Source organism: Indicator indicator, chromosome 5, assembly GCF_027791375.1.
Source record: "Indicator indicator isolate 239-I01 chromosome 5, UM_Iind_1.1, whole genome shotgun sequence".
NCBI lineage: Eukaryota > Metazoa > Chordata > Aves > Piciformes > Indicatoridae > Indicator > Indicator indicator.
Window position 1 is genome coordinate 27,711,962 of NC_072014.1, and position 72,089 is coordinate 27,784,050.

The window sequence follows — 72,089 nt, forward strand, 5'->3', positions numbered from 1 at the left end:
CTTCAGCTGGGCTGCTGATTTCACCAGACTCTAGTTTACCTTCCTCTGTCTCCTCTCTGGAGAGACTAGTTTCATCACCCTCCCCCTTCAAACCTAGTTTAAAGCCCTCTCAATGAGCCCTGCCAACTCTTGTGCCAGAGTCCGTTTGCCCTTTCTAGATAGATTCAGCCCATCTAGTTCCAGCAGGTCAGGTGCAGTGCAAATTATCCCTTGATCAAAGAACCCAAAATTCCACTGCTGGCACCAGCCCTTGAGCCATTTGTGGATCATGTGGGTTCTCCTGTTCCTTTCAGCACACACCCCTGCCATTGAGGGAACTGAGCAGAACATCACTTGTGCTCCTGCCCCATCAGTCGACTGAGAGCCTTCAATTCTTTTTTGATTGTTCTGGTGCCCTTCTTACCAAGCTCATCACTGCCAGCTTGGATTACCAGTGATGGGAAATAGTCAGAGGGCTGGATTAGTTTTGGTAGTCTCCTCGTGATGTCATAGAACCATAGATCATAGAATCATAGAATCAGTCAGGGTTGGAAGGGACCACAAGGATCATCTAGTTCCAAGCCCTCTGCCATGGGCAGGGACACCTCACACTACATCAGGCTGCACAGAGCCTCATCCAGCCTGGCCTTAAACACCTCCAGGGATGGGGCCTCAACCACCTCCCTGGACAACCCATTCCAGGCTCTCACCACTCTCATGGGGAAGAACTTCTTCCTCACGTCCAGCCTGAATCTCCCCACTTCCAGCTTTATGCCATTCCCCCTAGTCCTGTCACTACCTGATAGCCTAAAAAGTCCCTCCCCAGCTTTCTTGTAGGCCCCCTTCAGATACTGGAAGGCCACAGTAAGGTCACCTCAGAGCCTTCTCTTCTCCAGACTGAACAGCCCCAACTCTTTCAGTCTGTCCTCATAGGAGAGGTGCTCCAGCCCTCTGATCATCCTGGTGGCCCTTCTCTGGACACATTCCAGCATGTCCATATCCCTCTTGTAATAGGGGCTCCAGAACTGGACACAGTACTCCACGTGGGGTCTCACAAGAGCTGAGTAGATAGAGGGGGAGAATCACCTCCCTTAACCTGCTGGCCACACTTCTCTTGATGCAGCCCAGGATCTGGTTGGCTCTCTGGGCTGCAAGTGCACATTGACAGCTCATGTTGAGCTTCTTGTCCACCAGCACCCCCAAGTCCTTCTCCTCAGGGCTGCTTTCTAGCCAGTCACTGACCAGCCTGGATTTGTGCTTGGGATTGCCTCGACCCAGATGCAGGACCCTGCACTTGGTCTTGTTGAACCTCATGAGGTTGGCTTGTGCCCACCTCTCCAGCCTGTCAAGGTCCCTCTGGATGGCATCCCTTCCCTCCAGCGTGTCTGCTGCACCACACAGCTTGGTGTCATCAGCAAACTTGCTGAGGGTGCACTCAGTGCTGCTGTCCATGTCACTGACAAAGATCTTGAACAAGACTGGTCCCATACCTGGACCCCAGGTAGGCAGCAGCCTTCCCTGTGAGATGGGTCAGGATGACTTATAGGTCCCTCTGTTTGCCTCAGAGAAAGTCACCAATAACAATTACTCTCCTCTTTTTCTTTATGGTACTAGTCCTGATACAAGGTGGAGACTGATTTACTTTAGGCATCCCCTCAGATGGTTCCTCTTTTGTCTTCTCATTCACATTGCCCTCAACTTGCAGTGCCTCATACTTGTGCAAGGGCAATGTGGGAGGTGAAGCAGCCTGGGATGGGTTCCCTGTGCCTCTCCTAACAGGGACCTGTATCCATTCCGCCCTGCTTCCTGGGTCGCCTCCCTTGACTAGGGAGGTCTGTAAAGCCTGCTCCCACATGTCTGACTCCCTTTCACATTCCCTTATAGTCCTAAGTCTTACCACTTCTTCCTTTAGCTCAAACACCAGGTTAAGCAGATAATTTACCTGGTCACACTTAACACAGGTGTTGTCTCCATCACCCTCCATTTCAAGTGCCAGGCTCCATCATTTTAGTGAATAATGATTTCTCTCAGACAAGAGTCAATTACAAAGTGTTAAAAGGTGATTTTTTTTTTTTTTTCAAAAGCAATTCAACTCTGGACAAGAAATTGGTTAATAAAAAAGGTATTGTTTGATCCATGTCAGAACAATATTCTGGTAATGCTTTCTTTAAAATCTTTAATGTCCCCTTGCTTTGGATAGGGAGGGTCACTCACAACTATGCCATTACCTTCCTTATGAAAATGCCTTACAGAGCAGGGTTTGACAAAACTGTTTGCTCATGTTATGTTTTTTTTTTTTGTTTGTTTTTGGTTTTTTTTTTTTTTTTTTGTATGGGAAAACATCCCATAACTAAACCAGCAACAATCTACTCCCTCCCCTGAAGACTGGATCTATGAAAAAGTCAGCCAGAACCTAATAAGAAGCTTCCTGATTCTACACCAGGAAACAACAAAAGCTGGGCTGGAGGGCTAAGGCAAAATAAAAAATATTTGGACAGGCCTTCAAAGTCCATGTAACTTATACTGCTGAGTGGGGCACAGAGTAGGCTGTCTTGGCAGGTCAGATAATGTTTAAAGTATTCTTATCCTGAACCGTTTGCTCTTCTACTTGGGCCTGTAATTAATTTTTCATTGCAAGTAAAGTGGTGGAGATGAGAGATCTGGTTAAACTTAAACACAGCTGCCAGATGTGTTTTTGGGGAAGAAGGGAAGAGAGATGTCATATGCCAAGACTAAGAAAATAATTCTTTGGGGGCTGGGCACAAGTCTCTATGACTAACACTTGTGGTTTAACTTTTGGCAAGTGTTCAGCACCTTCCTGTTCATGGGAATCAGCTGTTCCTGATTCTGTGCTGTACTTTCATTTTTCATTCCTCTTTCCTATTTCCCAGTGTCAGAAGCATCACTTATGTCATGCAAGAAGAAAGACTGAGAGAGTCCTGAGCTGCCTTCATGGAACAGCAGTCTTTATCCCATTACCAGAAAACTGAGAAATGTAATAATCTCTCTGATTCTTCCACTTCTGTTCTGGTAGGTGGCTTGTATAGTTGCTGAACAGAGGGGAATGGAGATATTTCAGCTCTACAGAAGAATTTCTGAATATAAGGCTGTATATATGCATAACATTACAGAAATATTAGAAAGGATATGGAGAGCCCTGAGGGTCAGAAATACATTTGTGGAAAAGAAAAAAAAAAAGATTATGAATGGAAAGGAAAACAGAAATTGACAGTAAAGAATGGCAGAAAGTGTAATTTAATTGAAATACAATATAAAATCATATTTAAGTATGACTTACAGCAGGCTTTATTAAAATGCTATTGATCACTTCATTAGGTGTTAGAATGAATAAAAATGATAGTTCCCAGTAACTAAGAATGTGATGTCGAGTTGCATTTCATCATTATATCCATATATCACACAGAGAAGGGCTTTCAACTGAATATTCTACCAATCACTTGAAGATATTAAATACTTTCTTTCCAACATACTGGAAACTGAGTAACCATTTGGGTTTTCCTGGTTGTTAACCAATCATCAGAAATTAGGGAGCCTCTCTATGTGTAGATGAAGCAAGTCTGGCTGTAAAAGGTTTAAGTGTTACACATATTTTTTCCCCCCCTCAAAGATGAAATAGAAATCCTAATCAAACATCTTGCTGGGAAGGAGGGAAGGAGGTTCATTACTTCAAGATTTCTTAGTGAGTCAAAATATCCTTTACTAAGGCTTTAGATTTAGCACCAAAGACAGAAAATTGTGAAACAAATCATATGTATAAGATACAGCTATGTGATGGCACATATTGCTGAAAATTCTCATTTTCATGTATTTGCCTTTATTTGGTAATTTTTCATTTACTTGGCAATTTTTTTTTCTGCTGTAAGCTTGTCAACTACTGATCATCTGTAAAGGATGAATTTGGTCCCAACAGACTTTCATTATTTCTCAGGAAACAGCCTATGGCAAGTCTTGATGGAATTACATGCCGTAGTAACGATAAAAGCCATCACAGATTTGGGCACCTCCAGTAACACTGAATCTCATTGTCAGATGTGGTATGAAATCAAGGCCAGTTTTCCAAAATGTGCTAAGTAATAATGGAGCATCCAGTGTGTAGCCCTCAGCAGTCTTACCTCTCTGCTTGTCATCCCAGCAGGAACACTGCTAATGGCCTAAAGGCTACTGCTGGCCTCCAAACATTCCGGCACATCAAAGTCCTATGGCACATGACAGACCCATTGGAAGAGATGTTCTTACAGCTTTTTCACTTCTGGATATTAAAACTGAGATGATACACTGTCTTTATGCTTTCTTCCAAGTTTTCACCATTTTGAGGCAATTTGACCTAAAAATACATCACTTTTAAAGACCTACTGTGTTGGGCTTTTTCCCCACTGACAACAATGTTCTTTGAAAAAAAAAAAGAGTGGCAGTGGCAAGATTGCCATATATATTACACTAAACATAGCCTCTGGATATTCTTTAATTTGGGACATGTTGAAATAAAAGATAAATCACATGGAAAACATAAAAAAAAAAAGAATATTCATATTTAGTAGCAACTGGGTGGAAGGTAGGCCATCCACCAGTAAATACCAACTAGATATTTTTAAGCCTGCCTTAGACAGTAGAACAGTGTACAAGTTCACACTGACATCTCCAGGGTCTTCCCCCAGGGAGAATTATTTTTTGATTTATTGGAAGCTTGACTCCTTCTTAGATATAACAAAATCCTCTCTTTCTTTTTTCAGTGCAAACACCACTACTATATCTTTTAGGGTTTCCATATTCTATCAAGAAAATTTCTAGCCCATTATTATTTTTTGATCTACATTCTTATGAAAACAACATAATTGGCAATTCTAAAAGTTCATGGTATTTTGAAAGAGAACAAAAATATGAGAACAGTCTTGTAAATGCTGAAAATGACAAGTTTAATTATAAAGTTATTTGTTTCTCTGAATTTTTTGGGTTTTGCCTCCCAATTCAAAATATAGGAGATTTACACTACCAATGTATTAATAGCTTTGGTAAATACAAATATTATAGTCAGTTTTAACATACAGTGAGCAGTAAGCTTTGAATGCTCTATATTCTCTACTCTTGTCATATCAATGCTTCAGTTCATATAGATTTTAATACAATATATAAGATATTTTCCATCATACATACAGCTTGAAACAACACAAAAATGATGAGAAGGCAAGAAGCCTTCTGAAAGATCAGCATTTATAAACAGGTCTACTTTAATTTAGAGTGTTTCTTTCTGAGATGGATATTAAAGATAAAAATATTCAGTGATATTCTTGTCCTGAATTGAGTGGGGTTTTTTACCCCAACCACACAGGAAACAGTTCTACAGAATAAGTATTCCTTATTTGCAGCCACTGACAATGTCATCATTTTGAACTACTGAAGTCCTTGAACTACTGAAGTGCCTCTGATGCTACAGAAGTTTCCTTCCTTTGTAATATGGTGGGAATTTTTACTCACTGTGCGTATTTTTCTTTTATACCCTTAGATTCCTTTGTTAACTACTTGAATTTCCAAACATTAGATGGGTGTTCATTGCTTGTTCAAGGGTTTGATAGTTTTCTGTCTTGTATGAACTGCTGCTGTGAAACTTCTGCTTTTTTTAAATGTACAAAGCTTCCTTATATGAAGAACTGAGAGGTTCTAGAAAATGCAATAAACAGGTATTAATATATTTAACATGAGTACTCTATTGGTGTGCATTTATCGTTTTTTGATGGGACTTGCACACACATGGAATTCAAACACCTCACATAATTCAAAGAAATTTGTTGCCAGCAGTTACCTTCAGCAAATAAACTTTGATTTCTTCAAACAAATATCTAATTGTTTGATTAAAAGCTGTTGTCCATCTCTGTTGGCATCTAATCACCATCTCCTACGCTGTATCATTTTTCTGATTTACATCTTGTCTTAGTGTTTCCTGTACTCTGTGAGGAATCTTTGCAGGCTGCAGCTAGTGGTGCCATAATACTTATCCTGCAGCTATAAATGTTTCACCACCTTGTCTGCATTCCTTGCTGAAAGGGAACAGTCCTTTTTACTTTCATGACATGGTGTTTCCCCAGTGATCCCTATGATTTGATTTAAAATCAAAATCGATGTCAATGTTCTGAGGGATTCTACAGTACTATTTGTAATAGTCCCCTGAAGTGATTTGGTCCTGTTGTAAAAAGAAAAAAATATAGAGTTACCTTGGCTAGGGGCTGATTAAATCCTCTTGCATTAATGTGCAGTGGCACACTGGACCTCAGAAAAACCTGGAATGATTCAGGCCGTGCTCCAGAAATAGATGTATGTTAAGTCCAGTAATGGGTGGTCAGATACAAATTTAGGACTGACTGCTTTTGGACAGAATTACTCTGGTGAGCTGTAATGCTGCTACAGGGGCTGATGTTGGCAAGTAGTCATTTTTTTTGCAAAGGAGGACTGTACAGATAGACTCAAAAATTAGAAGAAATTAAGTTCCAGATGTTAAGGCGGAATGGTAGTATATTAAATCTGTGAAGAATGTTTTCAAAGCTTGACAAGAAGAGATGGTTTAAAAGGAGATTAATTTCCCTTTGCAAACAATCAGGGTTTTTTCTTCTTTTTTTCCCTTGTTTTTCATGTGGGGTGGGTTTTTATTTTTTAAGTGAAAGAATTTGAAAACTCCATGGAACCATTCTAAAAGTTCAGCTAATGTAATCAGAAATACTGTGTTTAACTCTTGTTACTTCCATTTATATTTAAAAAATCTCTTGTGTTCCTACAAGATCAGATTTATCTTCTCTTTTCCAGCTCCAGCAAATAATGGTAATTTTGATGCACATCTTTCTGTACATCATTGAAAAATGACTTGTACTTCTCAATATGGACCTGTGGCTTTCTCTGCAAAGTGGGACTCAAAAAGCTTTCACAGGGCACTAAGGCATCAGGACAAAACTGATTTGTTCGAGAGATCATCATACTTGTCCCTTGTTTAGTAAACACTGGAGACTTATAGCACTAAATTTAGCCAACTATAGAGCTCACAGTGCTATTTTTAGACCTGTTTTCTATGAAAATGTGGCATATGTGATCAGTTTGCAAGTAAGACTCAGGTTGGTCAGGTTTAATCAAATTTGACACAGGATTGGCAATCTGAAGCTTACACTTTTTGGTTTTTAACTGGCAGAGAGGGACAGAGTATCTTAACTGATAAAAAAAAATATAAACAAATACATAAGTAAATGGTCAATCCTTTCCCATAGGGGAGGCTGCAGGGATTCAGATGGGAGCCTGGGGAACTGCAAGTGAGAATGGTAGCCATGGCTGGGAGATAAGGTACTGGAGAACAATAGGCCATAACAGTGTAGGAATTTGGGATAAAAGGATATGAGGGAGGGAAAGAAACTGTTTCCTTAATTCTTGTCTTCAGGAAAGAAATTGTAAAAATCATTTAATCATCAATGATGAAAAGCTATGGATGCCAACTGAGATGTCTTGGCATTGTGCATAATGCTTGTTTTAGCACAGCTTGTTTCTTGCAGAAGGATGCTTTGTAATTAGTCCTAGAAGTTATAGGAAGCTTGTAATGCACTTTTTTTACAAGTAAATTGAATTACTCGAGACAGTAGCGTTATTGTATGAGTGAAAAATAGCTGTATGAGGCTGCTAGAGTCTGCCAGTCATCTGATGTCATGAGATTTCTTAATTACAAAGCAAAACTTGTTCTGAAAAAAACAAATCAAGAGAAAATCTCTGTAAACCATCTCTTCTCTCTGTTCAGTGCACTCAAGCAATTTCTAAATGCACAAAGCCCTGGAACCCAAACGGACACCGTAAAAAATAAACTAACTGAAAGCACAGCTCTTGCCAGAGTCATTGCTCTGCAAATATTCAAAGCGGCTCATTACTGACAGGGAAGCTGTTGCTGTACACTTGGGCTGTTTGACAGCCTAATTGAATAGGGAAAATGGGAAAAATAGATTTAATTAAGCTACTAAGAGGGGATATAGTCAAAGACCAGCAGTTGCTTTCAGTTCAGTTTTATGGGAAACAATCACACAAAGTCTGATGTTGACTAAACTGCTAAGAATTGGCTGAGCTCAACTGAACGCACGTTGTACCACCAGGAAGTCTGGCCTCTGTAGTTCCAGTGTAGACAGTTGGTGTGTCTCAGTCCCCTTCACAGTTAAAAAAAACTCACACACACCCCAAAAGAGACTCTAATTCGAGTTCTCTTGTGTATCAGCTATGACATAGCTGTCTAATGATAATTAGCAGGCTTGAGTTGCAAAAAATAGAATTTTAATGTCTGGAGAGGGAGGCAGGAATTTATTCCCCATATTCCTCACACCATCCTCTAAAGTCAGTTTCCTTTAAAAGCCATATTAACATTACTTTGTTCTGAGTATATGAAAGGGGGCAAAAGGCTGGTAGCCTTCTGTACATCCTGCTTTCACTGGATAAAAAATTTTGGGTGCTTCCATGCCTTTTGTGGGAGATGCAGCAAAGCTCAAGTCACCACATTTGCGCTCTCCTCAAAGGAAGTATTTACATTTTTACTGAATTGGTGGGTCAGGGGTCTTTAGCTTTACAAACTCAGTCCTGTAGCTAGGATTAATGAATTTCTCCAGCACTTGTCCTAGCAAAGTAAAACCAGATTCCTTTTTCAAAATTAGTAAAGGAAGATAAAAATAGCAATGTATCTTAGAAGGAAACAATCAGGTACATAGTATCAAAATACTGTGTATTTTTGTGTACTAGTGCTGGTTTTTTTCCATTTTATATTGCACTAGCCACAGGATACAATGTTTGTGCAATGGCATGTTACAAAAAATATCTTAAGCCTTTAATAAATTTGGCATGATTTTGATATCCTTTGGTTAAAATTCAAACACACAGAGATTTAAGATTCAAAATTGAAAGTATGAGGATTCTAAGAATAATTCACAGTCTGTCTCCTTCAGATACCAAGAAAAGATTGAGATGGTGATTCAAAGACAAAAATACTCCATTTCTTCACTTGAGTCCTCATAGTCTTTTCTTGCTCAAATCTGTCTTCTCTTACAGCATTTTTGTGGCCAATGTCAATAACGGAGTTCACCAAGCTTTGGTGCCAAGAAGTGATCACAAATGATCAGATACTATTGTCTTGAAAGCAGAGTCATAGGTGAATTTATACATATGTATACACATATATAGATTGAAGCACAGGAAAGAACATATTTAGCTGTGCAGAGTTCATCACTCTTTTGCTTGTTATTGTGTAGTTCTTCTCTATTAGTACAGGGCACCATTGGAGCTGGAGATGAGCAGGCACAGAGAACAATTATCCTGTTTTCGGAGCTAATCGTAGGCTTCAATTAGAAAGCCAACTCACTGGGGTAAAGAAACTCATCATCAGCTATTCTTTGGTGAGGAATAAGATCTTTTCATGTGATCTGTCATGACTACTCTATTTTTTTATTTATTATAAAACATCAATGATGGGTGTAATTCTTTTACCTAGAACAATGTAAGGGATACAGAGGCCTTACAGAAAGAGACATCGATGAAAGTTGGTGGGATGCAGATGAACAAACTTCTTTATAGTGGCAGCTTTATAATTGCATTTGTATATAATTTATCAGTATCTACACCAGAACAGAATTCCTCTCCCTGCAAAAATTCAAAATCCTGCTGACAGGCACACAAGAGAATTTTCCAATGCAAAATAAATAAATAAATACTCAGGTAAAAATATCTTACATGAAAAAAAATCTAGCTGAGCTCCATTGTTTCTAAGGCCTCCTCAAACCTAGATGCTTTACCTTTCAATATCTATTTATGCATGTATGCAGGGAATCCAGCAACTAATTGGAATCATATTTGTAAGTCTACTGACTATTATATACTACATTGTAAATTCCAACATTTTGCACTTCTCAAGCTGCCATGCAGATCAAGTTAAAAGTTAATCCTCATTCTTACATTTTCTGTGTTTTCCAAAAGTTTCATTTTCTTGAAATATCTTTAATTTTTATACATATAAAATAAAAAAAAAACCCAGTCAAAATCCCCAAACAAACAAAACTAACTCTCTTGTGCAATAAAATTACACATTTAAAAGGGGGGGAGGATATCTGGGCTACAAAGCTATTTTTGCTCCAGCTACATCAGCTTTATCTAGTTTAATGTTTGTTCTGTGACCATTTGAAATTCAATTTCAGTCAGTTCTGTATCATATCAGCATATGATGCATCATTAACTCTAAGAGGATGTTTTCCACTGGCATCTGCTATTTTCACCAAATGTCAAGGCCTGACATTTGCTATCTTTATCTAGTTTTGGTGTATCACTCGTACTGAGATTTTGTTTCTTCTTATCTGATATTGATTTCATCTGTGACCAGCTGTGTTGCTAATAAAATCAACAGGCAAGTATCTGGCATTTAGTTCTTCACTAGCAGAGGAAATGAAACAACTCAGTGACAAAAAAAAAGTAAGAGATATTTTTCAATCGGGCTGCTTGCCTGTATCCTCATATTATCCATGGCTTAGCACTTCTGATGATGTAGCATTTCTGATTCACTGCCTTGGTAAAGTCTCCATGGAAATCCTTGCTTCTCAAATGAAATATTCCTTTTTGCTCTCATCCACTGCTTCCTGGAGAGCAGGGTCATTTTTCAAAGCGGCATCTGCGCTTTCGGCAAACTCGGTTCCTTTTGCCTCGTTGGTGTGATAGGTGCCCTTGTGCCTGTACATGTACCGGACCATCACCACCAGCAGGCAAATGAGGACAAACACCACTGCAGCAATCACACCTAGAGGAAAGAAACACATTAAATATATTGCCAGTAATAAAACGTGAGCAGTATCTCACAGCCAGACATTACAACCTAAATTCATAGGGAAAAGCCCATGTATCATAAAATATTCCACGTTGCAGTGGCCAGAATCAGAACAGTTTGACACTGACAAAAAAACCCACCACCACCACAAAAAAAAACCCCAACAACAAACAACAACAACAAAACCAACAAAACCCAACCAAGCAAACAAAAGAAACTGCAGGATGTAGGTCAGATTCTCACTAGTTTTCTTTCAAATCAATAGCTTGATTTGGCTGAGGTCATCGGAGCTGAAAGTTCGTTACAAAATAAAGAGAAATAAGAGAAGGTAAAGGAGAACCATTAGCCTTTTTTCATCCTTCCGGTAACAAATATCCAGGGGAGTTTGCAGGCAAGCTGACCCTGCCTCCACAAGTGTACTCAGTTCCAGGAGAAGTACAGGGCACTCAGGATTTCTTAGAAGACATTCAACAAATAGCAAGAGCCATGTGACTGCACTACTGCTCTGTGTTTGCAAGCAACCATTTCATGCTGTGCTCTAATTAAGAAAGTCTGATTGTAATGAATGTGGAAGCGACACATGGGATGAGAAAGGGATTCTGGCTGTATCTTTCCTGTCTCCTGGATTAAGGCTAATTACTAGCAATTGGTTGACTGGATAAAAATTTCAACAGGTAACCTGTATGTACATAGGAATAGGAAGACTTCCACAGGCATGATGAATTGGTAGCACTACTGGTGAAGGAAAGCAAATTCTAATTGTACAGAGAACACTGTGAGTCCTTGCTTCACAGAACCCTTTTTGTTTGTTTTTTTTTTTTTTTTTCATTTCTACTGTGAGAAGTCCATAAAAGAGAGGCACATCCGTTGTTGAAAAATTACAAGCTGTATCCTTTTCCTCCCAGATCAAATTGTTCATTTAAGAATCCTGAAAATAAATGAATTATTTTGAAGTTTATTCAGATTACATGATTTTTATTTTAAAAATGAAACACACTTTCTACATAGAAGTGAGATGTGCTTATAAACATTTTAGCTGTGATTATGTACCAAGCTGATTGCTTATTCACATATCTCCAGGAGTAAATCAAACATTAGAGAAATTCATAATAAAATGCATCAGAGCAGGACATTCCTAGGAAAATCACATATGTGGGGTGTGAAACTGCTCTGAGGAGGCAGTAGGTAGGGATTCATGTGACTCACTGTAGTCCTCTACAGTTCAGGAGGCTCCATCAGAGTTAGCCTCACTGGGCTTCCTCAACTGTCAGTGGAAGCGTGTGTGCAGTGGGGGACTGTGTGATTGCTCTTCCAGAAGTGAATTTCTAGATCAGATTAATTGCTAGCTGGAAGTGTCTACTATTGTGCAGAGACAATGAAGGTTATGTAGACAGTATCTTTCTTCTGTCTCCTGTGTTCAAGATACATGGCAAGAGTGAATATCTCCAAAGCTTTAGATTTATCAGCATCATTAAAGTGATTAGGGATACCTTATTGGGAATGGACAGAATATTAGCAGGGTAAATAAAAATAATAACTCTGTCATAAAAAATATGTCTGCAGTGTTATGCCACAGATTTTATGGCACCTGGCCTGGAAAGTGAAGTTACTGCTATCAGAAATAAAATTGCCTTTAAGGGAACTTTAAGTTTACAATAATATCATAGTTGCAGTGGAGGCTTCATCAATTTTTAGGACCTTGCTGGTATCCCTTGACACAAGAGGCTCTAATAGGCTTTGGATGTAGCACAATATTAATAAGCCTAAGGGACAAAGTACAAATCAATTTACCTGTTAGCTGTTCATAGAAAGCTGAAATTAAAGTTACATGAGATGGGACCTGAGGGAAATATAGCAGGACCTCACCAGTTTGCACTAATGATTGGGGTACCCCCTTGTGAATGACTGAAATTAGTGCCTTAGCATGGAAATGAACAAACACAATAAAAATAAAAAGACAGGTTCTCTCCATGAACATAACTTTGTTCATTTATCCTGACAACTGCATTTAGTTTAAATGCATGAGAGAACTTTAATGGAACACCAAGAAATGCACTATGGTATATTCTGTAAAAGTTAAAGGTCAGCTGGTATGAGCCAGCATGGCTTAAATCAAAGGTACTACAATATTTCCATATTAAATGACAGCCCTGGCCCAGTGAATAACGAAGAATATCAGAGATTAACTTTGCTACTGGACTGTTAGGTATTTTGCTCTAAAACAAGAAATGAATTAGGGTGGTACTGCTCACTATATGATTTATGCTCATTATCTCATCTCATTATCTTGCCAATAGTCCCTCTGGGAGCAGATTTCCCACTAGCCTAATTAAATCTAATTGTGTTGCTCCTGTTGTCTTGTCAGCAAAGTAGGGGTTTTGCAAAATGCAAGAAATCAACCATCCCGCTGTTTTAATTTTGATGGTGCTGCTTTGTACAGTCTGCTACATACCTCCAATAACAGCCACATCTGCTCCAGCTGTGGGGCTCTCAATGTCTCCATCTATAAATAGATTAGAACAAAGAGAAGTTAATTAAAGAAGAAGGAATTGGATCACATGTAACAGCAGTGACTGTACAGTTGATGCTGTATTATTTTAACCTCTGCAACTGAAAACTTAAACAGGATCTCTTGTTAGTGAAAGACATTTATGAAACTTCTCATTAGACTTAGCTGTACTGTAACAGTTTTCTGTCACCATAGTACTGGAAAATAAATAGCTAGCACATTATGCAAACTAACATGGCCCTCAGGGAAACACCAACTGTTTGTTATGAGCACTTACCTGTAACATCCTCCAGTGAATGATTAAATTAAGAGCATTTAGGTACTGTGATTACTCTCAGAAAGGTAGTTTTAGGGAAAAAATATTACTGCCTATTTATTTTGCCTAATTTCAGCTCCATTTTATGGTCTGGATTTTGATTTGATGCAAAATAATCTAGATCTATTGATTGCTATTAGTATTTATTTATCTGTAACATCCTGCATTTAATCTCAGCATTTGTTTTCTTTTAAATTTATATTTGAATTCAAGGCAAGCCTATTATGTGTGTGGTATAAAACACAATCCCTACTTAGACTAAGCCTGAATTTGGTACTGATAAACCAAATTACATATTTTACTGGATTATAATTTATAAAACCAGATAACTTCACAATTTAAATGCAAAAGAGAACTACCTGACCACGTCTTTTAAAGAAGAAATTCTATGAAAAAATTGTAACCTGCTGAAGAATAATTTAGAATCTGAACTATATTTTGATATAGCGCTTACTAAGAATATCCAAAACCAATTAATGAATAGCCAAAGTGTTTTAAAGGAGAAAGGGAAAAAAATCCTAAATCAGAATGAGGATTTTTCTCTCCTTACTATTTGACACAGACCTTAAGTGAAAGTTAATTCATATGCACATGCTTTTCTTCTCTAGCTTCCCTTTAGTTGATCAGGGTAAAATTTTGTTCTTGATTTCTGCTCCTTGTATCACACAGTTGTTATTAGCTTCCTTAGTCCTGAATTATGTGGATGTCTGAGAAGGTGATGAACTCTTGAGTTTTTTCTGTTCTAGGTTTATGACAGCACACTTCTCTCTTTGTCTATAATTGTACTATTTATACAATTCTAAATTATATCGGTTTCCAAACAAGGCACATATCTTCATGTGAGGGTCTTTTTTTTTTCCCCTTTGGTAAATACAGTGGATAGAGAAGTATTCTTGAAAAGGCAAAAATATTAATTCCAAGTTATTTTATAAGTTCAACAGTGCCACTACAGCTCATAATGATCTCTACTTATGCTAAAGCTGTCATATATTATGCAAGGATAAAGCACTGTAAGCAGCTTTCTTCTTACTTGTGTCTAATCTCTTATATCAAATTGCATCAACCTGAAGGAAGTTGAGACTCAAAGGATCTCCCTCTTCCCAAACAGGGGAGATGATTTTTCTAGAAAGTAGGAGTACCTTCCTGACCGTGAGACACCTCCCACATTTTCTTAACAGCTATATACTGATGGAAAGATTGAGCACACCTTGTGTAATTTGAAATCTCTAATTATATCTATGTCCATTCAAAACCCATGTGCCTCAGAAGAGATTAACTGCTTCAAGGTCAAACTGTTCTGTATTTCTTTATACACCAAATATATGCTGCATGTTGAAAAAGCAGACTCCTCCAGAGCAATCAAATACTGGAAGGTGTGAATTCTAAAGTACTTCCCTAGCCACACAGCTTGCTTCCAAACATTAATTCCAGATCAAATCATTATCTGTTTAATTATAAGAAGGTATGTGAGTAACTCTGTGCTCTTTCCCGTCATTCCCAGGTGCCTCTCAGATTAAGACAACAAGCAGGTGCCTTATCTCTAGTGCTTGCCACCACAGTGCTTTTTGATAATGGATTACAGTATCATCACTTTGCAGAAAAGTTTTCATTTCCACACTGCATTTTCTAAGTTCTCATAAGAATACTGGATCCATCTTGAGCTATTGTGTAGCCAACACTGATCTGTTGAGCTGACGATTTTGTGCCATTCAGGAACCAGTTAAGATAATGATGTATTTTCACTCACCACGATTCCCATTTTACTGCGAGCATGGATTTCTAACTTCTGCTTTGTGTTTTGACTTTTGAATTTGCTGTCCTCCCAGATGGCCTTTGGTTCCATCATCTGGAGTTCCAAGACACTGCATATACAACCAATGACCAGAAATATTCCAGGTTTGCTCCCCAGATCAGTTCTGGAGCAACAATGATAGAGGAGAGAGAGGGACCCTCTATCCTCATCTCACAGTACCTGAAATTTCACTTTGTCCAAAAATAGATATGTGATTTATAGCAATATCACAATATTGCTAGGCAGGGAGAGAAGGTATTGGTGTCATAAAAGATTCAAGCAGTATCATCCTTCATGAAATATGAATGAGGAAAATGCAAGGCATGTGCCCATGAAATGAAGATGCCTTCCCAGAGCAGGATTTGACAACAGGCACTATCCAGACAGGAATCCGTGCTTGGCCGGTAACCTCAGCAGAGCCTCTCTAAACTTCAGCTCAGTCTACGAGAGAAATACATTGCATGACTGTAGGACTGAATCCTCACTTTCTGAGGCAGCAACATGCTGGAAGGATTTTCAGCTGAGCAATGGCTGTAAGGTTTCTTATTATGTTCTTCACAAGCCGAACACTCGGAGGTCTGTGTTTCAGTAACTGTTATTGCACCTGGCTTGGTTGTTTTCCTTTGTTTTAAGGACATCTTTTGTGTTATCTGCTGCTAAATCACCCTTGAAACACTTCCTCTTACTGTTATATTGGCCCTTGTCCATAGCTACAGTCTGGTTGCAAAAGAGTTTAGACAGTGTTGTTATTTAGTGCCAGTGGTTACCATGACACACAGAAATCAAAAGATTGTGGGAAAACTTGTTTTTCAGAAAAGCTCTGGCCGTCAGAATGAGTTGTCTAGATCAAGAATAGAACACACAAATCAAATTGTCTGTTGTTGGAACACGTTTCTAAAAGCACAAATGAAGGGAAAGAAATGTCTTTGTGCCATGACCTGAAATTCATCAAATTCCAATTCTGCCCAGAAACTTACAAATAAGGAATAGAACCACAATTGCTACTTGTCTCAATCTCATCAGTCAAATAATACTGAGGAGGAGACAGACTCTGAAAACCCCAGGAATATTCTTGACTTAAATATTGCAAGCAGAACTTTGGTTTTGTGCTCCACAGGTGAGAAGTCAGTACGACTAACTTTCGTGTAGCCAGTAGTGAGTTTTTCCTACTAAATTTATCAATAAATTTGTTAAGCCATTTCTTTCAGGTGTGATTTCTTTTCCAATAAAAATTTAATTAATTTTGAATTTTTTTTGTTTGTTTGGTTTGGGTTTTTGTTTGTTTTGTTTAAGTAGATCTCATTTTGTTTTGGCTAAGGTGAACTTCTTTCAAGGAGGCAGGTCCAGCAGCAAAAATCTTTGTTTGATGTTTAGCACATTCCTTGTTTTAATATGCACTTCTCCTGGTATTTGTAATATATTTTTTGTCTTTATAATGCAAATCTAAACCACTAAAAGCTGTAAGTCACTTTCTGCTCAAAAATTATGATGCCAGCTTTAAAATAATCCAAAATTCACTTTATTTGCCCTTTCTTTCATATGTGAGCTTCATTTAGGGGTTACTTTCCAGCCCTTCTCTAAAATATCCAGGAAAACTGGATTATTACTGGCAGGATTTTGTGACACTGGGAAACAGGTCTCTAAAGAAAACGCAAAGTATCATGAGACTACTGATGAGGATGCAAGGCTTATCAGTGAGCTGCTTTAGAAGCATAACCATGCTAAGACATCCAAACTGACCAGCCTCTCAACTTACATGGTGGTGGGAAGGGACATATTTGTTTCCAAACTTCTATCTCCCATTCAGCACAGAAACCACAAATTTTAGATACTTGTATTTGCAGAAAACAATACCTTAATGTGCTTCTGTGGATACTGTCAGTGACACATGAGATAAACTTACAGAGAGGTTCAAGCTTTCTAATTTTTCAGGCATTATGTTTGCCTCCTCAAGGAGTTTCCAGAAAAAAATCTGCTACTTTCACCCTTACTGGTTTGCCACTCAGCACTGTAGTTATCGATTTGGGTATCTACATGTTTGATAGTTATGGATTTATACATGAAAAAGGCATGAAAGGGTAATTGTACTTTCAAAGTGATCCCCACATGGAATATTTGATATGAATGAATATAGAAATAAAAGTACAGCGCACATTCTCATGATTTCCTTGCAACTGTGGGTGATACTGCTTTTTTGAAGTGGTGAGTATGCAGATATCTGTGTGTGATAAGGAGCTTTTACAACACAGTTTTCAAAGAGACTCTACACCAGTCAAGCAGCACTGCTCCTGCGTTTCAGGATTTTTCTACCCACAAGCTTATGCTTTTTATTCTTAGCAGCCTTAGCCATGTCTTATCATGATGCTTCACTGCTGCCTGCTTAAGGTTACAATCTCAGACAAAGCCTTGCTTTCTTGGTCAACCCATTTCCCCTCTTGATGTGCCTGTTCATTACATAAGAAATGCTTGAAATCCATTCAGTTCCAGTGAATAATGAGCTGGGATCCTTATGGCAATCATTTCCTTCTTAGAGCTCTCCTAGGTGTGCAGACTAGGAAATGTACTGTAAAATTCAATCTTCAATCAGCTCACCTGATCACCTTATGTAAAACATTGCTGCTTCTGGGACTTTTCCAGGTGAGGAGCAACCCAACCTTTGCTTGGTATTTCCATGGATGTGCTTTGCAGAACCACCCCAAATATTGATTGTGATGTTGCAGGATTAAGTGGTGTGCAAGCAGTCTGTAGACAGAAGTGTTTCTTTAGAAGTCAACTATAAAATGTTTATGGGTTTACTTAAATACTAGTGCTATCTATCTGTGCACTTCCAGTAAACAAGGGAGATGTTAAAACAGAACAACACCTAGTTCAGGATTCAGGCTAGATATAAATGGAATTCAAAGAAGGATTTTGCCTCTCTTTTGATTGTTCTTTCAGAAAATAAAAAAATTGAAAGAGACCTTTAAATGTAAGTGGAGACTAATGAAATATGGTTGTCTCTCTTTTTTTTGTTGCATCAACTAACCAATCCCAATAAACCATAGTAGTTTTGCCATTTTTTTTAAGTTGTAAATTTAAAGGAAGGTTGTATTTTTATGTAGAGAACTTAGGTGAGATTTCCAAAACACTCACTCATTCCTGATCTAATTGTTTCCACTGAAGATAATAGTAAAGGATTTGATTTGGTTCAGTAAAACATATACTTCTGAAAGTATTGAGGAAATCAGAAAGTCTACAAGGAAGCTTTTGCAAAGTTCTATTTTTTAATATTATGTGTATAAAAATGTATTTATTATAACTATTCCTTTCCCAGGGTCTCTTTTTGTTCTTTGTGTGTTCTTCTGTAGTCATTATTCCTCTTGACTGTAAAAGCAGGTCTTCATATGTCCCTATTATCACCACTAAGGCAAGATTTTCCTTACCACACATTTAGTATACAGGAACTAATGAAGTCTTAACATCTCCATTGTTTATGCAACTGTGGTATGTCCTCCTTGCCCTTTGGTTTATGTTTGCTCCTTGCCCACACAGTGCATTCATGAGAAAATCATTAATCTATTAACCTTAGCACACCAATTTAATTTACAAGTTATAGTTAGAACTGCTTCACTGCAGCTGCATGTGTAGAAATTAGTTGAATCAACTTCTTAAAACTTCATGTGAAAAATATGTTAATTGTTCAATCTGCTCTCTGGTCTGTGTTATGATATCAGACACACTGCACTGAGGCCTTTCTGGATGGAAAGAAAGAAAGAAAGGAGAGAAGGAAAGAAAGAAAGAAAGGAGAGAAAGAAAGAAAGAAAGAAAGAAAGAAAGAAAGAAAGAAAGAAAGAAAGAAAGAAAGAAAGAAAGAAAGAAAGAAAGAAAGAAAGAAAGAAAGAAAGAAAGAAAGAAAGAAAGAAAGAAAGAAAGAGAAAGAAGGAAAGAAAGAAAGAAAGAAAGAAAGAAAGATAGAAAGAAAGAAAGAAAGAAAGAAAGAAAGAAAGAAAGAAAGAAAGAAAGAAAGAAAGAAAAGAAAAGAAAGGAGGAAAGAACGAAAGAAAAAGAAAGAAAGAAGGAAAGAAAGAAAGCAAGAAAGAAAGCAAGAAAGAAAGAAAGAAAAAAGAAAGAAAGAAAGGAGGAAAGAACGAAAGAAAGAAAGAAAGAAAGAAAGAAGAAAGAAAGAGTGAAAGAAAGAAAAAGAAAGAAAGAAATAAAGAAAGAAAGAAAGAAAGAAAGAAAGAAAGAAAGAAAGAAAGAAAGAAAGAAAGAAAGAAAGAAAGAAAGAAAGAGAAAGAAGGAAGGAAAGAAAGAAAGAAAGAAAGAAAAAGAAAGAAAGAAAGAAAGAAAGAAAGAAAGAAAGAAAGAAAGAAAGAAAGAAAGAAAGAAAGAAAGAAAGAAAGAGAAGGAAGAAAGAAAGAAAGAGAAGGAAGAAAGAAAGAGTGAAAGAAAGAAAAAGAAAGAAAGAAAGAAAGAAAGAAAGAAAGAAAGAAAGAAAGAAAGAAAGAAAGAAAGAAAGAAAGAAAGAAAGAAAGAAAGAAAGAAAGAAAGAAAGAAAGAAAGAAAGAAAGAAAGGAGGAAAGAAGGAAAGAAAGAAAGAAGGAAAGAAAGAAAGAAAGAAAGAAAGAAAGAAAGAAAGAAAGAAAGAAAGAAAGAAAGAAAGAAAGAAAGAAAGAAAGAAAGAAAGAAAGAAAGAAAGAAAGAAAGAAAGAAAGAAAGAAAGAAAGAAGGAAAGAAAGGAAAGTCATTACCTGTTTAATATTTGCCAGTAAGCATGCAGTGCCCTGCCAGAACTGGCATCTCTTATCCTAAAATGTCATCAGCCTGAACCCATCAATTTGACATTGTCTTCTGAAGAAGCCATCAGCATCTCCCATTAGATAATGAAACACATCAAAGCTGTTCTTTCAAAATTAAGAAACATTTTCTCATCTGTCAATCTGGAAAAGAGACAGAAATATCTGGCTTCCATTTATATACTAAATTATTATAGGGACAATAACAGTAACATAAAACAACCACATAATCTTTTGCGTAGGTAAATGGACTGTACTTCAAATGTAAGGTAAATAATGCAGACTAAAAATATCTACAACATTAAAATGCTCCTATGGGAAAGCTGCTTGATATCTGAAGAGCCAACACTGTCCTATCATATGAAGGGTCCATGAAATGAATAGGCCTCGAAGAAGGTCTAAACTTTTTCAAAAACTGCTGCATGTGGCAACTTGCAAGTTGTATCCTGGTTTGCCTGCCTCATGCTTATAGTCATATCAGTGCAGAATGTTCCTTTCTTTTGCATAGAAATATTTTAATATAACCAGGTCACCATTAACATTTTTCCTCCACAACTGTCAAAGTTGGCTCACATTCTGAACCTACAATATCTTGCTGTGGAATATAAATTGACCTGGTATTGCTTCATTAAAGGAGTGATAAATGAGGTATGAAAAAGTCCATAAGGTACAACCCATGATCAGGATGTTTTCTCTTCCCCCTGCCCTTGTTTCATCAAAACAGAATACTCCTTTTAAGGTTTTTTTTTAATTGGGAAGGTTTTGAATGAAACACTAAATATGCAGTGAATCTGTCAAATGATTTCTGCTTTACTTTCCCCCAAAGTCAACAATTTCAAGCTCTAGTAATTTTTTTCATGAATCAAAATGGGAACGAAACAGTCATTCCTTCAGTCATTGAGATCAATGCTGGATGGAAAGGAGTCACTGGCTTAACTGATTAACCATTGCAAATGTTGCAAATGATTGTAGGCAGTCAAAGGAACTGACTGTGGACATAATGAAAGTTTATCTGAAAACCTGTAACAGATAGTTGTAATTCTTGAGAAACAGTGCATGAAAGAAGCACACCCCCTTGACCTAAACTTTGCATGTTAGAAGCACAAGCATAAAAATTCGAGCCAGAACCCTTCAGCGGAAAGTCAGAGGCTAAGAGGTCTTGGACAATATGATAATTCCTTCCCAACCTCTTACGTAAATCGTTATAGGATGCAGTAAGACAATTTGACTGTTAAACTGCTCACAATCATTTACAAAGACATGCTTTTAATTTGTATCTAACACATCTGCCAGCCTCAGTCCTGACCCCCAGGTTTTTTTGACTGTGTCATGAGAGGATCTCTGTGTTTCTTGACGTTGCTGTGCTTGATTTTATGACCCTTATAACTTTTTAAGATCAGGTCTTAGTTTACATTTGAGACATACACTTTTTATGGATATAGCACTGTGCAAGACAAACGCTAGTTCAGATTTGTCTGCCTAACTAAGACAGACTGAATTGTTTAACATCTGAAATATTTCCATTAGAATATACTTGGTAGCATATTACCATTGTTTTTCTCTCTTCCTGCTGTGTGCCTGACTGTCCTTGTAACTTTTAAAAGTTTGGAATCCATTATTCAGCTTCAACTGTTTTTAAAGGATGAGCAGGTAAACACAAGCACTTTGCCTCCATTTTGATGAAAACTGTAGGCTAGAGATATAAGAGACAACAGCAGTCAAGCAGTGAAGCAAATGTGGAAAGGACTCAGGAATTTTAAGCTCTGTTTAGCAGCCTGCAGTTCTCTAGCCACCAAGTGTTTTCCAGCCATCAAGCATACAGGTCCAGAGAAGCTACAGCAAGGTGCTACCACCACTCATGGGGAGCTGCTGTGGGAGGGAGCAAGTGTATGTTGGGGGTGTGATTTAAGGAGCAGAGACATAAATCCAAATGCAAGAGTGTTTCACTGGTTCTGTTGCTGGCAGAAAACTCGTTTTAACGAACACTGCCATGCAAGGAAAGAAATATGACCATTAGTTTATTGAGGCTGACAAATGTCTGCTTCTCATTTTGAGATGAAAAATCTTGACCTTGTGCTTAAATTACAGGTCATATGACCAAATTACAGGTGATGTCATCTAGAAATTACCTGGAACTTAGAGAAAGTCTGTAGTTTTGCACAAAGATACTATCTAGACAAGTCAAAGGATGTAGTACCAGGCTATTACCATTAGAAAAGTAAAATCATTTTCCCAACATGGGCAGATTTCTTCTTTTATATCTCATTCCCATCACCAATATTTTGCAGCTAAGTTGTCAACAGGAGACAATTTTTGGAAACAGGAGCTCTCTGTGCTCCAACCCCTACCTTATTAATACAAATTGTATTCAGATACATCCAGCTCATATACCAGAGCTTGCCTAAGGCATTGTCTACTAAGCATTGCAAGTGGAAATGTCAGGATGTTTAGCATATGCTCTTCAGGGACACAGAGATCTTTCCTGGAGCACTGATGAGGTTAATATTATTTTAAGGGAGATATCTGTAGTGGAAACAATCTTCCAAATGCTTTAAATATTGAGCATATTAAACAAAGAAAATAAAACATATTGAAATGCCTTAGGAACTTGCAAGGCAAATAATAGCTCAGGGCAAAAACATTTCTCCTTTTCCAAGGTTTCTGCAATGAATATGCAGAGTTCTTTTGCACACCTGCTCAATTTAAAAAGACAAAGTCTGTTTTATTATCTGAAAAGAATTTACGTATCACTCCAAGCTGCCTGAATTGAGTGGAACAATTTTAACAAAATTCTTTACCATCCACCATTCATCTGAACAATTCTAGAGAGATTGTGCAAGAATTGTTAAAAACGAAGAGGAAAAGGAAAAGGAAAAGGGCCAGATCTCTCCTACAGGTGCTTAAGTAGTGTTGTTCACTCTGCTTTTGTCTATTCAGATGCAGTCAGTTGTGTTTTTGGAAGCAATCTTATTGTGAGAAAATTTGATGTTACTTACATTCCTAATTAGGAAAGCAATCAATTTAGTTTAGTCTCCTTTATTAGGAGTGCTTTTTGGGTTACTACTCACTTGAATAGATCTCTGTAGAAAAATGTTGACTTTCATACAACTTGATGAATAACAATAATACTAATTTCTGGGACTTTTGCTTCCCTTTCAAATCTGGCTGGAACTGGTCAGTGGATCCCAAAGTTCTTGATGGTAAGTGACAGATGGAAGAACAGATGATAAAGCAGACAGATAGCAGGAACACATAAGACTCACTTAATTAGGAAACTGGACTGGAAACTGAAGTAGCTGAGGGTACTTGGATAATACTAATATTTTGTTCACTAATTTAAAAAGTGTCATGTTTGTGTGATCATTTCAAAGCCTCCAAGACGATGCTTTTAGTGGTTTAAATAGCAAAGGAAAAAAAAAAGCTCCATGTATGGTCAGTATACAACATTTTTATGTTTGGAATATATTTTAATCCTTTAAAGACAGATTTGGCTTGGACAGCCCTAGCAATTTCAATGAAGGATTAATGTGTGTCATTAAGCAAAGACATACAGTCTAGTACATTTCAATAGCAACAAATAGTTGTGATGGCACTTTTCTGATCAATGTATTTTTGACATACTTTAAAGCCTTTGGGCTTTTCCTTTCCTAAATGCATGAAATATACATGCAGGAAAGCTGAGTGTGGATTGTTGTGATTTGAGCTGGCTGCTACATTCCAAAAGAAAAGGGCATGCTTGTTCCTAACCCTCTTCCTTTCCAGCTGATCCAGCAGAAAACCAGCCTGCTAAAAGTAAAGAGGTGGAGACTATTTACTTACAGGCAAACTGATCCAAGTCACCATGTGGTCTAACCGTCCATTGATCTTTTAACAAGGAGGGGTTTGCTAGATGTAGACAGAGGGCAAAAGCCAGGAATGCTCTTTTGGGTGGGTGAAGTACATTATAAATCTATACTCAGAAAAAACAAGTCCTTGAAAAGAGAAGCATAACAAGAAAAACAGCTGGATAAAGCTGGTGATTTCCTTGCCGGATTGCTCTAAACAGAACAGAAAACTCCAATTTTCACAGCCAAGCAACTCCTTTGAAATACAGTAGATCTAGAAGGCCATAGAAAAAGTTGGGTTTGGCATCCCCTTTGTAAGAATACATGTGAATGGATTAAGAAGCAAGAACCCTGTCTCAGCTGTCAAAATAGAGATCTTAGGGCAGAGCTGTTATTCTGTACTTCTCTTCCTGCCTGGAGGGCTGTTGCTCTTCTACAGCTGAATCAGAGGCAGTAACACCACAACTGAGCAGCAGCAGTCACTGCTGTCCCATTTACACTTGCATCAAATAAGGGCACTGTTCCAACATGCAGAGTGAAATCCAAGTGGTATACATACAAGAGTGGATTTGCAAAAGCACTTTCTGTTAAACTGCTTCTTCTCCCTTTGGAGCTGGTGGCAGACCTCCCACACATTCCAACTGGTCATTTGGGGCAAAAGTGAAAGTTAAAACCTCTATTTTTATGAATACTCCAAACATACAGAACCAAGGATTCATAGTCAAGGTCATCATACATAGCCTTTGTCTATTCTCCAGCTTCCCAGTTTAATTCACCAGCTTGTGCTGCTTAACAGGCTGTAAAAATCTGCCTTCTTGAGTAATTATGAGGGAGCCTGTATATTTCTCCAAGCCTTTTCATAAAATACCTGAACCTCCAGAGAAGTCTGCTTTGGAACAGTATCATAAGGTCAAGTTATCCCACTGAAACAACTATTACTATAAAGAGAATGAAAAACAAAAAAAACAAAAAAAAAACAAAAAAAAAAAAAACAAAAAAAAAAAAAAAAAAAGAAGAAGAAGAATGAACCAACTGCACTAGCACAGCCCTGGAAAATATGAAGTCATAAGTAGAGTTCAGCCAGAGCAGACTCTCATGAAACTTTGTTCAAGAGCCAAGTTCCTCCCTGAGATATGTGTGAACTGCAGTTTATTTCAGGGAGAGCTGTGCTGTACTTCATGTCAGGGAAAGGCCTGCACAGAAGTATGTATCTGTTACATATCAGAGAGGAGTAAAGCCCATTTCCTTTTAGCTTTTCTTGGATGGGATAGAAAACTGAAAGAAGTGGACAAAACAGCCCACAGTTTTACAGGGCCTGTTTGCCAAACTTAATTTCACCTTCCACATGACCCGTGTTTCTAAATCCACTAAGCTAACTCCATAATACGTGGTAGCCTTTTCTCATGCCCCTGCCACACACAGAGAAGCTCTAAAGCTTGTTTTTCTAGCTTCTTTGCTCTTGGGAGACCCTTTAGGAAAGAGTCAGCAAGAGGTGTTCACTAGGACACACACATGCTTTATAAAGAAGACATGTACATAGCAGTCTGCCTGTACTTCCTTAAAGCCTTCTGCTGAACTTTTTTGCCTGACAAACAGGAGTTTTCCTGAATAAGGAAGGAAGGAGAGGCAGAGAATTTCCCTGTCCTGTTTGCATTCCTAGACATGGGGCTAGGCATGTCAGCAGCATGGACAGCTTCAGGCAACAGCCTTTATCATTGCTGGATCCAGGTCCTGCTGCTCAGCTGGCTGTTAGAGGATAAAGCCATGGCTACATGCATTTCTTCCTGGCTCCTGGAGGCACTAGTTGCTGGGAGAGCAAGACACAGGAGTGCCTTGCTCCCTGCCATGAGTTGTGCCTTCAGTAATGGTGAGCTTCCAAGGCTGAATTCCTTCAACTACATGTTAAAAGAGATCATTCAAGAAGAGGGGGAGGTAAGATTTAGTCCTGCCAAGAGCTGAGCCTGAATGTGAGCAGGAGGCTAAAGTATTTCATATGTGAAACCAGTAAATGCAAAAGCTTTTATATCCTAATGCAATCCTTTTAAACACTGAAGTTCTCACTCTGGCTCGAGAATTTTCCATACCTTAGGTGTTTGCCCTGTGCTTTAACTCTCCATTAGGCATCTGATACAGGCTCCTATGGGCAAGATGAAACACCAGCTCCATGCTCTCTACAGCCCTTTCATGTCAGAGCTGAAAAAGTGCTTAACTCCTGTTCTTAAGGCAAGAACACCCAGCACTATCAGAATGAAACCTCCTTTGGCAATCACTTGTCAATGATACTGTAATAGTTGGGAAGAAGTGGTAGTATTCCTGGGAAAGTTACCTTTTCTCCATACTTATGTAACCTAACAGCCAAAGGAAAATGTGAGGGCCAAGGGAAACACATAGACAGCTCTGGTAATGCCACAACGTTGTTCAATGGCAGTGAAACAGTGGACAGGAAAAATCCATATCAAATCCCATTAGCTGGAAGACAGGCTAGAAATAACCCAGCAAGGATGGGGAATGGGAAAGACAGGTATGTGTTCCCTGAGAGACGATACAGCCATCGGCCACAGCTGGCATGCCTTGGCTTTGCACCTGTCAAGGAACCGGATTTACATTTCTTGCTACATCCCCCCCTCACACAGGACAATGTTCTGTGTGAAGGAGAAGTACTCTTTAAGGGATAGGGATGTTTGTGCCTATAGTGAGCAAGCTGTTACATTATTGTGCCAAATAGTGGCCAACAAAATCAATTGCAAAATTGGACATCCAGAGTTATCAATATCTCCCCTGCAGAATTCCCTCAGCTGCCTACAAGTCCTAGACTTGCTGTGTGCTGCAGGCAGCAGCACATGATTGGGGAGGGTTAATCTCTTAGAATTTGAGAGCCTTTTCTGAGGTGTGAGCTTTAAAGGGGACCACTTAGGTGGAAACCAGCATGTGCTAGATGTTCCAGTTTCAAGCCTCTTTTCCTCATTCAGTGAGGAAAATACACCCTTGTCCTCTGGAATGGATCACAGACACAATTTTTAATTACAGAGCATGTGCTCCTCCGCCTTCCAATGACTGTTGCAATTTCATATCTAACAAAAGTAGGCACTCAGACCTCCAAAGGGAATAGCTTCTATTTCTCACTTTGGCTACCTTCAGCAGCTGCCAGACTCTTCAAGGTCCTGGGGCTAGGCTGCACCATGTCTGAAAGGGAGGAAGATTTACCCATTGATTCAGTACTTAGGTCACTTAAAAACATCAAAAGGGAAGCAGTGATGTGGAAGTCATGCTCTCATCTGCTCCACCACCAGCCTCTGGAGAAAACAGGACATAGGATATGTTTCCTGCTTGGGGAAAGCTTATAGCAGCCCCAGAGAAAAGGCATGACCTTTTCCTTAAAGGAAATACAAGTCATGGAAAGGAGCAGGGGGTAAAAGTCCAGGCTGCATTTTATCTTAAAAACCATGTCATGTGATTGTACCTCCTCTCGCTTTCTTCCCCTATGCTTACAGCTGATCCTCACTTATTTAGCAATGACACATTTTAAACAGTTTAATCTGTCTCTGTCACCCCATTGTTACTCCAGTCATTTATGAACCTTCTGACACAAGTCAGATGCTGTTGAACTGAAAGGTTTCATCCATTACAAGCAAAGAAAATCAGAGAAAGTACCTCAAGTGAAGGGCTTGGCTTATACTCTGCTTCCAGCTCACAAATGCAGGATGCAGAGATTAAGCATCTCACACAGAATGTGGGAGGAGGAAGAAGAATCTTTGTCTGAGATTCACAGATTTTAATGGATTCCAGAAGGGGAAATCTTTTACTGAGGAGCAACAGCAAAGTTCAGAGAAATGCAAAACCATTTATCTCCTCACTCACATTCCTGCCTGCTGAAAGTGGGAGGAGTACAAGGAGTCCCTTATGGATCATTAATCCACAGAGAGAATGAGCTCAGGAGCCATAGAAATATTTTTTTTCATGTGCAAGAGCCTTGAATCAGCAAGAATTACTCTTCTTTGGGAACATACAGGATCAGTTTATCTTTGCTCCCCAGTACCCCTTGCCTTCAATAGTAGTTCCTACAAGAGCTCCAGTTACTTCACCCTCATTAACATCTGTGGTGATAGTAGATGAGGCTGCCATGAGCTAAATCAATGCATTTGAAGCAGAATAATATTAAAAAGTGAAGATATGAAATCAGGAAATGAAATCAATATAAGCAATCTCAAGTTCCAGAGGACAAGTATCTCAACACCACTGACTTTGGCAATGCAATCATAACTTGCACAGAGTAAGGCATTTCCTGAGAAGCTCTGCAGAACCATGAAGGAAAAAGAAATGGTCAATTATTTGTGTACATGCCAGGACCCCAGGTGATGAAGCATTCTGTTTGCAGCTAGAACTGACCAGAAAAAAATGCATCAAAAGTTATGGTAGGAAAGAGGTAGATCTGGTGGACAAGTCTTGTAATTATGTAATGAGAAGAAAAAGAGTCTAATTTTGTCTCTCTTTGACTCTTTGAAATGCCCTGAAAATATTTCAACAGGGCTTCCGTTGCTAAGAGAGGAACATCAGCGACCAGCTATATCTATTCACAATACACAACCATTTATGAAATGCCACTAGTCTGTAGTGGATGACATTTTATACTCTTTACCTTTGCAAAATTTTTGTAAAGAATAGAACTACACTTCTCTATTCAAATCTCCCAGGAAGCACTCACTCCAGTCTCAGATTTGCCAGGTTCCACCTAAGTCTGGTAAATCCACATCTTTGTTGCTGTAAATGACTTCACAGATCAGAAATATGGCTGAAAGAAAAAACCCAAAGCTGACTGGTGCCCTTGGGGTTTACATTCTCCCGTGTGTGCATGTTGCATCCTTTATTTTTACTTTTTCTCCAACATTGTGTCATAAAGTTAGACTTTGACAAGTTGAAAAGTATGAAGATTAGAACAACTATGTTTACATGTATTGGCACCTGCTACTTCATTTCTTCCATGGCTCTTAAATGTTCAGGCATGTGGCTTTGAAGCAGGCTACCTTCAATGCACTTAAAAACTTCACTGGATTTCCAGCTCCCTTTGATCTCCACAGTCTAGAGACTATCTCAGAGAATACAAATAAATATATTTAAGAGAAAAATATTTTCAAGGAGAAAACCCGACAGTCCTTACAACTTGTTATGCTTTGCCAGTTGATGTCACACCTAAGGTTCTTTTTTGCATTTTATCTTTATGATTCAGGAGGCCTAAATCTCTGGCCAGAATAAGCAGCTTGATGAAGTAACTTGGGAAGAGAGATGTGGTCAGTGCCCTAAGTACTGAAGTGGAAAACAGTTGTTTGGTGATTTTTGTTTGGAAAGAAGATGGAAGGAGAGATGTTTCTGTCCTGTGAAATTTAAAGACTAAATAAAGTAAAATGGATACATTTATGCAATAGAGAAGGCTGTGTTTTGTTAAGAAGGAGTGGGAAGGATGCTATTGAAAAGATGGTAATGGCTTGCTATTGATTATGAGTAGGAAGGACACACTGACTGGAGAATCAGAAAGAGAGTAAAAATGTGGTTAACCCAGGCTATGAGCAAACTGGGTTCTTTCTGGTGTTACACAACACCACCTTTTCCTTCTCTCGTAACATGAAGTCATCGTGCATTACCGCCTTTCTGCTAATGGCTTAGGCTTTATGTAAAGTGCAATTGTCTCCTGCACAGCAAGCAAGTACAAATGAGAGCTAGGTTCTCGGGTAAGGGCATGGGATGGTTAACTTGAGAAAGAGGAAGCATAAACTGGGGAGATAGGGTGAGGCAAGCAGCACAGGAGAGGTATTTGGAGGGACCAGATCCATCCAACTCTACAAAAGGTGAGACAGAAAGTGGTTTTTCATCTTTTAAAGAGCAATCAAGAGTCTTGCCACTAACCACTGCATGAACTCTAAGTATGGAGGAGAAGACACCTCTTAGTGGAAGACCAAAAGGTGCCAAAAGCAATCACCAGAATAGAAGAATGATTCCCTTTCCATTAGGTAGGGGCAGCCTGCACAGGTGGGACCTACAAAGCTTCCTCTTCCTCCCTGATCTGGTGCTGTTGTTCTTGGCTGTGCTGATGTTAGCAGAAGCTATTCAATCTTCATGAGAGGACCAGGGATAGAATGAGTAATAGGTAAGTGAGAGTGCAGAGAACTCTGAGTGGTTTTAAAAGAGAGCAAGAAAATAACTTCCCCTTTTCCCAAAGCAAAGGGGAAGCTGAAATGGAAGCATGGCTCTCAGCAATTTTCTTTCCTGGTCTGCTCTCCTGAACACCCTGTGCAGGGTGTTCTGTAGAGATGCAGCCTGATTCTGTGCATATCTCTCTGTTTCCATCAAGTCTTTAATTGTTCTTAATAACTAGCAGTATAGGATTCTTTAAACTAAAAATGCCCCAATGAGGTCAGTTAGAGGAGAAATGGAATTCTATGCATCAGAGTCCAAAAATTGAAGTCCACTGACGTAATTATGGCAATTCAAGAGAGGCAGACAATAACAAACTCTCCTGGTGTGTGATCCAGGATGTAAAAAATGTGTCCTAGGTTGTCTCCTGTCTTATGTGAGGACAGGAAAGATCTGTTTCACAGTAAGTTGTGAAGATGAGAGAGCAAAGAGAAACCAATGGAGAAGAGAAGAAGGAGGGAGACGGAAGAGGGAGTGACTCCCAAAGGAAACAAGGCCTCAGCCCAGAGAATGTCATGAGATTTATGTCTTCCTTGCCTGTGATTTTCTTCCTTCCCATTGTCAGGACTGCGGAATATTCTTTAAAGGAGGGAGGAAATGGCATTTAACAACTAGGATCTGTGTATCTCTCCTATGCTGAGATATAAGCATTTACTTCCAGGGAAATGTAAAGGTCTCACCTGAGAAAGGGACTGACAGGAAGAATTAGGAGGTGTAGAAGATATCTGAACTAGACAGCTTGAGAGGGCAGGTGTGAGAGACAGGTAATGCTAGAGATTGGTTCTCTCTTTGGGAGCATCCTTGAATCACAGATACCCCAGGAATTTAACTTTCTGCTCTCTGTATTGGATTGCACAGGGCCTTTGCTCATGGCAGTTGAAAGAACAGCCTCTGCTAGCTCATGAATCCTGGTTATTTTAAGCCTCAGGAAATAACAGACTCTACTAAAAATGTAACTTTATGATAAACTTGTAGATTTGTAACTCTAATACGTGCTCAGAAAACCTTGAAAGCAGAATTCAACAATATACCCATACAGATTCCAGAAGACACAAACAGTAGATAAAAATCCAGAGTGTAATTTTAAACATACTTCAGAATTTTTTGAAATATACATGTGATGATTATATTTATATGGTAACTCTTCACAATCCACTAGAAACATGTTTTTTTCTTCTACTCATTCATACATGTAATTATTTAATCACCTGTGGTTAAGTGATTCTCTTAGGATTATTTGGTTTAGCTAAAGGTGGTTGTCAAGAGCTGTTTTTTCATTTCTTATTATGTAACTGAAATTTCTGAAACATAAAGTTAACAGATGAGAGACATCTTACTTTTGTCTTAGTAAGAATGTTTTTTTTTCAAAGAAAGCAACCTTATGTTTCTTGTGTACAGAGAACAAATTTACCTACACAAAAGGATCACATCAACTCGGAGTGAAAGCTATTTCAGTATAAATTCATTTTCCCACGACTCTTTGAAGTGAACACAGAATTACATAATATGATTGAATTGGTTCTTGAGTAAGTATTCTGTTTCCAAAGAGGGGCAGTTCTCCTTTGAAGAATTACTTTTATTTCAGCATTAATAGGCTAAAATTATTGGTTTTCCTAGAAAATTATCCTGAAGATGCAACTACCAAATTCTCCCAGCACAGATGAGGTAGTGGAGGAACACAAACCTGGCCAAATCTTCTGCCTGTTTGAGGTTTAAACTTGCACCATTCCCTGCCTGAAGAACCGACTTAACTTTTCGTTATCTGGATTCTCCCCTTTTAAAGAATTTGTCCAATAATCTATTTGTTTCTTGAGTCATTATCATTGCTTTTCTCTAGATCTTTGCTTACGTGGACATGGATTCTGTAAGAGTCTCCAAGATGGTTTGAGGCAAATACTATAGACGCTTAAATTCAAAACATGAAATGATTCGATGTCTATACCATTGTGTACAGTCAGCAGAAAGACACTTGAATCTGGCATCTGGCCATTCCACTGAACTTTTACTATAATGAGTGGATATTCTGTAATGGTTTCCAGCTTCATATATACAAATCTATTGCTTGCTTCCTTTTTACTCAGTTTAAACCTCTTCTAAGCCTTCAAAAATCTAGTCAATTTTTTTCTGCTACTTTTGAAAGTGTCTATCAAATAGAAAGGGAAACACGAGCTTCTGGATATTCATCTGTGAATAGAGATGTGGTCAGGAAAATAAAACTCTTCATACCCAGAAGTCTGACTATCAAAAAGCCATGCAAGAAGGGAAAAGGATGATGTGCATATATATGTACATCTGTACATATGTATGCATACAGCTATAGAGTATATTATATATACATACACACTGTGTGTGTATAGATGCACATGTATAAAGTTTTCAAATCTATTTTCTAGGTTTGATGTTAATAGTCTGCTTGCAAATCAAAATTCCTAAACATATGTAAAAGACTTGATGCCTGATTCTGCATTGCTGTGACCTTGCCACACATGCTCTTCATAATGTCAACTGCCTCATAAAACTGGATATTTTAAACACGCAGTCCCTAGTAAAATAGGCATTTATCACTCATGATAACATGGAGCTGTCTCAGGGTGTGTTCAAAAGGCCCCCTGCAACTTACTGATAAAAAGCTTAACTCCGTTTCAGGGCTTATCTGAAGAAGAAAGAGGTAAACCCTCATGAAATAGCTAAATTTACTTTTTTTTTTTTCCCTAAGATGAAAAAGAAAGGGAGAGGGAAAGTAAAAAAACCAACAACCACCCACAAGCAAAAACCATACAATCCACTTTAAAACTTCAATGCAGCAGAGTAAGTTTAACCCATTGAGATTTTAAGTGAAGTTTTCTGCTTCATCAGGAAGAACCCTGTGGTGAACCATATGTCAGAATAGAAGAAGATATGAGAAATTTGCCTCCTTTGCAGATGAGAAGATTAATTAAGAGGAAAATCACTTAGCCAGATGTCTCATTGGTGAAACTACACACGCAAGGTAGATCTGAAATAACGGAGTAACATAGCACAGAGAGTGAATATGATTTGCTAATGTTGAAGTGATAGGAATCTGGTGTGAATTAGATCATGCTGACTCTTGGAGAAACAGAGGAGCACAGGTCTTATTTCAGCTACAAATTATGTCTGTTGTTATAATGTTCAGTATCATTACTTGATGCAGTTGAGTTATGGGTTACAAATAAATTATCCGGAGAAGACAGTCCTTTCTCCATTCGCAGTCATAAATTGTTGGCAAACCAAACCTGGTTTCTCCAAGTGCCACTTTTCTTCATTCACCAAGTAGTTTTTCAGAATGCTTAGCAGCTGATGAATTTTTCATCAGCTCATTACTGGTGTAACACTGCAAAATTCATTTGACTTAGGAATGTAAGTCTTTCAGAAGTAAGTAGAACATAGTCTGTCTGCTGTCCAAATACTTGCCCTATGTTCACGTATTCTTGTCACTGTGCATCTCTGTGTTCTCTCAATTTTTCATGAGTTTCCTATTACAACTTGGATGTGAAGAAAGAAAAAAAAGTAAACAAAGACCCTACTAGAGCCAGATGTCATGTTTAAAAGTTTTCTGTGGGAAACAAATAGGCCAGTTGCTAAACGACTTCTGAGCTACTACTTCTTTCTAAGAATGCCTTACAAAATTAAGAGTGGGAAGCAGAGAACTCTTGCCCCAGTGGATCTACTGGAACTAATACTAACTCCCACCTCCTCACTGCTATAAATGCCTTCCTATAGTCAAAAAAAAGTAGTGTCCCTGGAAAGCAGTCATTTGTCTCCTACCTGTAATCTGTCCTCTCTATGTAGTCTACCAGCCTTCGGAAGAAAGGGTGCCTGTACAGCACCTAGCTCAATCAGATCCCTCTGTTGGCTTGAATTTCTCTATGCTATAGGAATACTAATCCCTCCACAACAATAGAGACAGGCACTCCACTGAGCAGACACACAAACAGACTTTCATGAGAGAATGCAGTCCCAAAAGCCTGTTTTACAAAAGGCTTTGCTGACTGGACTCAGTCATTTGAACAGTGATGGATGCAAGGTATATGCCATGAGCCTAGAAAGAAAGGTGCAGCACTATCAGCAATGAGATGCAAAGACCACACAATTCAGCAATATTAATAGGCTAAAGCACATGACCAGCCATAACCTCATATTTTAACATCTAATGTATAAATCATTGGCATTTTAAAAAATTATTATTATTTTGGTTGCTTAGTTGGGTTTTTTTTGTTTGTTGGGGTTTTTTGGGGTTTTTTTTTTGCTTGTTTGTTTGAGGGTTATGTGTGTGTGTGTGTGTGTGTGTGTGTGTGTGTGTGTGTGTGTGTGTGAAAAGCAGTACCCAGAAATGCTAAGAAGTGTGTATTTTTAAAAAGCAGACTGCTCTTTGGGTGCACATCCCCCCTCATTCCTCTCCAGCTTCGTACTTTGCCAAAATCTCTGCTGTTTATTACTGAAATTTCAGGTATATTCTAAGCCTTTGAATTTGCAGACTTTCACATATACATCTCAGACAATGAGGGAGAGCCCTGGGGTATAAAACCAAATTTTCCAATTCATATGCATCACAGCAGTCGGAGACAGGTACACAACACACAGAATCACAGAATAACCAGGTTGGAAAAGACCTTTGGGATCATCAAGTCCAACCTATCACAAGCAGAGGTATCTCCATTTACATAAATGCTTGTGGGACATATTTTGAGGCTTCTGTGCTAAACTGGAAAGATTATTGTAATCTTTAGGTTTTCATTGCTTATAAATTCTCACATGTTTACCAGTGAAGACCAACATTTTCATAATCAATAGCCTTCATTTTTGTTTATTAGTTACTGTCACAGACAAGTAATTCTGTTGATTAAGGGCAATTAAATCAAATCTGTTGCCAAGGCAGTGAAATAACATGATTAAAAGTCTGCAAGGATCATTTGTGCCTTTTCACAGGGCCTGTGTGTAAGGTAAGTGGTATTGCTCCAGGAACATTTAAAGGACCAGTTTGCAGCTCCAAAATATATCTTATAATGAGCTAAATATAGAGCAAGGCTATTCTCAGAACCAAACTCACCATTCACAGCTGTAAGTCACTTTGTCCTCACTGGGGATCACCGTTGCCATGTTCTCATGTCTCCTCCTCTTTCTGGAGGAGACAGCCCACAAATACCTGACTCTTTCTGCCAGAAGCTTTAGCTGTCATTGCAGCAGTTGGAGAAGCTAGGCATGACGGAGCCAAGACCTTCTGTTTGAGGGACAAAGGCAGCACCAGACTGCTCCCTCTTGATCTAGGTAGGGTTTGCACTTGGGCTACTACTGAAATACAGCTGGCAGTGTGGATGGCAACCACACAGCTCACAAAGCTTGCTTTGCTTCATCTTCTTCCTGACCCTCTTCTCTGAAGCTGAGACACATCTTGAGGTCTAATCTTGCCTCCTGGTTTCATTTTGGGCCAGTTCTTCTACATAGCACAGACTGCACTGCTTCTCTATCCACCCAGAAGGAAGACATTATCTACTGGTAGGTAATGAGGAAAAGAGGTCTCCACAAATTTATCTCTTTAATCACTAGCTCCTCTAACAGTTACATCTGGAGTACAAGGGACCCCAAATAAAACATTCTGAACATGTTGAGTACATATTAAATCCTGTAAGGTGCAGAACACTTTCCCCAAGGGGAGGAATGCCTTAGACTCCAAAAGATAGCTTTGCATAGGTAACGGCCTCCCCAGACTGAACCTTCGACCCAGTGGTGTTTATTTGTGTGAATCCTTCACCTCATTTGAGCTGTCCCATTGCCTTGGAACTGGGTCACTACAGCGTAAAAAGAAGAGGGCAAAAGCAGCAGTTTGAGCAGAGACTGCTGAACGTGTGGAATTTCTCAGATTTTGTAAAAGTTAGGCACCTACTTCCTGTACATCTGAGCAGTGGTGGGAAGAAGCAAAATTTATAAGTGATGCATTTAAAACTCAGCAAGTTCACATTCCTGCAGTCAGGCTACATATCTTTTATATCATACTAGTACTACTACTACGACCTTTACTAAGAAAAAAAAAAAACCAAGAAAAGAAACTGGAGATATATTCACAGCACAACACTGTATTGAATCCAAGCCAACAAAATTCAAGAGCAACTCCATTTTTAGCTTTGATAGCAGATATCTTTACTTAGCTATTTCACTTTATTCCAGCTATACACAAATGTTCATTAACAATGAATGATGGAGTAAATATACACACACTGCCTAACAACAGCAGGCTGAATTACTGTCTCTCTTGCCTCTCTGTTGACTATACTGAGAGCCCACTCAGACTGATGGGATATCTGAGCTGGGAATGGGAAGTGCCCGAGGTTAGATGGTGTACGTGTTGTGGCATCCCTGTATAAAACCAGAACCCCTCTGCAGGATTCACAGACTGGATTATTTTAAATCTGAAACAGTAGTCTGCTCCCACCTGGATTGCCCAGATTTTACTGCATTTATAGAATGAATAAAATTCCTTATCAGCCATGAGTGAATACAAGTAGATAGGCAAAGAATATGAGCAATGAGATAACACTGTTCAGTGTACGTCAGTAGGCAGCTGCTCTGTGGTCTCACCTTCAGGCACTTAGCAAAGAATTAATATGTTCAATATAGTCAAAGGGTTTTGTTGGTTCTTTATGCTTTTTCACATCAATTTCTAAGATTTTTACTCTGGTTATGTAGCAAAATTATTTTTCCAATTACTCTGCCTCTCTGGCAAACATCTGCTGTCCATGCTGTGCAGTGCCTTTCAATACACTGATCTTTAAATATCTTGTTTTCTTGCAAATATTGCAGCAATTTTACTAAGAAATAAGACCCTTTTTGCCAAGACCTATCTCCAAAACCTCCACTATTATAAAAACAGGAGTATAGTCCTATTGAACTTCCCTCTAATTTAATTTTGTTCTTAATCTGTAAATTTGACCAATATTTTCAGTCAGAACATTTCTTCTAGCTAGATGGAAAGCCATTTATTTTCACTGGCAATCATCTGATCTCAAAATGTTTCAAGCCTAGAATTTCTTTCTAGATGCTGGAAGGAAAACCAAGAGAACCTGATGCATCAGCTGTTTTTTCATGATGAAAAGACAAAAGGCTCCATGAGGTACTGACATCTCATCCAGATTCACCCTTGGGCCTTCTGCATGGTCCTCTGACAACCTGGGTCTGCCAGAGAAGTGATTCATAATATATCAGGATTGAAGATCTAGTCCTGGACTTGTCATCTGGCCAGGCCTATTTCTAAAGATACCTGATTGCGTCTGGACCCTTGTTAATATTATGTAAGGAGCAAAATGCCCCTCAATGAGTCATGACCACCCTCTTGCACATGCTTGGTGACTCCCAGTAATTTGCTCAAGCTTTTCAAAACCCAAACTCTCAGAATCCTGAATTAGTCTGCATGGTTTTTTCCCATCAATAATAGAAAGCAAGCTGTAATAAAAACAATAAAAAATGAGCTATCATACTCTAAACAGCCAAATAAAAGAAAAACCAATATAATGTAGCAGTAGTATTTAATCTTTCTCATTGGTTAGAACTTGCAGAAATGACTAAAGGGTAAACAGAAATTGCTGGATGGGATTCCAGAGATGCTGCTCACAGCGTCATTTCTGCTGGATCAGCCTGCCTCATTCAACATGGAAACATTGTCAGTGTTAACATCCATACAGAACAAATATTCTTACAGCAAGCTCTGTATTGAATCCTGAATTTCAGGCAGCTCCCAGCAATTCTGTCTGCGCATTCTCCCTTCATTACTGATATCACAGTATGATAAACAATTCTGCTATTGGCAGTTTGTTTATTAAAAATAATATAAAAATACTATTGAATTAAACCAGGAAAGATTACACTAAAGCCATAAAAGAGATATGGAGTTACTGCAGCACTGAAAACACAAGAGTTTTCACACTTTTCTCAGCTTATCAGATCAATATTCAACTTCTTCCTGTCCGCTTTCTTTTTAATACTGTCCCAAAACGAGCGCTGCCATGCTGCAGCTGAGCCTCTGTGCTCACTTGAGTGTTCAGGCAAATTCTCTTCTCTCAAGTTTACTGAAATATGCCGAGTTACACTAGCAAAGGACTTGCCCTCCTGTATCCTCTCTTGCTGAGAAACTAATTTGTTTGTCCTTAAGCCCACATTTATAAATTTCCAGGAGCAAAAACACACTGTGGCTTTAAATATAGACTGTCAGTTTGTGGCTTGTGTCTCATGTTACACACAGACAGCTTGAGACACTAAACGCAAGTTGGGCAACAGCATTAATATCTTAGAAAAGCATCAGTACGCTTTCAAAATGCTCTATATTTTCATTCCTGGAGGCGGGGGGGAGGGAAAAACATTCAAATGAAACTTTTCTAAGCAGGAATTTAGGCGGAAATGTTGCTAACTTTTCTGGGTCCTATTCAGGAGCCAGAGTTTGCAGAGCCCATTTCAGTTCTTCACACACACATGCACAAACACAAAGAATAAAAAAGAAAAACAGTTTCACCACAACCTTTCTTCTTCAAAATTAGTTTCAGGTGCTCTTTTTTTTTTTTTTTTAGATATATGAAACATATTAAACAATCTTTTCCTTAAGTGGCAGACTGATAAATCCACTCTTATTGCAAGAGGAGGAGGGGAAGGATAAAGGTACTCACGTGGTTGAGATGTCGTATTGTTTGGGTAACTCATAATTTACGCCTTTGAAAAATGCCTTATTTGTGTTGACAAACTCTCTTCCCTGCTCAGAACCGACGGCAGGACTGAACAGAACAGCTGGAAGAGCCCAGGAAAATGCTTCTCTTGTTCGGGCTCTCCTTGCCTGGCTCCTGACCCCTTTACAACTGGAAAAGGAAACAGCACATGTGTCATTCTCTTTTGCCTGTGTAGCTCACATGAGCGGGGAGGGGCACGCATTTGCAGATAGAAGTAACTGTATTCGAGTTTTGCAAGTTGGATGTTTTCCATCCCTTTGCTTTCACTAGCCAGCAACCAGTGGAAAAAAAACCCCACTATTTTAATTCCTAGCTAAATCTCGATGCACCTATTAGATTCACTCCTCAAACTCCTACCCGCCCCTATTGCAATTATTTCTTTTAAGTGCAAAACTTGCTGCTGACTCTTTTCCCAAACTGTTTATCATCAGAGAGTGATATTGAAAGTAGGACTTTCAAGTTTCACTGCCCAGCAGCATCCTTATTACTCACAGTCTACCTTATTCTGTCCTTTTAATGGGTGAAAATTAAGAAAGATATTTACTGGATCAGAATAGTTACATCAGCATATAGCATGAATACGGCACTGTGCTCAGATCAAGGAGGAACCTGTGGCTACGGCACAGGCTAGGGGGACAGGTAACTCCAGTCCTGTCTCTGACATGGGCTTCTTATGGCACCTTGGGCAAAACATTTAATCTGTGTCTCAATGTGTAGAATAAAGATGATACCACTGATTTCCTCCCAGTGTTGTATTTTTATTTTAATCTGCAGGCAGGCATCTTTTATAAACAGGATATGTTTATCAGTTTGTATGGATTCATTTACTCAGGCTTCACAGAAAGCTTTTCATCCTGGACTAGGCTACTAGCTGCCTCATTTCTCTTGCTACAATTTCAAGTTATCTGTTTGGCTATCTGCATTCTATATTGCAGTCAGCATTATGTACTTGGTTTAAGTGTTCATGTGCAGTAAATCAGTGGTTGACATAGGCTAGAACTTTGACGTCATATCAAAACACAAGCAATTTATAACTCATGTGTCTTAGACACTAAGAAAAGTGGACAAAGTTTCCATTTTCCTGGTTTCTGTGAGTCAGGATGAATTAACAGCCTGCCTGGGACAACAAAAACACAGTAACCATTGGATCAAAAATGGGAAAAAACAAAGTCACGAAATTCAGGCTGAGATCCATCCTGTTTTGCAAAACTGTCACAGGATATTTCTGGGAAATAATCTCAGTGACCTCCTACAAGAAATCAGTGTTAGTTTGCAGTATTTAACTAGTATGTAGGATGGAAAGACAGTGACTTATTTACATGCCAACGACAAATAACAGCTTGTTTGTGAGCATGGATACAGTAAATTACTTGAGTCAGCATTTTCCACATTCTGGACTCATGGTAGAGAGCCCTGGAACATTCAGTGATAGAGCAAAGCAAGGCAAACAACAAAGAGGGGAAAACAATAGCAAAAAACTCTTGACATTGCTCCACTGGCTTCATGTCTTTAGCACAACATTAATTTACACTAGATAACTTGTCTATGAAAATATTAATGGATTTATTAACTATTACTTCTACATTGAAATCACAATGTACACAGGTACATTTGGGCCTTTCTGTCACGGTGCATGAAAACTGTTGCCATATAAGGTTATTACATTTAAAAATCTTTCATCATCCAGATCTCTGAGAAGTATCAGACCTCCTGTTGAGAAAAGACTTCTCAGCTGCTGCAGTTGAACTGAAGGAAGGAAGGTATGGAAATCTTCATTATGTTTCCACCAGTGATCTAGACCCTTCCTCTGAGTTTTGTGCCAGACTGTTCCACATTTCAAACACACACTCAGGCGGGCTGGCCTAAACTGAGCCCAGTTAGGTCCTAGTGTTTAACCCCCTTGCATCTCTGCAATACTTCCCACATCTGTCCTCTTTCTTCCTATTAAGGCTTCTCTCCTACCATCACAAAATCACTGGGAGAGTTGTACTGAAGTTTACATAAGAGAATTCCTGCAGAATTAAGTCCACATGGGAACATCCCCTTTAACACCTTAGTATCTTCACTTATGAGTTCTTTCTTTGCTTATTGAATGGACTGGGATTCATAGGAAATCAGAGAGCTATTTCCCAAGGCTGTTGCTTGCCCTCAAGCAGGCCATTAAAGAGAGGTTCCTTGACCTTTCCCACTTGTCATTAATGGGAAATATGTGAGTTGAAAAGGGAAGTGAGCCCAGCATGCTTCCAGAGGAGCCTGGGACCAGGGCACAAAACAAAGAGCAGCCCAGTCCTCTCTGCCTGCCTTGACCCTCAGTCTACTGCCCTGAGGGAACAGAAGGCACTGAAAGAACACAGAGCAAAAGTTGGAAATGGAATGGTGGGGGGCAAATTATGGGATTAATCCTTAGTTTCCAGTTTATCTGAATTTTCTGCTAAACTTTAACTATGGAGGTTGCTTCTGGCAAAAATGCCATGCAAAGAAAGTGAAAAGGTGAAGATAGGAAAAGGGTAGCTGAAAACATTTATTATCCTCTGGCTATGGCATTCATACAGGATCCACTGGATCTGTGGGACAATGTAGGTGTGTTGGGAAGTGTGTCAGCCTGTGACTTTCATCAGCCAGTTACTTGGTTTTATGTGGCAACCAGGTTCCCATAAACTTACAGAAGAAGTATTGGTTTCCTGCCCTGGTGAATACTTCTACCATATCTCCAGTCTTTGAAAGTTCAGAGAGTTTTCACCAGAGTAATCAGGCTGTAAAAACTGTGTCAAGACTGAAAGAAGCTGAGTGGAAAACTCCCAGTAACATCCTTCATTGTCCACCATATGCAACCTCCCAGCCTCAGAGACTGTGTTTGGATTTACTACCAGGACCATTGTGGAGAGGATGTAGCAGCAACTGAAGCAGCTTTTACCTGGTTGTCAGTTCAGGATGCACCTCATGCCTTTAACAATGACCGCACTTGCATGAGCCATCAGCATGCTCCACCATGCCACATGCTGTGGCCATCCAGCCAGTTGACATGAAAGACAGTGATGGCTTTCTCCTCTCCTTTCCTGGCTGCACACTTCATGCTATCTTAAACATGTCAGACTGGTAAGCTATGTGTGGTTAGGATGGATCACAAACTTTGAAGACTTTCTGAAGCTCAGGGAGAGATACAGCTATAGTGCAGCAGAAACTAGGCTGAATCTTGAAGGAGGGATACTTCATATGAGATGCTTCAGAAAAGTATTTGACACTGGACACCTTGTGAAATGTCATTTTCCTGCTGATTACATTTCTCTCCATCGCTGAAAGGAACAATAGTCTATATATGTTTTAGCTTCAGTCCTCTTTCTTCCTTCCTGTTTCCTATTTATTTTTGTGAGGGTAGGGATTACAGGCCACAGACTACCCATCCCCTGTGTATGCCAACTCATGCCTGGTGTAATGTCATCGAGAATGAAACCTCTGTGACTGTGAAAAAGGGATCAAAGTAGACTTACTACCCATGATGGGCTAGGATGCTAGTATAACTCCTGATTTATGTTGTGCTTATGAGGCCAGTGACTGTGGGTGCAACTAGCTTGTGAAATCCTTGGGGCACAGAGCAGTAATTTTCTGTCTACAGTCATAACAGTAATGGTTAATGAACAAGTTCTTGGCCTTCATATATGGCCAAAAGAGAAGGATTTACTCCAGAGATATGAGATCGACTCTCCTTTCTAATTGTTATCTCAGGCATACATCTTTACCAGCCCTCTGACTGCTGCTCAAAGCTTTGGGAGATATTTGTATTCCTGGAACACAACATACCCCCTGCTTTGCCTTATCTCACAACTATTTGCAGCTAAAGGGTGTAGTGTGCCTATTTGTGTTTAAGGCATTCCCACTTAGGCTGGTAGCTTATTTGGGGCAAGTTCTTTTCCATTTGTATCCGTGTTCTCAGAGGAACCTCCAGTGTTACTACAATGTAAATCCTTCTCAAAACATCAAATATAAGGAGAATCTACATCTTCTCTACAGTCCTGTGCTTGGCTTTCCATGAACTGTAGTCCAATTAATGACTCTACAGAGTGAAAATGGATTAGGTCAAGAGTTCAGTGGAAAAAATGTTAGATTCTCTGTGACTATCTAGAATGTTGCCACGTCCAAAGACCAGGAGGAACACCTTAGAGCCACTGATTCCTGCCCTCTCTCAAATCTAATGTCTGACACCACTGAAAAGCACATCGTTTGCTTGTACTCTAGACTAGTCAACAGGATGTTGACATACTGTTTGATAGTGCATATTTGGGACAATGGTAACATAAGCTGGGTGTGCATGGAGGAGGTGAATCATACTATTGGCTCTTGCTGAGTTCAAGAAATGTGAGAGCAGGCTTTGGTACATGGATTTCTCATAACAAAAGAACTAAAAGATAAATAAAATAAAGTTAATCATGCTGAACTTTAAAACAGAAGGAAACACAAAACAGAATTAACCACTGGATGTCATCGTCCTAGGGGATCTGGTATAGTAAAACCATTCTTTTGACTGAAAAACATCACTTTTGTTTACATAGTTGAAACTACATTATCTGTAGCATAATTTAAATCAGTTTTTTTTTTCCCTAGGTCACTGCATAACTATAAAATGGCCAGCAAATTGAAAGTCAAGAGTCTTTTGATGCCTGTGGAGCCTGGTGTGTTTTTTTGCCAAAGTATTAAACAATGCTTTCACTGCTAATTAAGTGCAGGTCAAAATCCTCTCAAAGGCTGCTTGTCCATCACCTGGACTGTCCTTGTATGACATGAAATATAGTCTTGTCTCAGCCTGAGCTCTCTGGGAGTTTGAATCCTAAGATCTCTTGCACTTCATCAAGGGCTTCAGACTCTTTTTTTACCCATTTGAATCTGGGTGGATGAGACACACATAGGACACATGCAAAGTTGAGATCTTTCTAATCACAGTGTGAAAGCTTTGACCATTAGCTGGGGTATGTGTGCTTTAAATTAATTCATGAGTCTGCTTCCCACATTGCAGCAACATGGACCCAAACAGACACAGTCAGATTGGTAGATAATATTTCCTGAAATATAATACTGAGGTACTTAGTCTCATTTTTAGCTGGCATGTACTATCCTCTCTGAAGAAAATGGCATAAAATTAAGACTGTTTCCTTCTGTAAGTGAAAGAGCAAAAAATCTCATGTCTCTCCTCTGCACCTCTGCTCAATACACAGCACCATGCTCATATTAATGACCTTCACTTTGGTTTTCAGACTGCTTTCCATGACCTTGGATCAAATATAACAAGTGCAGAGTTTAGTGTTTCAACCCACTATCTGAGCACAAAGCTGGCATGTGATAAAGGCATAGTTACATTGAATGAAACTGTGGCACCATGAAGATATGTGTGATGATCCCAAGATCCTGTCACTAAGCGTTGCTCCTATCGCTGGTTTAAAAATAACTCCACAAAATTCCTAGCCCAAGAGGCTTGAACTTCACCTTTCTCATGAGTTTTTGTTTTAAAAGAACTTCAAACTCACACAGGTCTTTTTGTTCAATCTGCAACTTCTCTGAGCAATCATGAAGATATTTGTGTTTGTAGATGTAGTCAAGTTGCTTCCTTTGTTAAGTGATTAATTAAATGGCTAGATGATGTAGCATGCAATCCTAATGGAGTCCATTAGAATTACACCAATAAATCTGCACAGTGATTAAGGCTTACAAGCAGTTAGCACAAGTCTGGGCCCTGCCAAGCTCCCTCATGGAATGTTTTCTGATCCCTGGCTGTGGTACCTGCAGATCCTTAGGTTTTTGGAGACATTCTCAACAGTCGTAGGCAGTTACCATATCCTGCATTTAGGACATCCTTTAGGACCACAAAGATGAAGTTTGAGAGCTCCCAAAGCAATGAATACTTTCATGCTGATAGTGGGTTTTGTTCGTTTGTTTTGTTGGTGTTTTCCTTTGTGTTTTTTTCCAGTTTTTGTTTGGTTGATTTCTTTTAGCTTCTTGGGTTCTTTGTTGTTGGTGTTGGGTTTTTTCTCTTTTTTTTTTTCCTTTTTTTGGTGGTTTTGGTGTGTCTTGTTCGGTTTGCTTACATGTTTTGGTTGGTTGGTGCTTTTTGATTGTTGTTTTTTAAATATTGTTCTAAATCTTATTCTAAATAATTCCTAAATCAACAGGCGCAGGATCTGGGGAGTCCTTGCTAAAATCCTGGTGTAAATTTACCTCTACAGTAGAAGTAATTCTTCCTTATCTGCTCACTCTTGTCCTCTAAGGAAAAAGCATGGATTTTGACCCCTGCCATGTGAACATGTGTGAGTTCCCAGTGCAGTCATGTAATTGGATTTACTAACATCCTGCAGACGGTTCCTTCTGTTGCTTTCAAAAGATTATTCACAGGAATTAGGCAGATGAGAAAGTGACTGTAGGATGGTTTTGGCTTTGAGTCCTCCAGGGAGGACTCTTGAACGCCTCACTCAAAGCCAAAACCATGCCAAAGCAATAGACATGTGATTCCCTGCTGTCTTCTAGGAAGACACAAGTGTGTGCCTTATTTTTCCCTTTAATTCTAAAATATATTTACCCACCTCTGCTTAATGGTTCTCTCAAACAGTAAAATATTCATCTCACTAAAGTGAGGTTCTTAAGCCACTAATAAGAAATTTGTTTTTATAAGCTTTGTGCAGGGAGTGGAAGAGAAAGTTTCTCACGTGCAACTAAATTCACTGACTGTGGCTATCCTTGAAAGGCACTCCACAGTGAGTCCAACTAAAGTGGGATATGGTCTTAAAAGTAGCTAATCTGTTGTTCCTTTTTTATTGTGTGAAGTAAGTTTTTATACAAAAATGGATATACTTGCCTGCTGTGATGGAAGTAAAAACATAGAATGGTCTATTCTAATAATAAATTGCATGCTGATCATTTTTTCACTGCAGCAAAGGCAATTCAGCTGTATCTGATTGGCACTACTTCAAGATTTTTGATGTTCAGCAGGAGAAGAACATACAGCTGAAAAAAAAAAAAAAAAAAAAGCAAAAAGCTCTCAAACTACACATGCTAGAATGGCAACAAACTCAACTACAACAGTTTACCAGACCCACTCACAACTTATCAGGCGCTGGGATACACAACATTTTTTTAAAATGAAATTTTACAATGAATTTCGTTTTGTTTTACTGCAGAGCCCAAATGCTTCACAGTGACACAGACTCCTTTAAAACTTATTTAAACGACATGCATGAAAGTGGTTGAAAATTTCAGCTGTTGATTCTGCAGCACTCTGTTGCAGGGTGCTCCAAATCCCCTCACCTTCCCTCATTATCTATCAGCAGAGGTCTGAATAGGGGAGACAAAGTTGTGAAATGATCTTCCCCTGTCCTGATGACAGTAATAACCACCTGTTGTCCTCCCTGTGGGTGGAGGCCCCACAGGTTATTTACCGGTGTGAGGAGAAGCCCCTTGGGATTTGGAAATGTGATAAGGGGGTATTTCACATTTTGGCCTGGACAGATTCTCTAGTAATATATAAAAGGGTGAGCAGAGAGCAGTGAGGGCTCTCATTTTTCCGCCGCTCTCAATTTCACAGGGCTTACCCGTGTTTTGGGGTCCGCTCCTTTCGGCTCTGCCATTTTGGGCGCTCACCTCTCGCCGCTCTTGCTCACTTCTACCCACGCCAGCGCTCCAGCCCTGGGACCTGCCGGCCACCGCCAGCCTGGGACCGATCCTGCTCAGGAGCCTGCCAGCAAAGCCGTGACCCTGACTGCCTGGGACCTGCCTGCCGTTTCGCTTCTCCCTGGGACCGATCCTGCAAAGCCGTGAGCCTCGAACTGGATCACCAATGGGCAGTTTCTGGAGTCTGTCAGCAGAGTGAGCAAGCTAGAGACCGTCTCCAAATTCCTACTCCGACCTTCGTGAGTAAACCTGGCCTGCTCATATCTCCCTAGGGGTTATTGGTCGGCCTCTGATTTATAAGTGGGGTGAAGCTATTTGTGGCTTAGCCTTTTCCAGCCTCTGAATGCTCCAAATTGTATTGCAAATTGCCGTAAGCATCCTGGAAGAATTCGCGACCGAATGGAACCTCTAAATAATTTTTATCAGTTTTGTACATAGTTTTGGGGCGTTTGTTGTTTGTTTGTTTGTTTGTTTGTTTTTTAATAAAAATAACTATATTTTTTATAATTCCCGCCTTTTTAATTTAACCCCAAACTAATACACACTCCTACAGGTCAACGTTTTATCACCCTTATGCTGCTGCTGGACGTACTGAGAGCATGTAGAGGTTAGCCCTTGCAGTGAGTTGTAAGAAAACTGTACTGATGCATGAATACTCCACTATGAAATCTGCAATGCTTTATTTGGAAATAACTTTCTGCCGTATTAAAGCAGAGATCGGCCCAGAAAGTTATAATTCAGAACAACAAACATAACTACATGAAAAATATCTGAATAAGCTAAACATATCTTTTCTTTACCAGGTAAATCAGTATGATTTTTTTCTTGTGAAGTCAAGCTGAAAGGATTTGACAGGGAATGTTCGGGAATGGAACTGATTTAAATCAGGAAGTTTTGGTAAGGGTCACGGTTCAGAAATCTCTAGGATCACTGGATCTTGTCAGGTTTTTTTCAAACACTGAAATAAGAGCTGGAGCAATTCTATGCAGCACTGACACTACACTGCTGCTCTGTCTCTGTGAGCTCAAACCCATATTAGGAAAACACTGAAGAATGCCCTTATGGCTGTCTTAATTTAAGAAAATACAAAGCATGCTCTTAATTTTAAGTACAAGCTTAGGTTTCCAAATTGAAAGTATGCTTAAAGATTTTCTTGACAACTGAAAGGTTCCTATAAATATTCATATATGGACGCATCCTCTACCAGCTCACCCAAATTAAATTCCCTGATTAGACTCTAGATGAGGAAGTCTACTGAGGAAACTTTTTAAAGATAAAGGGTTAATGTCATTTTATGTAACTTCAGTGATTAAGATATTAGTCACTTAATCTATTCCAGTCTTTGACATTCTCTCTGGAGTCAAAGGAGGAGATAAAGTTTTCCAGAAGCTGATTAATTCTCTTCCTAAAATTAGGTGCAAAGAACTACATCACAAACAACAAAAAAATTGTCTCTCCTCTAAGGAAAAATCCCCTACACCTTTCTTTCCTGAGATTCGGACACAGAGGATGCTGCAGTATTTCTAGGAATATTTGAATTTGCTATTTCTATTCTGGTACCACATGATGCTCCTCACAGAGGTCGTCCATTCTTGTACTTAGCAAATATAAATAAACAGAGTCCTGCCTTTATTTTGTAGAAGTTCTGGTGTGCAATGGTGGGCAATCAAACTCTCATTTAGTAAATGTTACTGATTATACGCACTGTGTAGCACGAGTAAACACTCTGTGTTAATTAGCACTCTATCAATATTCCATAATTTGAAATTTCTCCTACCACCATCATCTGTTGTTTTCTTAACTTCAAAAAATCATTTTCATATATCCTCTGTAATGCCCTGTTTATAGTTTAAATAAATTTAAATGAAGTGGCATTATTGTATGTTATGCATGATGCCATAAAATCTTTAATTGCTTGAAAAGTACAGTAATTACAAACAAAGAAATTTTGACTTACTTTGTTTCTTTTACTGCTCATTAGGGGGTTTTATATGAATGCAAAACTTGAACTTTCTTTGAAAACTTTTACTGGTTTGTACCTTTACTGGTTAATATTTGCTTCAGAGAGAATGGTTTAATGCGTTCTGAAATTTACTCAGCAGCATTGTATTTGTTCTGTGTTAGTAGATATTTAGAATACAACTTTAGACATGGAATTTGATAGTGAGATAGAGAGATAAGAGTTCTAATAAAAGAGAAGAGTTTTTTTGTGTTTTTTTTCAAGTGAAGCAGTTAACTTTTACCAAATAAGATTAATTGTAAATATTTAATAAGTTATCCCACTGTTTATCATATTGGCTTTAAGATCATCTGAACTAGCTAATATTAAATAACGCTTTTTTTTTCCTGCAGTACCTTCAAATTTTTGGCATTTTGCTGTACATAGTAGCCTAAAGTAATTAATCTTTGGGATGTAAGATCACACATTTGATATCTGTACAAATATTGCTGTGTACTTTTTCTAGGTTCAGAAACAGAAGAGAGAAAGAGAAGCTTAAATACATCTAGGGAATTTGGGCCCAATTCCCATATAAATTAGCGAGCTTAAAGTACCTCAGCTAAAATATAAAATGAAAAATAAAATGGCAATGTCTTCCTGGTATCCGATCTCACTTTAATAGAGTACTCAAATATCTTCTGTCCATAAAACCATCATGGTTCATAGTGGTTATGATGATAATTTGTCCTCCTGCAGTATTTTAAATGTACAATTCACTTGAAAAAAATTCAGAAATACCTCCACCAATTAACATTGTTTTTCTTTCGTGTTATCATGTGCTTCTTTTGCTGCTAGCTCCCATCTAACTTCTCCTGAATCGCTGGTGATCCAGTACAGCTGCACTGCTGTCACTATAGCCCAGACACTGAGTGTGTTAATACCTACATCCTGTTATCTGTACCTAGTAACAAATTAGCTGTGCATGTATATGAGCAATCCAATTCTATTGTTGTCATTTTCATATTGTTCTCTAAAGTGAGCATTGACTTAGTAGCCAATGCGATGACAAATGAAACAGCTGTGGGCAATATCTAGACATTAGTTCCACAGACATACACACACACAAAAGGAAAAAAAAAAAGAAAGAATGGGAAAAAAAAAAAGAAGTATTTATGCTTGTAGTAATTTTTTTAATAGTGTCAGGTTAATGTCTTTCAAGTTTTAGAAGATATATGGGAACATTCAGTAATTCAGTTCATGGATTTATACTAATAGACTAACAGCAGAAGGAGACTGGATGTTTCTAGCAGTACTTCATACTCTACTGTTGAGCTGATATTGCAAAATTACAGTTTGCTGGCAGAAAGCTAAAAATAGTTTGGATTCCTTAGAGGAATAGAAGATCACCTACAGTGTACTGACAGAAAAGGTTGGAAAGGTTGAGTTCTTTGATCATGGGGAAGAAGGAGATTAAAAATCCTCCTGCACTGCAAATATTTTTCTAGGAAGAGAGAAACACACCTATAATATTGAGGCATGAAGAGCTTTTCTTCATTTGGATGTTATATTAGTTTAACATAGATTACACTCTGAAGGTAAAAAGTCCATCAGACTAAAAATTATATCAGCATAATCTGTCCTTGTAAAATGCACACAAACAAAATGAGAAATCACTGCATGTTCACATTATTCTTAACTGAAGTCTTTGCTATAGAGGGACACTGATAGCTTGACTATTTTAGTTCTTGGCTCTGCTGAGGAGATATCTTCCAGTGGGTTCATGCATAGCACTGTGGTTGGAGCTCATTGTGGACTAGTAGGACCATTGGTTTCATGCTGCCAGGTTCAAAACCTGTTAGGGCCACTCTGGGTTTCTGGGTAGGAACTCTGACTACTAAATGTTTAGGTTCTTCCTTCTTTATTCACTATTCGCCAACCCTTTTGAATAGCAAAATTGTCAATATGAATGTAGAATGTTTGCAATACAGGACCTAATTAGGTTCACTTTTTTACTTCCCCTGTGCCTCACCAGTTCTGTGATGTGAGATCATGTTAGAGCCCACTCAATGGGTCAGACCACCTCACAGAGAAATGGAGGTTATCTGTTGAAGCGGAGAAGAAGTGTCTCTTTTAGGCATGCTAATTTGCCTTTTGGTATCATTTAATTTTCTTCCACTGACTATACAGGGACTTTTGCCCTTTACATAGGCTGTCTGAATCCTAGGAGAAGCCTGTTTGACTGCTTGAAACTAAATGTGTCCTTCAATTAAAAAAAAAAACAACTCACCAGATGCAAATCTGTAAGAAGACTTAGAGGAGAAAACCAACAGCTGACTTCACCTTTTCTGGAAACTGTGCTGGTTTGAGCTAACTTCAGTGATATTGTCAGTATTTTGGAAGACAGGAAGCATCATCACGGAGGAGCTTTTTCTTTACCATTTTGAAGGCATGAAAGATAGATATCTCCATGTATATTTGATTTATGATTCATACAAGGCCAAGGCTTTGTTGCACAAATACATCTCTTCAGCTTATCAGAAAGAAAATCAAGAGGTGATATGGTTATTTCTTGCAGGTATCTCAATAGAAAGGCTTTGGAATCTAGTGAGGTAAAGTTTAATGAAAGTTAACAATAGCACATTTGCTCTGAAACCATGCAAATGAGAAACAGAAGACAAATTTTTAGCTATCAAGATTTGGAAAAAAGTACTGAGATAAAGTATGCTTTTTTTTACTTCTTGAAGTCTTACATGCATCTTGCTGGAAGATTTATGAGACAAACAGAAGTTTAGTTCAATATTACTCTGTGGCCTCAGCGGCCTTGAAGATACTAATTTGTGAACTAGGCAATGAAAGTCTTTGGCTTGTAAAGGGTAGAGGAACTGATGACATGGTCCTGCCTCTTCTGTTCCTGCAGGCCACAGGCTGATGAAACCACCTCTATTAGGTTGCTGCAGAGTTTGTTGTTGTAGTACTGCTCAAGAAATTCACTGTAAACCAGAGTAGGCTTGAGACCTGGAAATAAGTCATGAGCACAGAGGATGGAGAGTGTCACCAAGCAAGCTATAGGTGTGACATTTTAAAGCTGCTGGCTGACTGCAGAGTGGTATGCAGGCATATACATGAAAGATATCAGGAGGCAGGAGACATATATCAGAGACAGCAGCTGACATATCAGGTCTGGGACAGCTTCTACCAGGAGAAGAAAACAGATTGCCATTCCAGGCAGAGCCTGGAGTCTCTTCTCTCCTTGCCTATAGAGATTTTTCATTCTTGTATTTATACAATCCAAATAATCTATTTCCAAGATTGGTCCTTTTACTGTATATTACTTCTGGTCTTAATGTCCTGAAGCACAGTCTATTTTCTGTTATCTCACTGTAAAAATGGCATAAACCTATTTGATTTGCATCAGTATTTTGAACTCAGAAGAGCAGAGTAACTTCAGATTCATCACTATGTAACTGGGAATGATATTAGGTGTTAAATTTAATACAACCCTTCCCTGCACAGAAGAGAGAGGGCCAAATTCTCTGCTGATGTTAACTGACAGGGCTCAGTTGGAAATAAAAGAGATTGTGATCTGAATTTCAGAATACTTAAAAACTACCTAGAGAGAACAACTGAGTAGGAGGATATATTGTTTTTCACTTTATTCCATGACTTCAGCACAACTACTTTTCTCAGCATGAGCCCAAGTCATCGAAGTGTTTCACTGCAGAGTCATTCACTACAGCCTTTCTCTGCTGTCCTGCTGAGGACGTTAGTGTGATGCCATGAACTCTCTTGCTCTTGCAGTTACAGCTTCTAAACAGGTTTGTGTCCCCTGGAAATCAGAAAATATTTGTCCTTGTGATGTAACCCCTGTGACAAATTGTGCTCTACCAAAAATAATCTGCTTGTTGTTACTTTCCTGAAATGCTCTCCAAAGGATATGATGTTATCAATAAATGTTACGCTGACTATCTAGGGTTCAGGCAAAGGGTTCAAGGATGCTTTGGTGTTTGAAAGTGAAAAGTAGGGGGTAATTATGATTTAGTAAAAAGTTACAAGTTAAGAAGTGATAATAGTTGATGTAGTATGTAATATTGTAGTAAACAATAGGAAAATAGGTAACATTGCAAACAAAAGTGAAGTGGGGAAGTGCTTCAGAAACAGGAATGGGCAAGAAGCTCTCCTTTCTTTTAGAAAGAGACAAAGAAAAAAGCAGAGAGAAACAATAATTGTTCTTCCCAGAGTAACGATGCAGTAAAGTAAATCAAGCTGTCTCTAAATGAGGTGCTCTATCTGACTGTCATTCAGGGTGTCAGGAAGAAGTGTAGGTGTTCCAATACTCCGTGGAGCTCTTCTAGAAAGGAAAGCAGCCCTGGCAAAGCTCCCTACTTCCACAGTTGTATTATTTCTGCACATAGTGCTACTAAATAGGCTAGATTTTCTTGCACAAAGCAGGTAATTTCTACTTCCCTTCCAAAAGGTCACCCATGAGGTTCAAACTGTTCATCCTCCTGAACATGGTTTGAGTATATTAAATGTTTCATGTAATCAGAAAGCCAGTTTTGATTTGGAGCCAAATTTTATGGATAGTCATGCACTAAGTTAACTATCTCAATTCTTCTCAGCAGTGTGAACTGCATTCCTCCTCTGTTCTGACTCCAAGGAATACTTCTGTTTTTTTCCCCCCTTTTTCGTTTTTATCTAAAACTTGTACAGTTCATACTCTGTGTCTGGTCTGTCTTGCAAATTGTTGACAACTCAAGTTTCAACACAATTAGAAATGTTTATCTCATTAGGAGGACTGGGAAAGTGGTGCAATAAAATAAAATTAAATTACCACAGTATCTTGGGTATTAGTGACAATTTAGGAAAATGATAGGAACAAGAATAGCTGAGGAAGTTTTACAGCTCCCCAATGCCTAACACTGTAGCAAGTATTCAAAACAACTGTTATTTCTTTTTGATGTTTCCTTTTCATAACATTTTTTTGGCACCAGATTTCTCCAAACCAAGTATTAACGTTCCTTCTTTTTATGCTTGTGAAGTCCTCAAGAGTCCTTGTGTGTTCTAATATCTGGATGCTATTTATGAGGCATCTGTTTTCAAAGCTGAGGGCACCTGTTACTAAATTCACTCCATATGAATTATATGATGCTCGATTCCACTCAAGTTTCTGGAAGGAGCTTGTATCAAAATGGTGCCAAAGGCCCCAGGATGGGGCTGCAGACTCTGGGATCAAATGCTAACCAGTTGGAAAGATCTTGGTAACATATGCAGGTGGCGATTTCCTAGCAGGCTTCAAAGGTCTGTGCTGTATATATGCATTTCACCAGAAAAGAAATACACCCTTGGGAGACAATGAAGAAACACATGGAGACCAGTGCAGCTGAACCACTGCAGAAAGGAGGCTTCCAAACCAGCAATATCAATGATGAATCTTGGTATTAATTTTCTAGATTGCTGATGTTGGATGTCTGTATACATTCTCTGGTTCATAGTTCTAAACAAGTTTCACTAGTGTTTAGTGCAAGAAGGTGAGTCATGGGGGGTTATAAAAGTGATCCAGTCTTGGACTGCCTTGAGGCCACATCTAGGCAAAGACTACCCATGGAGAGATGTCTGTGCTAAAATATCGAAAGGCAAAAGAAAAAATAGCAAGACCTCAGACCACTGTAAATATATGTGTATGCACATCGATCACACAAGTATTTCTCCTACTTTTCTTTATATGTAGGTGACATGGATTGAGTTGAACCTGCTGCTGTTATTCACACCATGCTGCAGTCATGCCAGCTTCAAAAATGAAAGTGCTAACTGAGGCAAAGTATTATGGGGCTTGAAGTTCAGATTGCAACATGGGAGGCTTCGTGTTCTGTTTGTTGATTCTGGGTTCCAGCTTTTTGGGTGTTGGTCTTTTCTGCTGGGATGGCAGTGGGACAAGGAGGGATGGGGGAGTGATTTTCTGGCTTGGGCTTTTGTCTCAGTTGCTTCTGCTTGCTGCTGCTTTGCGCCGTGCTAAGGCAATCATATGTTTTTGTACCATGTTTATCTGACGTTTGATCACTAAACTCTGTTCTTCTTGCCCTTTTTTTTTTTTTTTTTTTAATCTTGATCCCAAGTTTTTGTGTGTTACTTTTCCCTCACTTCTGTGTTGGGAAAATAGCCAGGTTAACCCACTGGGTCAGTTTGACCCATTTTGTTCTGATTCGGACCATAACGATAGGCCCACACATCACATCCAGTTATGGGAGACTCATTGTTTCTTGTGATATCATAATCTAGAGGCCAAATGATCACTCAGGATCTCTTAGTATATATTATACAGTTCAATCCCTCTAAGTGCTGAAAATTGACTGTAATCTGCCTACACATATCTCACCTGATTGGCTGCATATCAGGCATGTCTGTGGTTATTCATTTGTACTGTTGTTGCTTAGCACCATGCTAATATCCATTAAAATTTACAAAAGCTAAGGGCTCTGCTTAGTGTAATAGAATACTCTCCAGTATAATAGAATATGCAGCCACTTAAATAGTCAGAATGATACACAAAGGAAATGTCCCAAAATAAAAGGAGTGCTGAAGCTTTTATTAATGTTTCTTCTGGATTCTCTAATGTGTTGTCCATTTGGTTAAGTAAGCCAAGTGCTTGCTGCCTGCTTTCAAGATGTCCTTGGAAATAAGAGATGATCTCATTGTTTTTTCCTGTTGAAGTAGACAAACTTTACAAACAGCAGATATTTGCTTCCTGTACTTTTGTTTGGAGATGATCCATAAAAGGAAGGACCAATATTTAAGTGGATTTCCAGAGGCAAACCAGCTGGGACACTGTAATGAGCTGCACTTTCCATTTGTGTATCTGAAATAGTAGTCAAATCACCTAGCAGTTTCCTTCCTAAATTCACCATGTTTATTTTCCTGAGCTTTTTGGAGCCTTTCCTCTTTTTGAGACCATAAGTCTGTTCTTCCTCTGTCCACTCATCATTGTCTATTAGTTATAGAGGCCTGACTCTCTGTTGGATGATGGTAATGGTTTTGCATATAAATATGCAAATATAACACAAAAAAAATTAGTAGCATGTAGTTAACATGTTGCTTTTTCAAAGCCTCACCTGTTCCTTCAAAGGAAATTGAGGGGGTTTTCTCAATTGAGGGCTTGTTTTTCTGTTTCCTCCCTATTGCTGTATTCTTTCTGAAACCTTGGGAATCGGTCTCTCCATGTTTCTGTTGTTTTGTTGTTCCCCAGCTAGCAACTACCATTTGCAATGATCTCATATTTTAATTGTTTCAACTAGTATAGTAGGCTTCTCCAAACTGAGCACCTGATCCTGCATGTCAAATCCCACCCCCCACCTTTTTTTTTTTTTTTTCCAAAGAGCTGCCATCAATTCTACTGATCCTGAATCACATGTAAGAAAAGGATCCTCACTTTTTTTCTAGATCCTCATGCTGTGTTCACTAGCAGTGATTTCCATGTACTTGCAATGCTTAAATATTACTTCTTTGGAAGTCTGTGTACTTTGTCCTTTTCCTTGTTTTAACTAAACTTGTTTGCAACATGCTTCTGCATCATGATATATTAAAGATCCTGACAAAGTCTGTGCAAGTCACATCCACTCCCTTGCACTTCCAAATATCACAGTATCACAGTGTATCAGAGGCTGAAGGGGACATCAGGAGATCATTGGGTTCAACCCCCCTGCCAAAGAACTTAGGGTGGTCTTCACAGGAATGCATCCAGATGAGTTTTCAAAGTCTCCAGAGAAGGAGACTCCACAATCCACTGGGGCAGCCTGCTCCAGTGCTCTGTCACCCTCACTGTAAAGAATTTTCTCCTCATGTTGAGGTGAAATCATCTATGTTCTAGTTTGAACCCATTGTTCCTTGTCTTATCACTGTGAACCACCGAAAAATGCCTGGCCCCCTTCACTTGATACCCACCCCTCAGATATTTATACACATTTATGAGATTCTCTCTCAGTCTTCTCTTCTCAAGACTAAATAGCCCCAGGGACCTCAGTCTCTCTTCATAGGGGAGATGCTCAAGTCCATTAATTGCCATCATGGCTCTCCGTTGGATTTTCTCCAGCAGTTCTCTGTCTTTCATCCACTGGGGAGCCCAAAATTGGACACAGTATTCCAGGTGTATGCTTCAAAGCAATGCATTACATTATTTTCAAGTAATGTGTTCTTAAAGATCCTTGATTGATAAATGCCTTAAGCTGAAGTTAGCAGCTCAGGTTTCTTCTTAGAGAAAAGTTAGTCACAAGAACTGACTACTTTGTCTTCTGTGATCCAGTTCAGAAAGTTGAAATTGTTTCATTATCCAGCTGGGTCTCACCCCTTTGCTGAGATTTAGCATAAAGGGAAGGGGCTTGAGCCCTTAATACAGCCTCAAGGTCTGAAAGGGCTGTGGTTTATTCCCGTTAGGTCAGCAAAGAAAAGGGGGACAAGACATCACAATAACTTGGACATAACTTCTAGTTCTGTCTGTGGATTGTCTAGGGTATGTCAGCTTCAAGGTTTCTGCTGAGATCCTTTTTCCAAGTTTGAATACGTGCAATGTGGATATACCAATCATGGTGATTCCTTTTACAACTAAGGGAAAGCAGTAGGTGTTTTGAAACACGTAATTTAGCCTGTGACAAATTGCAGCTGAGAATTTCCTATTTCTGTCCACTCTCCATGACAGGAGTCTGGACTATATACTTTAGATACAGATACTAAACCTGAAGACTTTACAAATTAAGTGGTGTCCATTTCACCTGTGACAGGATTCGCCATCTTTGTCTATATTGCTTATTGCTTTTTTGTCAAGAAATATACTGATATACACTAAACCTACATTACATGTTGCAGTAGGCATTCTGAACATTGTCTGAAAATGTAATCTAGGATTCACAAGTATATATATGCAAATATACTAGTCACAATAAAACCAGTGACTGGCATACTACAATAAAAAAGGGATTTTGCTGGATTAGGTGTCTAGACTTTGGTTCTTTATTCTGCTCCATTTTTTTCTAATATATTTGAACTAGAGTTCTGTTTTAATTTTTTTCTCCCTCAAGCAGCACGTTTCCATAATCCATGAATAACAAGACAGGAGGAATTTGGCATATCTGGGCAAACACTTTGTACATCCAGGAAGAAGGAAATGACTGGGTTCAACATTGGTGGGACAATACTAGGAAGCAATTTATGTTCTTTAATAGGAAGATGTGTGTTTCTCAGGCCCCAGGAAAAATTAGATGATGCTTTGTGCACTTTGTATCAGACTAGCAGCAAAGTGATGAAGCAGGAGAAATTAGGTCTGGTAGATTTGAAGGTAGGCATTGTGGAACATTGAACAGTCAAATTTCATAAGTGTGACATTTTCCTGCTCCTGCTTTCTGTCCTCAGTTGCAAAAAAAGGTGTGGTAGTGCAGAAGGGATAGACAGGGACATAGTGAGACAGCAAAATAAAATTGAGGAAGGGAGGCTGATATAATGAAACTTATGTTCAATAGGTATCAATTGAGGGAAAAGTAGTGATGCAGTGATTCAATCTTCAAACAGAATATTTTGCATGTAATTCTGCAGGCCCATAAACCAAACCTTTTAACTTCTTTGTTAACAATCTGCCAGATGCAACAGAAATCATGTTCGCTAAATCTGTAAGATTGTAACTGAAGAAGGACTTACAAAGATACTGGGAAAGAAGGCAAGAATTCAAAATAGTTCTGTTGTGTTGTTGATATGGCTGGGAAAAATCTGGGATGACATAAAATTAGAAATTGTGAGACAAACAGAAGATAGAGAATAGGTAGCAGCTCTTCAGACAGTTGAAGAGTTGTAACACTTGAACAAATCTTGTCATGTTCATGATGTCATATGAAAAATAAACATATAAGCAGAACTATCACCTGTAAAATACAAAAAGTTATCTGAGCATTGACAAGACTTTAGATGAGCTACCATGCATAGCTTTCTACACTACCCTGCAGAAAAAATGTGAAGAAATTTAAGAGTTCAGAAGAGACTGAGTGAACGATCAATAAAAGAAATAATTTTCCCCAGCTGCAGCTGCCAGTTTGAAGGTTTAAAAAAAATCCTAAACACTCAGTTCTCAGACTCAGTAGTATCAAAGGAATTAATTAGTTCCACTTGGTTAATTAATTTGTTTTGATGGACTTTGACATTGTAAGGCAGATTGGCATATTAGATTAGATTCCCTGGATATGCATTAAGTAATATTAATGACAATAACACAAATCTTGTGTTTCTTTTTAAGTACTTGTAAAGAGTATGTGAAAGCCCTAATTTAGAAGTGGGCATTTCTCTCAAGGGTGTATCTTTGTTTGTTCTGAGGTTTGGAGTTTGAAACTGGGAACTCTCAAAAACTGTTCAAAATGTCTAAATATCTCTGAGAGATGAGGCAGATAGTATTAGCATTTGTTTTGAAGAATATCTCCATGTCAGCAGGAGCTCCAGGCTCTCTATTTGTACTAAAAAGAAAATACAGTGCAACCAAATTAGAAAGATGGAAAAAAATTTGTGGGAAGAAGCCCGATTATCTTAGACCTTGGTTTTTAAGAGCGTCAGAATATTTTCCTGCCCTTTTTTCATCTGTTGCTAACTTCTCTCTGACTCATTGTGCACTATATAATACCTTACAAATTAGTATTACTATTATTGTTGTTGTTATTATTGCTTTTATTAGTAGTATTATTATTTCACAGAATCACAGAACCAACCATGTTGGAAAAGACCTCAGAGATCATCAAGTCCAACCTATTACCTAATACCTAACACCTTCTGACAACTAAACCATGGCTCCAAATGCTGCATCTAATCTTTTCTTGAACACCTCCAGGGACAGTGACTCCACCGCCTCCCTGGGCACAACATTCCACTGGCCAATTACTCTTTCTGTGAAGAAATTTCTCCTCACCTTGAATCTAAACTTCCCCTGGCGCAGCTTGAGACTGTGTCCTGTTGTTCTGCCACTGGTTGCCTGGGAGAAGAGACCAACCCCCACCTGTCTACAACCTCCTTTCATTAATTACAGAGAGCAATAAGGTCTCCTGAGCTTCCTCTTCTCCAGGCTAAACAACCCAAGCTCCCTCAGCCTCTCCTCATAGAGTTTGTGCTTGAGGCCTCTCACCAGCCTCGTTGTCCTTCTCTGGTTATCTTCAAGTATTTCAATGTCCTTCTTAAATTGAGGAGCCCAGAACTGGACACAGTACTCAAGGTGTGGCCTAACCAATGCTGCGTACAGGGGCACAATGACCTCCCTGCTCCTGCTGGCCACACTATTTCTGATGCAGCCAGGATGCCATTGGCTCTCTTGGCCACCTGGGCACACTGCTGGCTCATGTCCAGCTGGCTATCAACCAGTACCCCCAGGTCCCTTTCTGCCAGGCTGCTCTCCAGCCACTCTGTCCCCAGCCTGTAGCACTGCATGGGGTTGTTGTGGCCAAAGTGCAGCACCTGGCACTTGGACTTGTTGAATGCCATCCTGTTGGACTCTGCCCATCTGTCCAGCCTGTCAAGGTCCCTCTGTAGAGCCCTCCTAGCCTCCAACAGATCGACACCTGCTCCCAACTTGGTGTCGTCTGCAAACTTACTAATGGTGGACTCCATCTCCTCATCCAGATTATCAGTAAAGATATTAAACAGGATTGGGCCCAACACTGATCCCTGGGGTTCACCACTAGTGAATGGCCTCCAGCTGGCAGTGGCACCATTCACCACCACTCTCTGGGCTCGGCCCTCCAGCCAGTTCCTAACCCAGCACAGAGTGCTGCTGTCCAAGCCACAGGCTGACAGCTTGGCCAGGAGTTTGCTGTGGGGGACGGTGTCAAAGGCCTTCCTGAAGTCCAAGCAGACTACATCCACAGCCTTCCCCACATCCACCAGGTGGGTCACCTGGTCATAGAATGAGATCAGGTTGGTCAGGCAGGACCTGCCCCTCTAAATCCGTGCCGCTGGGCCTGATCCCTTGGCCATTCTGTAGGTGTGCTGTGATTGCCCTCAAGATGATCTGCTCTATAATCTTGCCTGGCACCGAGGTCAGGCTGACAGGCCTGGAGTTTCCAGGTTCATCCATCCGGCCATTCTTGTGGATGGGCATCACATTGTCGAGCTTCCAGTCATTTGCCTCTTCTCTTTTCTTTGTACTTGAGCTGGAAGCCTGAGCTTTTATCATCTTGAGGCCCAAAACCAAGAAACTAAACCAGAATAAGAAGAGCAGCTGGAATTGTAACCATGGGAAAGGAAGAGAAAGTGTTAGAATGATGTTCTGGGATCACTAAGATTGTGCAAATCCTGGCTTCTTCCTCTCTTAACACTCCACTGAAAGCAGATTTGCAATCATTCAGGCAGGAAGAAGAGTTCCACAGCCACTGCTTGCCTCCTGATTTCCAAAATGAGCATGAGGAAGACCTCAGTGCCTGCATAACCAGCTAGGCAGACAGCCAAAAATGTCCTTACCATTTTGTCGTCTCCCTGTGCAGCTCTGAGACCCCAGTCAATATCAGGGCCAAAACATCAGGACAAGCAGATGGGTAGTCATCCTGTCTTCCTAGGGATGTACTGGGCTTCAGGTACAACCCTGCCCACACAGGACAGCTGCCTGTTATAGATGCAGCCCCATGCAGCCTTCCACTGGAAGAAATCTCAAGGGGGATATCAGAGAGTCTTTGGGTTTTGTTTGTTTTTTTGATCTTCAGAATTTAGATCTGTGCTTCCTCTCTGGAAAACTGTGTCCATTTCCTTTTCTCCATTCCTAGCTCTTGTTTTATTTCATTACTCCATTGCCTATCATAACTGTTTACTCTTGCTTTGCACCTGGTTCCACTTCTTTCTGTTTCTCTTATTCTCAAGAAAAACTGTGAGAACACTTCATATTCACTTAAGCTTCTTTATTTAGTCTTTGAAGTCTCCCAGCCCCTCCTCAGCCTGGATTTTTCTTCAGAAGAGAAAACAAAAGGGCTAGCTCCCTGAAAGTTAAGGCACCCTGAAAGAGATGTGCTAGATAAACATGTATTCTTCTCCAGTGCTACCAGATGCATCTCAGGCAGCTATCTTTATGGGAGCAAGATAAGACAAATTTGTGCAAGAGATGAGTATCTGTAAGCAGCATTAAGAACAAGAGCTCTGGTCCTCAGCAAGGGAAGAGAAATTGCTTAAGCCCTCAGCTTCTGTTGCAAAGACTGACCTGTCATGAGTCAGAAGTGCACAGGTATGTCACTCTGACGGAGTATTGTAGCATAAGGTATACTTCAACAACCAAAACACCAGAAAGATAAACCCACTGCTGTATTATGTGGCAGACTTCCAGGTAGCCTACAATGGACATACAAGAACTAGGCAGGTAGGTGACTTACCACAAATGCTTTTGAGGTGAGAATTTTATTTTGATGTCTGTGGGGCTGAGCGAGCCCTGTGGAAACACAGTGGAGGAACAGGATGCCACACATTACACACAGTCACAAGCCTCTGTCTCAAAGGAGTTGCCTTACAGGGAGGAAAATACCTTCCAGCAAAGGCCTGGTCCTGACATCCTCTCTTTTGCTCTTTCACTTGCTTGGGAGCATTTTCTATGACGATTAATTGAAGTTATAGCACTCTGCTCTGCTCTTACTAACCCTGACTAGGAAGAAGGGACATGCTAGTCCTGGCAGCTGATGTCAGTGATGCTTCAGCAAAAGGGCTAAAAATTCATACTTTTTGACAGAGGGTGGTGGTTGGAACCAAAATGATCCTTCAGAGGTGCAGGGAAAGGAAGTCCGGGGAGGAATGTGAGTATAAGTGTTGCAGTCAGGTCCTGGAGTCTGAATCTTATTCAGCTTCTTCGTATTTTATTTACTTTCTTTTGGGGAGGAAAAAGAAAACAATAGAGAAGAAATTAAAATGAAAAAAATGATGCTTGTGTAGGAATACCTGCAACATCACCAGGGCACCTGGGAAGGGTGAGGTGAACATTTTTCTAAGAGCCAGATATATAAAGTGGGGTTTTTAATATGACCTCAACAGTGCAATCTCAGTATTGAATTCCCTTTTCAGAAGATTCAGGCTGTTTGCTTTCCTGTAAGGCTACTTCTCCTATCATGTTATCTTGGTCAGAGGTTAAACCCTGAGCTGTTAAAAAAAAATAAAATGTTGTTTTAAAGGTATTTATATTTCTAGGCAGGATTGTAAGGCAGGACTAGCTAGTCTACAGAAGAGTCAGTGAAGTGCAAACTCTTCCACATCTAGGAAATGAGTTAGGTCAGGTAGGAATCGAGTATTTTTAGTGTGCGTCAGCTGATGGGCAGTCTATGTGCAATGATTTCCTTTCTTTGACTGCTCTGTGGTGTGAATTAATGTTGACAGATTTAGCCATCAGAGGGAACGAATAGATCAAGTTGTCTGAGTTGTGTGGTTTGTGACTCTGGATCTCTGACATTTTACCTGAGGGACTAGCCCCTGTTCCCATTCTGTTCGTGCTGCTGTTCCCCAGGTTCAAAAAGGACAACACAGGTGTTGCAATAAGAGCAGACTGTGGCCACTGCCAGTGAGTGTTTTAACCTTCTTTTTGCTGCACTAAACAAGCACAGATTCTTTAACCTCTCTTTGCATGTTATGTGCTGTAGGTCACTGTTCCAGTAGCCATGAGTGGCGTGGTTTTTAGCTAACTCTTCATAAAATATAAGAATCACTTTTGATAGGTGATTGATGCTTAGATTTTGAAGGTAAACCTCAGCCATGGAAGGTGCTATAGAAAGTTATCACATAATTTTACCTCATGGGCTCAGCTGGAGTATTAGTTAAGAATGGATTGAATCTATATTGAGTAAATCTGCAGATTCTCTATGCAAGCAAAGATGTCGCACCATTTATATTGTGTGTGTGTGCTGTTGTAAAAGATATTTAGGGTTTTCTGATACAAGAAGGAAAGAAATGAACCTAACTTTTCTCTTTTAAACTGCAAAAGTCCTGTTTGCAATTAATTTGTAATGTAATTTAAAGGCAAATTACTTTAACAGCTCACTTGTGAAACCATTTATTCGTGACAAAACCATAACACAAAGCACCAAGGACAAGGCAATGGAAATGATCTTCCTGCTCACTCCCTGTTAGCAAGGATATTGGCTTCTGATCCATGTTATAAGCTTGTACATATTTGGAATTTTCTGTTTTAAATGCATGATGAATGTTCTACAATGTTCTTTTGTGTGTGTTTTTAAAATCGAAATTGAATCTTAGATTCCTGTTTAAATGGATGAAATAAATATTTCTTCATTATTTTACTTTTCTCTGAAATAATTGCCAAGTCATCCTATGAACTCATTACTTGTTCATTTAGAGAGGAGAGAAGCAGGAGAAGGGAAAACAATCTTCCCTGCTAAAATTCAGTCCCAAATATTTATATTTTTTATAAAGTAAATCAAGCAGGAAAAGAATAAATTATTTAAAATTAATACCAAATAATCAAAAGACATTAAAAAAATGTTTTAAATTTAAAAAAAAAATACTTTTCATTGGAAGCTGAAAATCCAGAAGAGCAGCCAGCAGTGTGTCACAGTCTAGAACAGTGAAACAAAAACAAAGTAAACCCTTCATCAACAGCAAACCAGACTGCAGAAAATTCCCCCTCCACGGAGTTGTGTTAGTCTTTCTTTTGGCTCTGTGGACACCCTGATAGAATTATTCAATGAACTGATGTTTGAGGAAGTAGCAAAAAAAAGCCGAGAGAGGGTAAAACAAGCAAATAACCTGCATGAGCAAACTAAAAAGTACCCTAATGGGAAAACAAATGTTACTCAGCTGACCACATTTGGCTTCTCTGTGAGGTGGCTGCTCTGGGCTCTTGCTGACTTCACAACTCAAATGTCACTTTGTGTCATGGGAAGCAGCAGCTCTGCCTCTGGTGATGCATTGGAACTATCCAGGATCTTGTGACTCTCCCTGAGGCACTCATCCAGCAAATTTGCAGTGTGGGCTTTTGACTCTTCACAGAAGTGCTGCCATCAGGCAAAATCAAGCAAAAAGGAAAAAAAATCTACAATTTTGACAGATAGAATTCCTTTTAAGGTGTTACATTACCTACTTGTTCATTTTGAGCACTCTTTTAATGAAGGTTAATGCTACTTCTGATCAGTGCCCTTCTGTAACACAGAGAAATGTTGGCATCAGGGAAACAGTAGGGAGATTCAGAAAATAAGAAAGGCTTTGAATCCTTCTTTTAGGTATAGCCTGCACTTCCAGCTGAGGTAGAGATGCTAGTTTCTGAAGATAAAATTTTTCTGACCAGCTCTCATGCTTGTAGAGGAAGAATAAACCAAACACACAGGGACTCACTACCTCTTATAAAAAAAGAATCACTTCGGGGCTAATAAAGCTGATAAATCAAGGAGACGTGAACAGTCAGAGGCTTGTTCAGAGCATGTGCTCCAATGCCTGGCAAGATCCAGTGAGGAACAGGATTTCTGTAAGTCAGAAGGAGTGAAAAATAATAATCACAACCTCCCCCCCAACACCAAGACCTACTTTCATGGACGTCACTGGAAATATTCTGATAGATTTTGATGGAGATGGATTGTTAATATTTATGAAGCCAGGCAAGACCTCCAGATGGAAGCTGCTCTAGAAGTGCAAAGCTTTGCTATTAATATTTATTAATCTGAAAGCTTTATTTTTAGATAATTTTTGCTCCATGCTTTTCCTAAGCAAAATAACATTAAATTTGTGAGATCTGTGAATTCTTGGCTTCTTACTGCTGACTGTGATGTATATTGCACTTCAAAGAAAACAGATGGGAAATACAGAAAAACGTTCAGAAAGTTGTAATATGAAGGCTCAAGAGCTGTTTGCAGAGAGCATTCCTAGCAAATGCTAAATGTTTGGACTCTACATTGATCAACACAAACAAAGGTTTGAGACCAGATCCTGTGACCTCTATGAAGTATAAAGTCACAGGGAGAAGATCCTACCCACAGGAAATGACTCTCAAGGTCATGGATATTTTACTTGTGTTTATATTGATGTGTGTTACTCAATGGTGTTCAGGATGCATGCCATCCATCTTTCCTGGAGCCATGTGGCAATGCTTCATCGCTCTAGATTGAAATAATGTAAGTGAGAAGACAGCTATGTGGGCACCATGGCTATGTCTACACTGTGACTTGAGTAGTTCTGGTCCCCTGATCATTCAGAGTAGCATGCCCAGGTTCTCCCTATGCCCATGTTGGGATGTCCTCCCAGAAGAATCCAGGAAATGAAATGCATCAAATTTTGCCATCGTGTGCAGCTGGTAGATGGCCAAGTTGTGCATCCAGCAGCCAGAATTTCACCATTGTCACAGCAGGGTGTAATGCAACTCAGTCGCTTTTATTCAGGGGCTGAAATTGCAGTACTGAGTTTAAAAAACTGATAAAATCCTTTTTGAATTCAGAAAAAGGAATTAACAGAACCAAATGTTCCTGCAAAGCCTGTGCAGGTAAGGAGAGACTTTCCTCTGCACTCATCAGGCCTAAACCTAATGAGCAGAATGAACCAATGAAATTTGCTGCTCGAAATCTCACTAATTTGAAAATCGCTCCTAAGTGAGAGTTAGAAAAGGCACTTTTTTTTCCTAAATTGAAGTTTAACAAAAGGAAATAGAAACTCTACTCTCATTAAAAAATGTCCTATAAGTGGCCAACCTAATTTTGGCAATGAATGAATCACATATTTTTTTTATTCCCTCTGGAGAAAAAGAAACAGAACACTTTTTGTCCTTTTTTTAAAATATTTTTTATTATTTTTTGTCCTTTTTTTATCAGTCAGATACCTTTCAGTAAAATTTTGTGAAATACTGTGGCTTGCCTGAGAAAATAGGAGTGACCTATGAAAATCATGGCTTAATAACACTGACCTGTGCTTGTTATTTTCAAGAAAAGGCAGGGGGGTTCATTTTTCACCTCTAATAGCTAAGAAAAACTACACATAGTGTTTAAATGTTCTGTCAACATTGGGTGTTTCTGACTTCCTTGTTGACATCTTCCCAGAACTTTGGTCTGCAAAATCCAGTCACTAAAAATTAGCTGTATTGCATCAGCTATGACTTTGTGACTCAGCAAAAGTAAAGTGATCATTTGTTCATTTACCACGTGCAATTCTTGACAAAAAATACTTTTTCTAAATAGAAACAGGTGAGCCAGGACTGCATATCTTTGTAGCAGATCAGGAATTTTCCCTGAAGATCTGAACTTCAGGTGCACTGCATTTTATACACTAATCTATGCTATGTAAGTTACGTGATTTGGAAATTAAATTTTGCTCCAAGTAAGATTTAGATGTCGAAGTTTCTCAGGTATGAAAATGTTGGTTTAGGGGCAATGTTTTTAGCTTGATACATTTTAAGTACATCAGATATGGGGAGGTTTTTCACTTGTTTTTACTTTGGTTTAGTTGGTTTGATGGTTGGGTTTTTTTGGAAGGAATTCCTATCAATATGGAACCATTCCCACCTAATGTTTATATCAAATAGATAAATTAACATTTCTGAGGGAATGTTTTGAAGCTTGCTTTTTTTCTTCCTTCATCTATAAAAATATAGCCTGAGAATGTGCTCTGAATAAAAAATAGCAGGTAGACATAATGATCTTAGAGAAAGAAGCAGAAAAGAATGAAGCTCAGCAAGTCCCTGTCCCTCTCCTGGTTGTGGCCAACGCCATTTCAAAGTTATTTCCAGACACACAGTCGACAGTGTCCCAGGATAAGTCTTACGAAACAAATTATGTTAATAATCCCACCCTTTAGAAAAGTGTCCACACTATATTTGGTGGTTTTTTTGTTTGTTTGTCTACTTCTGGTACAAAAATATCTGACACATAAAGATAAACCTTATATTAGTAAAAAGTGGCATGTAGTTTTCAACATGTCAAAGATGTCTTCTGCCACTGAACCCAGCCTGTGTTACTATAGAGAGCAATGTCAAAGAATTCCCTTAAGAAATTTATTAGTCTGTCTTAAAGCTGTTTACCCAACGATACTCTTGGAAGCCAATTCTACAATCTTACTAACTTAGTGGGTAAGAAATATCTGCTAATTTACAATTTTAATTTATTCAAGGCAAGCTTATGTCAATGTATTAATGGTCCCAAATTATCACTTAATTTAAATAGCTTCTTCAGCTCTTCTTTCTCCTTGGAGATGTATTTTCTCCCTGTGACGTATTTACAGGGATCAGTTTTTATGATATCTCAGTCTGTCTTATGTTAAATTAAAAAGGACAAATTCTTCTATCCACATGAGATAAGATAAACTCTCCATGCCTCCAGTCAGCCCATCAGTGTTTTCTGTAACTTGTTTTTCTCTGTGCTTATTTTTGATCTTATATTCATTAAACACAGGTGGCCAGAACAGTAAGCAATCTTCCAGAAAACACCCCTCCCCCCCCCCATATCATGCTGTTAGTATTTTTCTGTTCTTAACAGAAAATGTTGCCTGATTACCAGCCAGGATTGTGTCTGAGGTTTTGATGTGGTTCAAAGTGTTGTCCACTGCACCGAACACCTGTCTCATTCTTTAACATTTTCAGTTTTTGAGCTCATAGCCTATAGCCTGTTAGTAGCCTTCAAGAATGTGACCTTGGGTTTGCACGATTAAGTTTCACCCCATTTCTGATAGTGCTTTCAAGGTTATCTAGCTCTTCCTGTCTGGTATTCTGATCACCTTCTATTCACAATGCTTTTCAACTTAATTGGAGCATTCCCACTTTTCTGTCATGTTTCTTAATGAAAAAAAAAGTAATCCTGAAGGAATTCCACAGCTAATGTTTCTGGAACAATAGCTCTCATTTTAAGACAATCTGTTGTTGCATCGCCTTTGGCAAACTACTTGCTCATATCCAATTAACTGAAAAGTGTTCAACTTTTTCTGCTGAAGGAATCCTTCCTGACAGAACCACCTTCTATCTGATGACAATAGATTATGAGAGCAAGCAGCAGAGGGATTCTTTCTTTCAACATATAATGTTAAGTTTGTAAGCATGACCCAATGTCCAAGAAAAAATGTAGAGGACTCTTGTCATGTTATTGGGCTAGACTTGATGAGATTTATACATTTTGTGGCTGACTAAAGAATTTGTGGTTGAAACAAAAAAATAAATGTTTGCAACCTCTGCAATGCAAAACATCAGTCGAAATCATTATTACTATCATACAAAATAATGTTCTGCTGTGGCTTGTTAGCTTGTCAAGCTAATCCATGCAAATAGTCTTTATGCATAACTGTCTTATTCAGATACTTGGATGTAATCCATCAGACACTTCTCATCCATTAAATATAATTATATGCTTTGTTGTAATAACCAGATGTTTAGTGCTAAGATGAACAGATGTCTGTGCTTCATACTGGAAGGTTATAAACCTATTTACACCAGCAATAAACTCTAAGCATTAAAGTGATGGAGGAAGTGAGTAGTTCTCACTTCATTTTGGCAAATTGCCAGTAATCCACTCTCTTTGGATCAGTTTAAAAAAGGTACAAGGTTTGCTACAGGATAAATTTGACATAGGACTTCATAAAACTTGGCCTTTTGTAATGAGCGTAATGATGACCAGTTTGGGTCCCTAAATCTTGCAGTGAGTTTGTTTTCAAAGATTTTGGGACAGATTATGTATAGGGATAAATAAAAGGCACATTTTTAGAATGGTTCCCTTTCACTATAGGAATGTCTTTGGGGTAGGGGATGAAGCCTATAATCTCAGAACAGTCTTTTGAAATGTAATACTGGGTTTATGAAAACCTTTTCCTCTGCTCAATGCACCTCCTCCTCCCTGAGTGTTGAGATTCAGATTCAAATCTCTTAAGTAACAATCCACTGAAATGTCCAAAGTGTGTTTATTTTAAAAGAAAAGGTGATAGCCTAGAATTCCTAGGCTAGGAGTATATATTTATCTTACTCTATCTGCCAGAACTTAAATTTATTTTCACTGGTTTATCTGAAAGAACTCTGCTGAAAAAGTATTCAAAGTAGAACTCTGCTGGAAAAATGGATCAGGTAGTAGCTAAAGCTGCAGGACTAATTTCTACAAAAGTGCATCTGCTATATGTTCCCTGCAGTCCAGTAAGCCACTTTAACACTTATGCACATAAATACTTCTACAGAATCCATTCTAGAAATTTCTCAGACACATATAACAAAATTATATTTTAAAAAAATTGAGGATCTAGAGAACTATCTTCCTTTTACATTTATGGAATTCCTTTAATTTCTAAGCATTTCATAAGTACCAAGTAACTCTAAAATATAGATAATTCTGATTTCTTCAGCTGAAACAATTCAGGATAAACCGTGGCAGGAAGAGTGATTCATAAATGAAGGATCTTAGAGCAGGAAAAAAGTTTAGAAGGCCAAAGAGGAAGAGGGCTGTCTCGGGCATCTTTTTCTGTGGAAAAGCAAGAACAGATCCTCAAGAGGTGCCTGAGGGAGCTGTAAACAAATCAATACCTCAGCTGACTTCTAGACGAAAAGTCTCAAGGAGGTAAACTCTGGTAACATGTTGAACAAATAATGTGAGGCAGAAAGGGAAGTAATCCAATGTAAGGACTCGTCAATAGCAATGGAGAGAGTAAGTGCTCATTGTGTACGCATTTGTCTGGCTGCCTAGGGCTTATCTGGTTTTCCAAGTAGGATTCCTCTGGGGTTAGTAAGGAATAGAAAGAAACCACACAAACTGTGCAAAAGCAGAGAAGGAAGGCAATATGGCATTGGACAAAACACAGTTATAGCCAAGTTATTGAAAGGAATTTGAAGGAAAAGCCTAGACCTACTTGCAAAAAATTCTCACCAGGGCCTCATAGCTGAGGAAGATTTGGTTCCCTCCAGGACACAAAGTGTAGGTTAAAGAAGAAAGAAATATTTAAAACAGTGAAAAAAAATCCTCACTTTATTGATTATGGGGAATTGCCCTGGAAATCACATGACATTATTTTTGTTTCCTGATCTGATGAGAATCTGCAAGATTTCTGGAATAGGTTTTTCTCTCATATTCATCTCTTCCCAACTGAAGAAACATGTTCATAAATTATGATCAATGGCACTTACATACTGAAAATATGGTTAAAGTTACACTGGACAACTAAACCAAAACTGCGATGCAGGGACTTTATATCCATTTCTTCTTCATAGAACACATCCCATCCTCCCACAGAGCCTGAAGAATAAATAGATCCTTTTTAAACATTATCAAGAAGACAGCTTGTCATTGCATATTAGCTGACTCATTAAGATTTCTATTTCAATGATCATCTAGGCTGATGGAGGGCCATTGAACTGTTAAGATAATCTGGTTCTAATGCCTGCAAATACAAGTTGTGTTTTAAAAGTTTTCATGTGGTTTGCAGTTATTGAGTCATATTTTTAACTTCTTCTGAATGCAATATTATTTCAGTAATGGCAAAACAGTTTGAGATTAAATATTGAATAGCAGCTCTTACCTCTCTGTATTTGTCTTCAGCTATTTGCAATATTGTTGGAGCAGATTTGTTCTCAGCCTTTCTTTGGGTGCTGGATTCGTAATCTCTCTGACAAACACAGTTGGTTTGCATTACTCAGCACTAGCCAATGCTGATCTGAAAAAGAGGGCACTCTTGTGGCAAATAAATTTGCTTTATTTCTGGTCAGTGACACAGCCAGTCTGTGAGACATTAGATAAATTCTGTAAATTTTTTGAGTCTTAATTTATTAGAAGGAATAGAGAGACATCAGTACTCTATTTTCATTACAATTTTTCCATTTAATTTACAGCATCATGACCCTGGAAAGTAGAAGTGTTCAGCAATCAGGGCTTGCCTTCACCATTCTTGAATCTTAAAACTTATTTTCCTGGTTTTCTTTGCTACTGAATGTTTCAGGCTGACATTTTGCAGGTAGCTGAAGTTATGAGGTGTAGAATGCATTTCACTTTTTAGTAAAAGTTGAGGTTGTCTGATAGCAATATGATTCCTGCAAATGAGCTGTAAAAAATTGTTTAAGGTTGGAAGCCCTTGATACAAATGAGGACAGATGACAACTGTGGGAGCATCTTGTGTTATGCACTGATAATGTCTAGAGCAAAAAGAACATTTTACTGTGAAAAAAAAAATAAAATTCAAATGTCAGTATCCTACTTTATTACTTTGGACCAAACACCATTCCTGGTGTAAATACATTGATACATAAACTGAAGTATGAGAAATATTGCTGAGGCTTATCTCTACATTTTTAATTATACAAGGCAATCAATTAATAATCATACTTCCCAGGGATCCTTTGTCAGAAGAATAGTATTACTAAGGGATTCAATTATCGCTTCTGTTCAGTTTGAATTCAAATGACACCATGATAAATGGCTTCTACTGCTTGTAATAACAATAATTTGTACACATTTGTTTTCTATTGTTTACTTAATTAATATGCCACCCACAGTGACAAAATATGGGCTTGTTTACAAAACTTTCAGTAATCAATAATTGTTGCCCATGCAACACCACCAAAAAACCAAAAAGACCAAAACAAACAAAAAAACCCACAAAAAAACCAAGCCCCAAAACCCCACAATAAAACCCTAAACATTT

General features: G+C 38.9%; 1 protein-coding gene across 1 annotated transcript; it reads right to left on the reverse strand.

Moving 5' to 3' along the window:
* Positions 1 to 9,993: 9,993 nt before the first annotated feature.
* Positions 9,994 to 39,070, reverse strand: GYPC (glycophorin C (Gerbich blood group)). The gene is made up of 3 exons (XM_054380848.1): positions 38,879 to 39,070; positions 13,260 to 13,310; positions 9,994 to 10,780 (listed from the first exon to the last, which is right to left on the reverse strand). The coding sequence occupies exons 1-3, from the start codon at positions 38,910 to 38,912 to the stop codon at positions 10,584 to 10,586; spliced, it is 282 nt and encodes a 93-aa protein (XP_054236823.1). The 5' UTR covers positions 38,913 to 39,070; the 3' UTR covers positions 9,994 to 10,583.
* Between the last annotated feature and the right edge of the window lie 33,019 nt (positions 39,071 to 72,089).

Excerpts from the sequence above, each read along its gene's own strand:
- GYPC (XM_054380848.1), bottom strand. The coding sequence starts at position 38,912 with ATGAGTTACCCAAACAATACGACATCTCAACCAC. Across the intron at positions 13,311-38,878 it reads CAATACGACATCTCAACCAC|ATGGAGACATTGAGAGCCCC; the intron begins GTGAGTACCTTT and ends ATCTATTTATAG. Across the intron at positions 10,781-13,259 it reads AGATGTGGCTGTTATTGGAG|GTGTGATTGCTGCAGTGGTG; the intron begins GTATGTAGCAGA and ends TCTTTCCTCTAG.